Source organism: Lactuca sativa, chromosome 5 (genome assembly GCF_002870075.4).
Source record: "Lactuca sativa cultivar Salinas chromosome 5, Lsat_Salinas_v11, whole genome shotgun sequence".
NCBI classification, from domain to species: Eukaryota; Viridiplantae; Streptophyta; class Magnoliopsida; order Asterales; family Asteraceae; genus Lactuca; species Lactuca sativa.
The window spans coordinates 300,435,879-300,507,967 of record NC_056627.2 but is presented as its reverse complement, the minus strand read 5'-3'; the positions used below and the strand labels follow the sequence as shown (position 1 = coordinate 300,507,967).

Here is a 72,089-nt window from a genome sequence, read left to right as displayed (position 1 = left end):
AGCCTACGCAAGCTCACGACGTGAACATTCTTTTTCACGACGTGAATTGGCCCAGACAGCCTATAAATAAAGGTGTAAATCACCCCCAAAACTCACACCTTTCATAATCTTTCTCTCCCATTACCCCCAAACCCTCTTCCCCCTTCCCTAGCACCTCCTCAGTGTTAAAGGCGAGTCCCGGAGCGTCGGAAGACTCCAAGAAGAAGAGCTTTCGGCTCAGAAGTTCCGCCCCCATAAAGCCCGACTCCTAACCAAACCCCCTAGTAAGTGAGTTATGCTTACCATACTTTAAGTATAACTTATGTTTAAGTTCATTATCGTTATTATGAACCTATAAAGAAGATTTATCAGTGATTTCAAGTTGTTATACTGATTGATCTACTTACGGGGATGATGTCTAGGATGTGATTTAGTGAGGTGTTTAAAGTGGTATTTCCAAACATTATACTTCGTATACCAAATGGACACTACCTCTGATATGATCCTACCTAGTTGTTCCTTACTTGATAGATCATGAAAGTAGACTTTGATTTAATGATGAATCTAGACTAATAATTAGTTGCAATAAAGATTAGACTAAAACTTAGCGTAATAATGCTAGGTTTCGTCGAAGGAAAATAGAATCGTTAGAAGCGAAGCTGCTCGAGCTTGGAATCATCACTTTAACAAGTGAGTGTATAGTTACTTCCATCTTACACATAGATATGAAGTATTTTATATAAATTACGTGCTATGTGTGCATATTATCTGAATACTTGTTGTCTATGCTGGATGGATGATTTATACACATTTTAAATTATTTAAACTATATATATATATATATATATATATTTTATATCTACAAAATATGTTGGGTAAAATATGGGTAGATGAATGATGAAGGATGAAAGGTGATATAGAGGAACATTGGCAGTATGGACATAGTGCATTATAGGTGAACATTGGCAGCATTGGACCTAGTACCCTATAGATGAGCATTGGCAGTTGCGCCACAACATGTAGATGTTTTTGATCTACGATGTACTCTAAACATTCTAGAAGTTGCGCTCTAAGGATAGTATCGGAAGTAGAGCGTTGGCCCCGTCATCTGGCAGAGTATGGATGACAACCACAGACTACTCTAGACCGTCCAGTGGAATACTAGCAGACTCGCAACCTGTTGGTGTTGTGAACGATGTGTTCACCGGTGTACTCTAACAACCCATTGACATGTATTGTGAGTGGACTCTTGAAAATGATACTATCAATAAACGAGATAAACCCTGGCGACTATGCAGACTTAGTGCCTAAATCTTTATAGATGCGCCTAGAGGACAATATCGGCAGCTGCGCCTAAATAGATAATGTCATAATTCTAGCAGCTGCCCCTAAATGATAATATTAGCAGCTGTGCTTGACAACTGTATCATTGACAACGACAAACTTCGTACCTATTCTTTAAGATAATCCTTAGGAATAAATGACCGAGAAATAGCTAATTCTTAGGGTAGATCCTTAAGAGTAAAGAAGATAATGGGTATGAGTAACTAGGTTGATTGTTTGATGTTTAAACATAATAATTATATTATTGTGGGTTGAAACCCTATGTACTCACCAGGTTTCCCAACCTGATCCACTCAAGCTTATTTGTATCACAAGTGTCGATATGAAGCTACTTTACACTGAGAGATTTAAAAGAAATGTAGATTACTATTGTAAATGAATGTAAGTTCTGTTTATGCTTATGTTTCTGTATTGACGATGACATCTTAAATGTTTTAAAATGAATAAAAATACATCTCTATGGAAATGCTTTGATAATATGATTATCATGTTTTTCTGGGAACAAATTCCGCAACATTTTTATTAAAAGAAAAACTATGATTTTTATAAAGCATAAACAAAATCGGCTTTTTTTAGCCGTGAAAATGGGGATATCACAGAGATTGCCTGGAATCAAGATTCAGAGGTGAACGTGATTTACTTTGAGTTATGAAGTTTGAAGAAGAATTCTATTTCTTTAGACACGGGTTTGTCGTGTGATATGGTTGTATGTAGGTGGTTTTAAGCAAATTGTTGATCATTTCGACCACCACATCCTCTTTTGCTACCACCGTCTCTTCCAACTGCACTTCTTCAGCCGATGAATCCTCCTTCTCCTCTCCCTCTACCGCCGACATCTCCACAACCACCCCTAAAACCACCGCTTCCACCCCGTCCAACATTCAAAGGTTAAAAAATTTGTTTAATACAATCATCACACCAATAAAGAAGAAAAATGAATTTTGTCATTATACGGAGAAGCATACCTCCTCGGATTAGAGATCTCATTTTTGTAATCAAGAGGATTACAAGTATTGCTGCTTGCTAGAGTTTTTGTGAGAAGTGGTTAGGGCAAAATATAGAAATAGTGACAGGAACACCTACAAAGATGTGAGAACCGGAGGTGTATTGGGATGAGAGTGACGGAGGCGGAGGAGATGCTTTCGTTGGAGATGTATATGAAAAACATAAGGAATTTAAAAACGAAATTAAAAAAATCCCTTATTATTTGGGATATCAGTTACTCCCTATTTGAAATGGAATAATAAAAAATCGACCATTATTTGGAAGAGATGTAAATCCATAAAAGTGTAACGGTGCAGAAGGTTAAAATCGTAATCTCACTTTGCAAATTTGGGTAGGAAAAAAAACATAGGGAGACGCCTAGCACATTACATGTGGCATAGATGTACTATTTTATTAACATAGGGGATTGGTATACAGAGAATGTTTTCATAGACTCATTATCATGAATAAGTAAAGAATTTTTGATCTGAGACCATTCTATGATCTTCTTAAAAATACTTATGACAGTGATAACGTGACAATTGTTGTAGTCTGACAAAGTCAAAACCTAGAAGGGCACGAAACAGTTAAGTTCATGAACCTTGTCATTTTTGGATAAGGAAAAATAGTCGTGTGTAGAAGTCTATATAACAAGGTTGCTTAAATGAAACCTTAAATAAATAAAGTTAATGTTATGGAATTAGGTCGGTAGGTTGTTAAACTGTCGTAAAGGAACCTAAAACGTTATTTTGTATATAACACGATGGGATAGGTTGAGATAAGACTGTGTGAAAACAAGTACTAAGGAAACTCCGGTCTTACTAAGGGATCAGAAAGGCAACTTAGGGATCTTTATTCGGAGCTGTTTTTATGTTGTACGATTTCGGGACGTAATCAACCTAAGTGGGAGGTAATTGTAACGCTCGTCATTTAGGGTCTGATGTTTAAGGTATAATAATAATAATTATACATTTTATCGAATAGTTAAGATCGTTGATTATAATAATTGTTCTTCATATATGTTACAAGATAATAAATATTTATCGTATACACAATATGTGGACAAATATTATGATTATATAATCTTTGTAAAAAACCTTAATATAAAATTTATCGTTGAAGCGATAAAATAAAGAATAAAAATAAAAGATTATATAGGACAAATAGTCTTAATGAAAATTATAGTAGTCGTGAACAGAAGTGCATGGATATAAAAAACGCTTAAATATGACTTCGTAATATGACAGAGTACAACAGTGTACGAGACAAAAATCGAAATTAAAATCGATTGATTGTTAGCCAAACAATGTAAACGGGAGTTGAAGATCTCATATATACGAATCTGTCAATATAAAGAGAATCGAGAACATAGCTCGTATGCGAAAGATATGAGTGAAACTTGGTCCCTAAGTTTTGAACACGAAGAAATCTGTACAAATTTTTAAAATTGAAATAGAATGAGAACTAGCCGAGGGAGTCTAAATGAAAGTTGTAGTACTCGTCAATACAAAGTAAGATATATAAAAAATGTCAAAAACGGAGTTTGTATGTAAAAGTTGTGAATTTCACTGGGTTATTTATAGTGCCTCTCGAACTGTAAAACGAAAAATAAAGTGAAAACTAGCCGACAATGTATAAATGAAAGTTGTAGTAGTCGTCGATAGCTACACATAGATAAAAAAACATCCGAAACGTAATCAGTATGCAAAAATTATGAATTTTAGAAAATTAATAAATTTGGACAACTTAGATCTTGACACATGGCGTGATCAGTAAGGTTTTTAATTATGCCAAAGTTATGATTTTAGAAGAAAAAAATGAGCTTAATAGGATGCTTCTTGTTCATTGGTTTCATTTATTGTTAGTTCCTTTGGTTTTATGTTCAATATCAATATATTTCTCTACGACTACTATCGTTATTATAGGTGTTGTTTGTTTTTTTAAAAAAACATCTTCAAACCACTTACTGCTGCTGCGGCGCAACACACGCGCAAAATTTTCCCTCTCGCAGCAGTTTGTTTTTTGGAAGACTTCAGACTACAAAACATCTGCGCGTGTGCTACGTGGCGCAACACTTGACTTGCCTCTTCTAACTTCTTCAGGTTTCATTTTTTCCAAGTGTTTTTTTTTAGAATTTTGGTATAGCTTATTTTTTTTTTTAAACTTTGATTTTCTTAAATTTTATTTATGGATTTGATACAATTTCTTTTTATAGTTTCCACAAATATTTTTAACTTGATTTTTTTTAAAAACTTTGATTTTTTTATTTTTTACCGTTTCTATTAATAATATTTTCAGTTTCAATTGCATCTTTTTTAACGTATGTAATTTTTTACGAACTTTGTAGACATCGTTTGCAATATTTCTTAATTTTTTTTTATTATTCTCTTTTTTTATGTTTTTTAAAATTAGTTTTTCTTTCTAGAATAAAACTAATAACTTTTTTTTTATATTTTTTAAGTTTTTTTTATGTTTTATATTTTTGTTTTTTTTACATGTTCTTTTTAGTATTCTTTCAATGTTTTAAGATATTAAATTTTGGTGTTGAGAATTATTTTCAGTTTATAAAGTTAGTTTATTTAAATTTCAATTTACTGCAACAGTCTGCAGATGTTAAAAACAAACATACTTCTTATTATAGGTTACAACCGTTTGTTCCACCTCTTCTGCTACAGAAGATTGCAGAGGTGGTCCGCAGACTTCATGAATTTTCGCTTCGAAAAAACAAACAACACCTAAATGATAACCCGACATAATTAGACCTTCTATTCAGACACTAACATAGTTGGATGATTTCCTTATAGTATTTGATTTCTAGATTAATTTGAAGTCTTACTTCAACATATATGGATTTTAAAGATGAACATAAATGAAGTAATAAAATAAAAAATATATATAAATACATAAAAAATACATATAATATGTAAAAAAAAATACGTTTACACATTTAAAATACATAAAAATACATAAACAGAAACACACACACACACACACACATATATATATATATATATATATATATATATATATATATAATTTGAGGAAATAACAAAAAATATCATTATTTAGAAAAATTAATGATTTGGTCTCATGATCTGTCAAAAATGGCTAAAATGAAAAATTAGCCGGTTTCTTGAGCTTTTTTATTTAATTTTTTTTGGGACTTAATTGTTAAATTTTCCAAAATAATAAAACATTTTCTGAAGATTTCCCTTTAATAAACGATAAAACCTAAAAGTTAAATCGGTAAAACCTAAAAGTCAATTAGTTTAATTTATTACAAAAAAAATCACAATTATAACTCTTTTTATTTGCAGTTTTCGTTAACATCTTCTTAATCTTCTTAATTTAATAAAAGTTGACCCCTAACCAAAGCTTTATTGGCTTAGCGGTACTAAGGAGTGGAAGTGTGTCCTTCCCCTAAGAGGTTGATCACATTGTATACAATAGAATAATTTATGAGTAAGATTTAGTAAGTATATGTTAGCCGTATAAAAAAACCCTAGAAAAATGAAATAATTAATAAACATGTATTATTATTTGTATATTTTGATGACAAGGCTATCCAATAAAAAAAATCTCATATTATTTTTACAACATTTCTAGACATCCAAGTGTCAATAAGATATAACTTTTTAACAACAAACAATTAAAGAATTTTATTATAAACAAAATGATATAAAAGTCATTCAATTTGAGGCTAGGGTTGAGGTAATGAGGTTTGAGGTTTGAGTTTGAGATTGAAAGTGAACATACCTACCTAACAACCAGAATCAATCAGCATCTTCATTAATTGTAAATACTAAAACGAGCAAACCAATGAACCATTGACTGAAACGAAATTGAATAACTAAATCCAGTAAGCGGAATGAGGACACGTCTGAATGAATGATTGAATGTGTTCCTAATATTAATATTTTAATGAACTAAAACCGAATGAAGACGTGTCTGACAAATATTAGGAGCTCTGATGAACGACAACCATAATAATTAATAAAGGTTGGTAAGGCACCTTTCATGATCATTGATGGCGTTGGCGATAATGTATTGTAACTAGTCTAGTTGTTGTATTTAAAATGAATGTAACATCACACAAAAATTGGTTGGATGTAAAAAAACATTACAATAGTGAATTTATGAAAACAGAAATTACACAATTATAAAAGATACAAAAACATCATAAAAATATCACACAACAATCTAAAACATAGTCATATGTTTGTAAACCAAATATCACACTGGAAATTTAGGTGCTTAAGACGACTAAGCTGCTATATACTTAAAAAAAAGGTAGAGAGACACAAGGATAATCAAAGAATTCCAAGTAATCAAAATATAATGTTTTTTTTTCCTATTGTCACATACCACTAGTTATTTAGGTTGGAGGAAATCTTCATTTCGGTTGATATTTTGATATCTAACCTCCTCTTAACTCTATTACCCCATTCTTGACCGGAGCATTAAATTTTAATTGTTGTTAAATGATTTTCTACCCAATGAAATATTTCTTTTCTTATTAGCTATGTTTTTATTCCCATTTTTTAAAAATGAACCATAGCAAAAATATAATCGTTTATAAATAGATGGGTTGCATTATTGACCACCAATTGTTTTTTTTCTAAAAGTTAGAGATGGACTTAAAAGTTAGAGATGGACTTAGTGGTGTGTATACCTTATAAAATTTTTTGCAGAGTTTTATATCTTCAATTATGTATGCCCATATCAACGCGTGGTAGTCTCATCTATGGTGTCTAGTATTCACTTCGATCTGACAAATGATCATTAAAAATAATATAAAATTATTTATTTAGTGTGTTCATGTCGGTGCAATAAAATCGATTATAAAAATTATAGTATAGTATTTATTTAATCGATCGATTCTAGTGAAAGACTTCTACTTTTATTTATAAAAAGGTCTATTTTTTATCTTGTGAATAGTTGTTATGAGATTATTGGTGGAGAGAGTGAAAGTGTTAAAATACTGTTCAAAATTAGTATTTACATATAGTGGGGCATTTATAGACATAATATTATGTGATACACCGGAATATTTACGTATATAGTATATGACAGCCGATATATAATTTATAGTATCAACAAATTTAATTCTATATGAAAATGTATATCTTATTTGCAAAAAAAATAATATGTGAAAAATTATTCTTTTTATATGTTTTTACCACCCGTAAGCATTAAACGAATATATAAAACAATTGTAAACCCAATTAGTAAAACTTTATAAATAAATAAACGTAATTATAAAAGGGTTGGAAAAAGATAATTTTAAAAGAAACTAATTTTAAAACATCTCCAATAGTTAATTATTTACAAACTTATTATTTTGGTCACATTAATCTTTCTTTATATCTTTTGTTTAATAAAAATATTCTATTATTATAGATTTTTTTTTTCCAATTATTACTTTTTTTTTTGTTTATGTTATCTAATTTATCGTCATCAATCTTAGATGATATATAAATGTCCATCTTACAATTTATGTTTTTTTAAGTAAACATTATGCTTTTTGAAAAATAATATTAGTTGATATTAATATTTAAATAGAAGATGATAAAATATTTATAGTCGCATTTTTTTTTAATATTTGATATATTTTATTTGAAATTTTTTATATATAAATTTCTATAAAATATATTCATTTTATTTTATACATTCAGTTTAACTATATCAACTAATAAAAAATAAAAAAAAATTAATATTTAAATATATTTAGTATGTAAAATAAAATGTAAGCACCAAAAGAAAAATAATTAGTTGGAGTCACTAATTCGTTGAAATAGACTTACAAAAAAAAATACTACTCTCTAATAGTTACAAAAGCAATTTAGAATAATAAAAAACTTTGAACATAGCTATAATTAGAGATGTTTTGTCGAATTTCTAAAAAGAAAAGTTTAGAAAAAATATATAATTAGTTTTTTAAAGCATATAAAAAATTATAAATGATATTTGATCAAATTAATAACCAAAATAAAAAACGTAGAATCAAAATTACAAAAAGAAAAATTAATAAATATACTACAGCACAAAGTTAGTTTACTTCACACCAAAATTTTCTAAACCATATAAAAATAAAAGGAAGAAGAGAAGTGTAACACCGAGTTTCGGTTGAGTTTTTCATTCTTTAAATATTGTTTAGTCCAAGAAAAAATAGATGCATTGAACAAAACATAATGGATTTATGAAATAGCTTGGGGTCACAGCGCAATCTCGGGCTTAGGCCATCAGCCTCAGGATTTATATCTATTTAAGAGCATTAAGACTACGAACATTTATCTCCCCAAGAACACCTTTTATTGAACCCTAGCCCCCCTTCAAGTGTGTGTAGCTCATCCTTTCTCCCAAATCCATTTTTAGTGTTGTTTTGTGCTCTTGAGAAAAGGAAGCAAGAAAAAATGGTCTTTGGAGCTTAGCACTTCGTGTATTCAGCCTCATCTACTCTTTATGGACCTCTGTAAGTATAAAGATTCAAGTTTTATCCCTTTTCTTCCATAGATCTATGAGTTGTTTGGTTTTTGGTCCATTTATTATGAGTATTGGTCCCTTTGTGATTTGTTCTATAAAGTTTAAAGAACTCTTTAGCTTTTGATTCATGTTTGGTTCCAAATCTAATCATTATGATGGAATAAAGAGTGCATGATGAAAGAGCCCTCTTTGCTCCATACATGAATATAAGTGTGTTTTCAGCATTTTTAGACATAGGTTTTAGATTATTGAGTGATTAAACCTTACTTATGAATAAAATTGGGAACTTTGTCCATTATGACATTTGTAAGAATTAGATATGAAGTTTTGAGCTTTTGGACTTAAGGGATTAAGTCCTTTAATGGCGGGCTGTTAAGCCGAATTCGCGGCATGTCACACCCCGAACCAAACGGCAGAAACGTTCGGGGGCTTGTGCGTGACTTCATCTTGAAATATCATTACAGTGAATATAAATGAAACATAACATCATCATCATCATCATCATCATCATCATCATCATCATCATCATCATCATCATACATGTAACAAAACAACATTCATGGTTTACATCGAGTATTGTATTTGAACATTACATGCCAAAATAGTAAGAGTATGATGAAACAAAATATAACTGTAACAGCCATAAATTTACGCCAAATTTAAACTTTTAATACTAACAAAAAAGTCAAATAGTATTTGTTTTTACAAAACATTTTCAATTCAATTATCATCAGAGTGTCCCAAAATAGATCATGAGGATGTGGAGTGGTACGGTCACGCCTTCGCCTTCCCTCGCTCTCCTGAAGTACCTGAAACAATAAACTGAAAACTGTAAGCCCGATGGCTTAGTGAGCTACCCCCAAAATACCAATACCACATTGGCAGAAACCATAGTCATACGAACAATCAAACAACATACATATTGGGCCATCGGCCGGACTGGTCCGCCCTACTGGGCCTACAGTCTATCTGAATCTATCCTGAGCCTTCAGCATGACTAGTCCGCCGCGTGGGCCTATAGTCTCCCCGGACCGCTCAGAGGGTGTGTTGGCCTTCAGCACAAAGCATGACCGCCTCAACCCAGCCAACAAGTAATTAACCATGTACGCATACTATCATATACTGGCATGTACACATAGCAAACATATCTATCTCATCAACCGTCAATCATAGAGTTTCACTCATAACTAGAGTATCGACCTAACAGGTCACTAACATACCAATCCTCACAGGCTATATAAACATAACATATTATCTATCCTGATTCCAATCCAACATATCAAAATCTTATGCAGCATACCGTAACTACCGATCTCTAGTGTAACAACCATCCTAAGCAGGATAAATTCTAGCAAAGCAATAACATAACACCCATCCTAAACCAGGATGAAATCTAACATGGCACTATCAAGGCAACCATCCTAACCCAGGATGAAAACCATAAAGGGCCGGCCTTGGTGCCGTAGACCCTATTGATATAGTGAAGATAACTCACCTCGCAAATGTCGATAGAAATGCGAACTCCAACTATCGGATCACTTGACACCGGCTCCACCACCTATAACCATAGCACAATATACTCATAAGTTCTTACTCTTATGAGACACCCCATAACCTACTAGTCAATCCCTGATCAAGGTCAAATTCCTTGGTCAAGGTCAACAGTTCATGTTGACCTCAACTCACCAAGTACACTCGGCGGCTCGCCGAGTCTTTGAAGCACACACCAACTCGCCGAGTCATCGGGGTGACTCGTCGAGTTCCTTCGAATCATGATCAGGTCTCAAGGCCACCCGTCGAGTTTCTTCCTTGCAACTCGACGGTTATACATGCAAACACGTCCTTGGCTAAAACTCATACAACTCGCCGAGTTGTTCTTCAACTCGTCGAGTTTCATGACCAACTTCATCTAACTCGCCGAGTTGTTCAACCAACTCGTCGAGTTCACGGCTTCCTTCAACTGACTCGCCGAGTTGTTCATCCAACTCGTCGGGTCCAATGCATATCTTCATATGACTCGCCGAGTCGGCTTTGCGAATCGTCGAGTTCCTTCAGTCAACTTAACATGCAGACGTCTATAAGCCATGACAATGTCCCCAAACTGTAGATCTAGCTTCCTTAAGCCTACTTATCACGTAAAGGTTCAAACTTTAAGTGCATGCATTGCCTTACAAGCTCCAAATGCCAAAACCAAGCCCTTAATGGGTGCTCATGGACCAAGGGGACCTTACACTCAACTAAAGCTGGAACTTTATGCTCAAATAATCCAAAGGGGGTCCAGATCTGAAGTTACAACTTCAAATCTAGCCCATAGATTGCCATACCAACTTGATCCCCTTTCAAAAACCCTAAAACTCATTCAAAGATGAGGTCTAACTGAAATAATTGAGGGAAATAGACAATTACCTTCCCAAGAGAGGTCCACAGAAGAAGAAATCGGATCTCTTCCCATCTCCTTGCCAAAATCACTTGATTCACCAAACTTTTCCACCAAAAATCCTCTCTCAAACTTCAACACACAAATGGGGCACACACACACACAAGATAGAGATGCAAAGGGGGCTGCAAAAGAACTGAGAGAGGCTTGAGCTTCTTTAAATAGGGGTGCAAACCCCGAAACATAGGATTTCACTCTCCAGCTCCTACTTTTCGAGTCCAACAAAGGACTCGCCGAGTAGGCCACTTAATTCGCGATCCGACCTGCTGCTACTCGACGAGTAGGGAAACCAACTCGTCGAGTAGGGCCAAAACCGAAAATGTTTTTATTTAAATTATTACCTGAAAATCGGAGCGTTTCAACTCTCCCCCACTTGAACTAGACTTCGTCCTCGAAGTCCGCTGGGATAAACAGCGTCGAATACTGCTCGCGCATCTCTGCCTCCGGCTCCCACATCCACTCGGATCCCTTCCGATGTTCCCATTGTACCTTTACCAACGGTATTTCCTTGTTCCGCAGAATCTTCTTCTTTCTTTCCAAAATCGCCACAGGCCTTTCCACATAGTTCAAACGTTCGTCGACCTGGATATCGTCCAATGACACCACTGCCTCCTGGTCCATGACACACTTTCGCAATTGCGAAACATGAAACGTGTTGTGGATCCAGCTAAGTTCCTCCGGAAGCTCTAGCCTATAAGCAACAGTGCCAACCCTGACAACAATCCTGAACGGCCCAATGAATCGAGGACCCAATTTTCCCCTCTTCCAGAAACGGATCACACCCTTCCAGGGTGAGACCTTCAGGAGAACCATGTCACCCACCTGAAATTCCAGCTCAGATCGGCACCGGTCAGCATAACTTTTCTGCCGGCTCTGAGCGGTCTGCAGCCGCTGTCGTCTAATCTACTGTATCATCTCGGTAGTTTGTAGAACTACCTATGTCCGACCCATCACCCTGTGCCCAACCTCGCCCCAACAGACTGGGGTCCTACACTTCCGCCCATACAACAGCTCGAAAGGCAGGGCGCCAATGCTGGAATGATAGCTGTTGTTGTAGGCAAACTCCACAAGCGGTAGGTGGGAATCCCAACTCCCACCAAAATCGATGACGCACGCCCTCAACATATCTTCGAGGGTCTGAATAGTCCGCTCACTTTGCACATCAGTCTGCGGATGGAACTCCGTACTAAAATGCAGTCTCGTACCTAGTTCCTCGTGGAACTTCTGCCAAAAACGGGAAGTAAATCGGACATCCCGATCGGAAACTATGGAAACTGGAACCCCATGACGAGAGACGATCTCGTGGACGTATAGGTCGGCCAACTTCTCCGCCGACGAACTCTCCCGAATAGCTAGGAAATGGGCACTCTTGGTCAATCGATCCACGATGACCCATACAGCGTCGAATCCTTTTGTCGTCTTCGGCAACTTCGTGATGAAATCCATCGTAATCCGTTCCCATTTCCACATGGGTATCTCCAGGGGCTACAACTTACCATGCGACCTCTTGTGCTCGGCCTTGACCATTCTGCAGGTCAAGCACCTCTCAACGTACCAAGCGATATCTCGCTTCATACCAGGCCACCAATAACCCAAACTCAAATCTCGGTACATCTTGGTAGCCTCTGGGTGAATAGAAAAACGAGACTTATGAGCCTCCTCCATCACTGTCTGTCTAACTCCTCCGGTCATCGGGACCCAAACCCGACCATATCGGGTCAGTAGCCCGCGGCCATCCTGAACAAACCGGGCGCTTTCTCCCTTAATCCTTTCCAATTTCTTGTTCTCCGGTTTCATACCCTCGATCTGAGCGTCTCTAACCAAACCCACCAGCGGGGAATCCACCGCTATCCTCATACACCTGGCTGGGGTAGAAGGCCCAGCTGATTTGCGGCTCAGAGCGTCCGCGACCACATTCGCTTTACCAGGATGGTAAAGGATCTCACAATCATAGTCCTTGACTACATCCAGCCACCTGCGCTGCCTCATATTCAGGTTCGGCTGATCCATAATATGCCTCAAACTCTTGTGATCCGTGTATATGGTACAACGAACCCCATATAGATAGTGCCTCCAAATCTTAAGAGCGAAAACCACTGCTCCCACCTCAAGATCGTGCGTGGGGTACCTCGTCTCATGCGGCTTCAATTACCGTGATGCATAAGTTATCACTCGTCCCCTCTGCATGAGGACTGCCCCTAAACCTGCGATGGATGCATCGCAATATACCATTAAATCCTCCACTCCCTCGGGGAGTGTCAACACCGGCGCCTCGCATAACCGCTGTCGGAGGGTCTCAAATGCCCTCTGCTGCTCCTGGCCCCACCGGAAGTCCACCCCCTTTCTCGTTAGACGAGTGAGGGGTACGACAATTTTGGAGAAATCACGAATGAATCTCCGATAGTACCCTGCTAAGCCCAGAAAACTCCTGATGTCTGAGGGAGATCTCGGAGCCTCCCACTGCATGACCGCCTCCACCTTGGCCGGATCGACCAAAATCCCATCCTGGTTAATGAGATGTCTAAGGAACTGAACCTCCCGCAACTAGAACTCGCACTTCGAGAAATTGGCATAAAGTCGTTCTCGTCGTATCACCTCCAACAGCTCCCTGAGGTGCTCCTCATGCTGCTCTCGGGTCTTGGAATACACCAAGATATCATCTATAAACACAATGACCGAGTGATCGAGCATCGGTCTGCAGACTCGGTTCATCAGATCCATGAACACTGTTGGCGCGTTGGTGAGTCCAAACGGCATCACCACGAACTCGTAATGACCATAACGAGTTCGGAACGCGGTCTTCTCCACATCTTCCTCCCATACCCTGACCTGGTGGTAACCTGTTCTCAAATTAATCTTGGAAACCCAAGATGCACCCTGCAGCTGGTCGGAGAGATCATCTATCCTCGGGAGCGGATAACGGTTCTTTACCGTTAACTTATTCAACTCCCTATAGTCAATGCACATCCTGTGCGAACCATCCTTCTTTCTGACGAAAAGGATCGGTGCTCCCCAGGGTGAGCTACTCGGACGAATAAACTGCTTACCCAGCAGTTCCTGCAAGTGAGATGACAGCTCCTGCATTTCTGGCGATGCCAAACGGTACGACGCCTTGGCGATAGGGGCCGCACCTGGCACTAGATCAATCCTAAACTCAACCTGCCTCACCGGAGGCACTCCGGGTAACTCCTCCGGAAATACATCCGCAAACTCTCTAACCACCGCGACCTCTGATACAGAGAGCTGCTCTCTAACTCGCGTATCTACCACATACGCCAAATACCCGGCACACACGTGCTGAATATACTGCCGAGCCCTGGCCACCGAACAGAACCCTGATCCCGTCCTGGTGCCCTCACCATATACCACCAGTTATCCCCCACTTGGGGTTCGAACCACTACCCGCTGACCCTCACAGTCGATCATGGCGCCAAATCTGCTAAGTCAATCCATCCCCACAATCACGCATACATCCCCCCATGGGAACAGGAATCAAATCTACCGGGAAAGACACTCCGAAAATCTCCAACTTGCATCCTCGGTAGACCGAAGAAGCAGAAATTTCGTGCTCGTTGGCGATCGAAACTCGCAACGGGCACTCAAGATCATCTATCAGCATACTGAACCCTCTAAATAAGGTCTGAGATACGAATGAACGACTCGCCCCCGAGTCAAATAAAACCAAAGCAGGCAAGGAATTTACTAAAAACGTACCTGATCATAGGTACATCCAATAAGCATAGCACAAATACAATAACTGAGATAGAGAATAGAATCATACCAGCAACCACATCCGGTTCTTCCTTGGCCTCCTCGGCCATGAGCTGGAAGGCACGACCCTGAGCCTTCGGAGGCTCCATCTTGACTGGCCTCCCATCACCAATCCTCACAGTAGCTGGCGCGGAACCCTGCGCCGGCTTAGCAGCAAGCTGCGGACAGTTGGTCATCACATGACAAACCTGATGACAATGGAAACAAATCCTCATATCTGCTGGAGGGGCGGACTGACGACAGTCCCTGGCAGAGTGCCCCTCCTTTCCACACCGGTGGCACCCACCTCCTGCTCGACAAACCCCCGAATGAGCCTTGCCAAACTTTCCACAAGTGCGGCTCTGATGACCCCCGACCGTGTATCAGCGGTTTTAGGCCGCTTAGGCGCCGACTGAGACTGTGTCGGTGCCTGGCGCTGCTCCTTCCGCTGCAGCTCTATCTCCAACTCACGCCGTCGCGCTGCTTCCTGTAGGTCGAGGAGGGTATCACATCGCTGAGTAGACACAAATTGTCGAATATCCGTCTTGAGCATACTCAGATAACGAGTCATCTGAGACTGCTCTGAAGCAAACTCCGGGCAAAACATAGCCCTCTCCATGAACATACGGGTAATCTCCATCACAGACTCTCCATCCTGTCTCAAGGTCAAAACTCCTGAGCAAGCCGCTTCCGTTCCACGCGCGGAACGTAGCGGGTGTGAAACATATCTCGGAACTGCTCCCATGTAATAGCAGCCCTCTGATCATCAGTATACAACCCAGTAGTCAGCCTCCACCAGTCCTTCGCCCCAAGCCTCATCAGGATCAGGGCACACCTGACCTTCTGGTCAGCAGGACACGAACACGTGAAGAAACACCCCTCCACGTCAGATAACCACCTCATAGCCTGAATAGCATCCTGTGTACCATCAAATGTTGGGGGCTTCGTATTGTCGAAGTCCCGGTACTGGAAAGTCCTGTCGGGCTCCTCCTCCTCCAACCCCCACAACTGTTACAGCCGAAGTGGCTGTAGCGGCAGCAGTCTCTGCTAGGGCGGCATACCGCTCATCAAAATACTCAACCATCGCGGTCTTAATCGACCCAAACATCTCTGGCAGATGCGCTCGGAACGCATCAGCAATCTCATCGTGCACGATCTCCTGAATCCGGGCATCGAACTCCTCAGTCCCTATCTGGACCACGGGCTTAGGTGCCACCGGCAACTCCAATCCTCCATCTCCCGACCCTGATCTTGATCCCGATCCTGATTCGGATCCCGAAGCAACACGTCTCGTCACCACCATACTGCAAACATACTCAATATCTTTGACAGATCATATAATGACGAAAGACCAATTACCCTCAAACCCTAGGGGTTGTGACTTCCTTGATACGTGTATGGGTCCTATGCTTTCAGTAGTATCGGCCCCTACTACCTTCCACACCTACCCATATTTGTGCCAAGTATCACCACAACGCCCTAAACTGTATTTAACATAATCTGCACTCATCCCTCGCTAATAGGGGACATCGCCTAACTAGTAACTGATCCTGCAGTTCCGCACCACTCGCATATCCATGAAAGTTCCATCATCCCCTGCAGCGCTAGTGTACACTGGCTGCACATAGTTCTGGACCCGATAGACTTTCGAATATCCGATCCTACACTAAGGTCGAATCGGACATTCTCAGGCTATAAGATCTTGACTATCCACAGCCGTGGTGCATACACTAAACATCTACAGTTATGATGTCAATCCCACATACAAGGAACCCTAGGCTAATAGGTATCATACAATCAGGCCAATCTATCATGCGATTCCTGAAATACCTATCCTACCACTAGCATGTTGTTCTAATCATATCAGAATGTCAAATAATTGTATGGCATTTTGGGGCTTACTTACAGGCTCCGGTTGATCGTACCTTCTGCACCCTCCATCCTTTATTTTGAAAACCATTTAAAAAAAACTTATTTCCCAAAAATATCCTCAGTTTGAGACTGGATTCACACGAGTGTTCCTCCAGTTCACTCAAACCAAGGCTTTGATACCAACTTGTAACAGCCATAAATTTACGCCAAATTTAAACTTTTAATACTAAAAAAAGAGTCAAATAGTATTTGTTTTTACAAAACATTTCCAATCCAATTATCACCAGAGTGTCCCAAAATAGATCATGAGGATGTGGAGCGGTACGGTCACGCCTTCGCCTTCCCTCGCTCTCCTAAAGTACCTGAAATAATAAACTGAAAACTGTAAGCCCAAGGGCTTAGTGAGCTACCCCCAAAATACCAATACCACACTAGCAGAAATCATAGCCATACGAACAATCAAACAACATACATACTGGGCCATCGGCCGGACTGGTCCGCCCTACTGGGCCTACAGTCTATCTGAATCTATCCCGAGCCTTCGGCATGACTAGTCCGCCGCGTGGGCCTACAGTCTCCCCGGACCGCTCAGAGGGTGTGTTGGCCTTTAGCACAAAGCAGGACCGTCTCAACCCAGCCAACAAGTAACTAACCATGTACACATACTATCATATACTGGCATGTACACATAGCAAACATATCTATCTCATCGACCGTCAATCATAGAGTTCCACTCATAGCTAGAGTATCGACCTAACATGTAACAGCCCAAAATCTCAAGTATTGTTAAATTGCATTTTGGGGTGTTTTAAAGGGGAGACTCGGCGAGTTGGAGCCAGACTCGCCGAGTAGGGTCGCAGAGTTGGTCGCGGGTTCGCGACTGGACTCGACGAGTCCAGGTATGGACTCGGCGAGTCGACGCTGTTCAGTGGAAAACCCTAGCCGTTCGGTTTGGGAAGTATTTAAGGGATCTTATGCCTCCATTGTTCGCCTTTTGGCCGACTGAGAAGGATCCTAAATCGGTTGTGGGCATCCAGAACAAGGTTTGAAGATCATTGGTGATTTGAGGAAGTTATGGTCCAAGAAGGAGAAGGTTATGGCTAATGGGACAGCAAGGGAATCACGTTTTGAGGCTTGGGGACACTGAGAGTGCATGATTCAGGTAATCTTTCGGATTATTTCCTGTTATGTGAATGTGTGCATGGATTTAGGGTTTGTGAAACCCATTTGGAGTCTAGATGGATTGTTATGTTGTTATACAAAAGTTTATACCCTGGTAATAGGATGATTAGAGGTCCAGAAGTCCCATTAGTGTGTTTTTCGGGAATATACGTATCTCAGGAAGCAGTTCGATTGACTGCATGGCGTGGACTCGCCGAGTCGGATGATCAGACTCGGCGAGTAGCTTGAAGATTCACTGAAACTCGCCGAGTTGTTCTTCAGACTCGGCGAGTAGCATGAAGATCTACTGGAACTCGTCGAGTCGTTCTTCAGACTCGGCGAGTGGTGTCAGGATGCTTATACTCGTCGAGTTACCCTTTGCACTCGACGAGTCCAGTCAAGATTGACCGTTGACCTGTATATGTCTTAGAGGGGTCAGTTGCCTTGTTTGATAAGATCATTAACTAAGGCTGTGGTATTAAATAAGGGATATATGATGTTACAGGGAGCTTGTAGCTCGGAGGATCAAGTGCAAGGGATTTTAGGAGTTGCTATCTTCTAGTGTCCGCGAGGTGAGTCTTCTCACTATACCTCACCCGGAAGGGTTTGATTGTGTGACCGGAAGGTCAAGTATGTTGTGTGTTATGTTTATATGCTATGAATGGAAAGTTAGCTGCTACGCGTGATATACATGCTTATATATGGGCCGGAAGGCAAGGTATTATGTGACAGAAAGGTCAGGTATGATATGTGATATATGTGCTTTATGTGTTAGAGTATTTGTATTATGTGTTATATATGTGTATGGGCCGGAAGGCGATTATCTTGTGGACCGAAAGGTCCGGGCCGGAAGGCAATGTTATGTGGATCGAAAGATCCGGGCCGGAAGGCGATATTATGTGGATCGAAAGATCCGGGCCGGAAGGCAAAGTTATGTGGATCGAAAGATCCGGGCCGGAAGGCGATATTATGTGGATCGAAAGATCCGGGCCGGAAGGCGTATGTGCGTAAGGTATATTGGGGAACTCACTAAGCTTCGTGCTTACGTTGTTTATGTTATGTTGTTTCAGGTTCTTATAGTAACGCGGGATGGCAACGGTTCGATTGTACACACCGAAGAAAGAGTTGTGTTTTGGAGGATCCTGGTCTTCTATTATAATGAAAATGAAACCATGTTTTGTAATTCGAATGTGAATACGATTTTAAACAAGTGTTTTTAATATTAAATTGATTATTTAAATAAAAATTTTGTTTTTTGGAAATTTTGGTGTTACAAATTGGTATCAGAGCCAGGTTTGAGGGATTCGGACGCGCCTACGGGTAAATCTGGACTCAAACTGAGGAAGTAAGAAAAAGTTTTCCAAACAAATGGTTTTCTAAAAGTGAAAAAGAGTTCAAAGAGAAAGCAAGAAAGAGCAGTGTGTACAATCAGCCAGAGCCAAACGGTGATTTCCCAAAATACCCTTACTTTTGTATTATGGAATATCTATTATGCACTTTATGAGATATTATTGCATGCTAGAGACAGGATAGGTATTTCACATCTTAGGACTAGAGTGGCCTGATTTGTGATGCCTTAGTCTAGGGTTGCTGTTATATGTGCGTTATGCTTTTGGTGTGTATGTGATGAGTGAGAGTATCTAGTTAGAACGCTCAAGGGGTAAAGCTACGGAGTACAGAGGTACTTCCGAGGATGAGTCGAGAAGGTGGAGCTACCACAGATGGGGAGTCCTATGTATGCTTCAATGCTCGAATGCTGCTTGCTTTGTGCTTTGTGGAGTTATCGATGATGGGAGTCAGCTACCAAGTGAGTATGACGATACTCAGGAGGTAGAGGGCTGGCATCATTGGGAACTCTTCAGCAGCTGATAGCAAAGAAGTGGGAGGACAGCGGAAGGGACTAGGGAGTAAACCTAGCCAGATGAGTGCGCTGGTAGAGTAGAGGAATTCGCTGGAAAGCGAGCACGCGCGATGAGATTGGTGAAAGAGCAGGTTTATCAGCTACTTAGGAACTCTGGAATGGTCCGTGTGGAAAGTATGGGTAGATGTGGCAGGTAGTATGGGCCCGTACTACTGAAAGCAGAGGACCCATACTTGATGCAGGGGGCATTCTGAAGGTCCTAAGGAACAGATTGAGGGGTGATGTTATGGTTCGGATACCATACATCGGAGCGGATACAGAGTGATGTTATGGTCAGGGCACCATACATCGGAACAGATTGAGATAGATGTTGTGGTTCGAGTGCTATACATTGGAGCAGGTTGAGGAATGGTGCTATGGTTCAGGTACCATACACCGAAGCATGTTGAGGAAGGATGTCATGGGATGAGTACCATGGTTCGTAGTGGATGATGCTTGTGGCTATCTTGTTATCCGGTTATCGATCGGACGAGCATGAGCGAGCGGGATGCGAGGATTCGCGAGATCCGGCGTGATGAGGTTGCTGCATTGTTGCGGGTTGAGTCGCCAGAATTGTTTGGGTCGATCAGGACCACTATGATTGAAGTAGTTTGATGAGCGATATGCGGCTTTCGCAGAGATGGCTGCCGCGGCGGTTACAGCGGCTGTAGCAACGGCAAAGAAAGGGACTAGTCGGGGTTTTCAGTATCGGGACTTCTATTATGCGAAGCCTCCCACATTTGATGGAGTTCAGGACTCGATTGTTGCTATGAGATGGCTATCAGACATGGAGGGGTGTTTCTCCACGAGTTTATGCTCTGCTGATCAGAGGGTGGGGTGTGCTCTGAACCTATTGAGGCTCGGGGCGAAGGATTGGTGGAGGTTGACCACGAGGTCATTTTCCGATGCGCAGAGGGCTGCGGTTTCATGGGATCAATTCAGAGGGATGTTCAGTACTCGCTATGTTCCGCGAGATGAAAAGGAGAGATTGGCTCGGGAATTCCTTGAGCTGAAGCAGGATTTGGAGTCGGTGACTGGGATCACCAGGATGTTTATTGGGAGGGCGATGTTTCGCCCTGAGTTCGCTTCGGAGCAGGCTCAGATGCCCCGATATTCGAGTAAACCCAAGGGGGTATCAGACAGTTCGTGTCTGCGCGGAGGTGCGAGACTCTGTTGGAGTTGCAGAAGGCCGCCATGTGGCGTGAGTTAGAAGTTAAGTTGCAGTTGCGTGAGCTGAGACAGGCCCCGATGCAGTCGCAGTCGGCGCCGAAACGGTTCAGGACCGTAGACGTTGAAATGGGGGATCGGAGCGGTCACACTTGTGGGAAGTGTGAGAGAGATGGCACCGGAGCTTGTTGGCCCAATGGTGCATACCGCGAGTGCGGAAAGGAGGGGCATGGTGCACGGGGTTGTCGGCAGTTAGTGCCAATTCGGGATTCCAGGATTTGTTATCAGTGTCGGCAGGTTGGACATTTGAGGGTCAACTGTCCACAGCTTTTGCAGGATCGGTGCAGGCTCTAGCACCGGCCACCTTGAGGAGTTCAGGAGGAGGACAGGATGGAGTAGAGCCCAAGGGCTCAGGGTTGTGCTTATCGGCTTGCGGCAGAGAGAGACGGAGCAGTGCCGGAGGCAGCTGCGGGTATGATGCTGTCTTGATGTCTTGATTAGCTTGCGTTGTTTGTGGCGTATTGTTTGTGCTGGTAGTGTGGATTTCGATGCGGTAGTCGTTGTTGCGCGGGATTGGCATGGTTATGGATTGGTGCTTCAGGTTTCATTTTGGCATTCGTTGTTCCCTGATGGTTTGGTATGGTTATAGTCTGGTGTTTTAGTGCCGATAGCTTTGTGCGGTTTTCGATGTGGTATCCATCCTTTGGCAGATTGCGGGTTTTGGTTACGGATTATTGTTGAGAATTTCGTTGGTTATCGTTGGTGGGGGTTGTTAGTGGAGATGCGGCACTGGGTTGAATGATGGGTAGCATCTGCAGTTGTGGAGTGGATAATTGAAAGATCGGATTCTTTTGAGCGGATTGATCAGGGAGGAGAGGTGTTTTGCTGAGGGTTGCTTATGCTTGTGGGAAGCAGTCAGAGGGTAAATGTTCTCCTTGTGCAGGATAGTTCTGAACGGTCGTTAATGACGATCGGTGGCAGTTAGTCAGTGCTTTAGTGGGGGAGAATTGTAAAATTCTCCGGGAGATCGATGAGTATGTAAGGGTGCTTAGCTGTTGGGATTCAGCAGTGTTTGTCAGCGCAAAGTATAGGCCGACGAGAGCGAGTGTTGGGTATGCGGGGCGAGATACAGACCTAGGGCATTTGATTGTGGAGGCTTGAAAGGAGGTCGGGATCAAGCTTGAATAAGTAATCGGAATGTCGCGATCAGAGTATTGGTACGTTTGAGGTACGTGATGGGTGGTACTGCATTAATCCCACGGGATTATGTTGTGCATGTTTCTAGAGCTGGAACCGGACGGTTCCCAGAGTTAGAACCTGAGGGTTCGCAGAGTTTGGGTGTACGGACCCACAGAGATATAGCCTCGAGTGGCTAGTATGTGTTATGAGAGTCGGTCCAGTCATACTGGAGACTCTGTTGGTATTGCTGGATTAGTTTGAGATTCGCGGATCGCGTATGTTACAGTGTGATTGCATTGGAAGGTCTGGCCCCGGGTTATTGATCTTGTTTAGCGGAGGCAGTGATTTTGATGAGTGGAGAGAGTACATGGGATTGAGAGTCCCTGCAATGAGAACCAGAGTATGTGAATAGCAGTTACGCAAAAAGGGTGGTGTCGCTAGGGACAAGCACCGTGGCACCGGTTGGAGTGACATTATGTTCAAGAGAGTTCCGTGGAAAAGGAAAAGAGGAGGGTATGTAACTCCGAAGGGGGTGCAAGTTCACGAAAGTGAAAGCTGCAGAGCAGAGTTTTGGTTAGAGTATTTCGAGTATGGTTTTGAGCATCGTGTTCGCGGCAGTGGAGTAGGAACCCATCCGGTTGGGATGTCTGTTGAGGCTCAGAAGGGATGCATGGAGAGAGAAAATTTTAAATTCTCAGTGTGAATCTGATCAGAGTGTAGGGTGGATGTAGTGGTTCATCTTGGAAGATGTTCGAGAATATCATCAGTGTGTCGGGTTTTTCAACCTGCGAGTGTTGGAACCAGTTCAGTATGTGTATGTGATGGCAAGAGGGAACTTGTGAGAGTTGATCTGAGAGGGAGAACAGATCTCTCAGTCGGTCCGGAATGGGCAAAGTGGGCTTTGGATCGGGGATCCGGTGGTTCGGGGTTTCCTAACCCTTATGGGTTGAGTGATCGTTGAGATTTGGAGCAGGGTGCATCTTGGGTAATTTCCGATTACAGAGAGTGATGAGCAGTTCAGAGTTCGTACTTTAGTTGGCAAAGCAGACTCAGCAGGTTAAAGGGAGTTAGTGATCGTCTAGAGTTAACAGGAAAGTTATGCAGGCAGACACCGTTACGAGTATGTGATTCAGGTCAGCGACTTCGTATTTCTGACGGGGTGCTTCGATTCAAGAAGTGGGGCAGGTTGGGGTTCCGGTACATTGGGCCTTTCCATGTGATTGCGGGGGTAGGCCGGGTGGCCTAACGGTTGGAGTTGCCCATGGATTTGAGACAAATCCATGATATATTCTTTTCATGTGTCGCAGTTGAAGAGGTGTATAGCGGATGGGTCAGCAGTGGTTCTGCTAGAGAACGATTAGGTGGATGCGCGCCTGTGTTACGTCGGGAGGCCAGTGGCCGTCGGAGATCGGAAGATCAAGGTTCTGAGGAACGAGGAGGTACCTCTGGTATTGGTTCAGTAGCGACCTTGGAAGATATCGGAAGTGTTTAGGGAAGCCGAAACGTGTGATGCGGGAGCAGCATCCAGAACTACTTTCAGAGTGAGACTTCGAGGGCGAAGTCTAATTCTAGTGGGGGAGAATTGTAACAGCCCAAAATCTCAAGTATTGTTAAATTGCATTTTGGGGTGTTTTAAAGGGGAGACTCGGCGAGTTGGAGCCAGACTCGCCGAGTAGGGTCGCAGAGTTGGTCGCGGGTTCGCGACTGGACTCGACGAGTCCAGGTATGGACTCGGCGAGTCGACGCTGTTCAGTGGAAAACCCTAGCCGTTCGGTTTGGGAAGTATTTAAGGGATCTTATGCCTCCATTGTTCGCCTTTTGGCCGACTGAGAAGGATCCTAAATCGGTTGTGGGCATCCAGAACAAGGTTTGAAGATCATTGGTGATTTGAGGAAGTTATGGTCCAAGAAGGAGAAGGTTATGGCTAATGGGACAGCAAGGGAATCACGTTTTGAGGCTTGGGGACACTGAGAGTGCATGATTCAGGTAATCTTTCGGATTATTTCCTGTTATGTGAATGTGTGCATGGATTTAGGGTTTGTGAAACCCATTTGGAGTCTAGATGGATTGTTATGTTGTTATACAAAAGTTTATACCCTGGTAATAGGATGATTAGAGGTCCAGAAGTCCCATTAGTGTGTTTTTCGGGAATATACGTATCTCAGGAAGCAGTTCGATTGACTGCATGGCGTGGACTCGCCGAGTCGGATGATCAGACTCGGCGAGTAGCTTGAAGATTCACTGAAACTCGCCGAGTTGTTCTTCAGACTCGGCGAGTAGCATGAAGATCTACTGGAACTCGTCGAGTCGTTCTTCAGACTCGGCGAGTGGTGTCAGGATGCTTATACTCGTCGAGTTACCCTTTGCACTCGACGAGTCCAGTCAAGATTGACCGTTGACCTGTATATGTCTTAGAGGGGTCAGTTGCCTTGTTTGATAAGATCATTAACTAAGGCTGTGGTATTAAATAAGGGATATATGATGTTACAGGGAGCTTGTAGCTCGGAGGATCAAGTGCAAGGGATTTTAGGAGTTGCTATCTTCTAGTGTCCGCGAGGTGAGTCTTCTCACTATACCTCACCCGGAAGGGTTTGATTGTGTGACCGGAAGGTCAAGTATGTTGTGTGTTATGTTTATATGCTATGAATGGAAAGTTAGCTGCTACGCGTGATATACATGCTTATATATGGGCCGGAAGGCAAGGTATTATGTGACAGAAAGGTCAGGTATGATATGTGATATATGTGCTTTATGTGTTAGAGTATTTGTATTATGTGTTATATATGTGTATGGGCCGGAAGGCGATTATCTTGTGGACCGAAAGGTCCGGGCCGGAAGGCAATGTTATGTGGATCGAAAGATCCGGGCCGGAAGGCGATATTATGTGGATCGAAAGATCCGGGCCGGAAGGCAAAGTTATGTGGATCGAAAGATCCGGGCCGGAAGGCGATATTATGTGGATCGAAAGATCCGGGCCGGAAGGCGTATGTGCGTAAGGTATATTGGGGAACTCACTAAGCTTCGTGCTTACGTTGTTTATGTTATGTTGTTTCAGGTTCTTATAGTAACGCGGGATGGCAACGGTTCGATTGTACACACCGAAGAAAGAGTTGTGTTTTGGAGGATCCTGGTCTTCTATTATAATGAAAATGAAACCATGTTTTGTAATTCGAATGTGAATACGATTTTAAACAAGTGTTTTTAATATTAAATTGATTATTTAAATAAAAATTTTGTTTTTTGGAAATTTTGGTGTTACATAACAGGTCACTAAAATACCAATCCTCATAGGCCATATAAACATAACATATTATCTATCCTGATTCCAATCCAACATATCAGAATCTTATGCAGCATACCGTAACTACCGATCTCTAGTGTAACAACCATCCTAAGCAGGATAAATTCTAGCAAAGCAATAACATAACACCCATCCTAAACCAGGATGAAATCTAACATGGCAATATCAAGGCAACCATCCTAACCCAGAATGTAAACCATAAAGGGCTGGCCTTGGTGCCGTAGACCCTATTGATATAGTGAAGATAACTCACCTCGCAGATGTCGATAGAAATGCGAACTCCAACTATCGGATCACTTGACACCGGCTCCACCACCTATAACCATAGCAAAATATACTCATAAGTTCTTACTCTTATGAGACACCCCATAACATACTAGTCAATCCCTGATCAAGGTCAAATTCCTTGGTCAAGGTCAACAGTTCATGTTGACCTCAACTTGCCAAGTACACTCGGCGGCTCGTCGAGTCTTTGAAGCACACACCAACTCGCCGAGTCATCGGGGTGACTCGTCGAGTTCCTTCGAATCATGATCAGGTCTCAAGGCCACCCGTCGAGTTTCCTCCTTGCAACTCGACGGTTATACATGCAAACACGTCCTTGGCTAAAACTCATACAACTCGCCGAGTTTCATGACCAACTTCATCTAACTCGCCGAGTTGTTCAACCAACTCGTCGAGTTCACGGCTTCCTTCAACTGACTCGCCGAGTTGTTCATCCAACTCGTCGGGTCCAATGCATATCTTCATATGACTCGCCGAGTCGGCTTTGCGAATCGTCGAGTTCCTTCAGTCAACTTAACATGCAGACGTCTATAAGCCATGACAATGTCCCCAAACTGTAGATCTATCTTCCTTAAGCCTACTTATCACGTAAAGGTTCAAACTTTAAGTGCATGCATTGCCTTACAAGCTCCAAATGCCAAAACCAAGCCCTTAATGGGTGCTCATGGACCAAGGGGACCTTACACTCAACTAAAGCTGGAACTTTATGCTCAAATAATCCAAAGGGGGTCCAGATCTGAAGTTACAACTTCAAATCTAGCCCATAGATTGCCATACCAACTTGATCCTCTTTCAAAAACCCTAAAACTCATTCAAAGATGAGGTCTAACTGAAATAATTGAGGGAAATAGACAATTACCTTCCCAAGAGAGGTCCACAGAAGAAGAAATCGGATCTCTTCCCAGCTCCTTGCCAAAATCACTTGATTCACCAAACTTTTCCACCAAAAATCCTCTCTCAAACTTCAACACACAAATAGGGCACACACACACAAGATAGAGATGCAAAGGGGGCTGCAAAAGAACTGAGAGAGGCTTGAGCTTCTTTAAATAGGGGTGCAAACCCCGGAACTTAGGGTTTCACTCTCCAGATCCTACTCGCCGAGTCCAACAAAGGACTCGTCGAGTAGGCCACTTAATTCGCGATCCGACCCGCTGCTACTCGAAGAGTAGGGAGACCAACTCGTCGAGTAGGGCCAAAACCCAAAATGTTTTTATTCAAATTATTACCTGAAAATCGGGGCGTTACAATAACATAATATCCATTAGTTTGTTTCGTTCATCCTGCATCAACGGTTGCCTGAGAATACAAGTAATTTTGAAAACGGTCAACATAAAAATGTTCGTGAGTTCATAAGCATGTTTGTGAAAATGATTTGTATAACTTTGAAAACCACCAGAAAATCCTATATTTTCTACAAACTGTTTAGTATGTTTGTGTCAGATCTTGTATCAACACATGTATGTTATTGTTTATTTGACTAAAAGGGTAAAGAGAATGTAGAGAGAATGTAAAGAGCATGTTCCTAGACAACCCGATGTTGTGTGTAAAAGAGAAAGTTGTCATACCAACCCCCGAGGTTGAGTACCAGTACGAGTATGTTTCCAAGTAATCCAAGAGAAAAGAGAATGATCTTTCGTAAACTTCATAACATTAATTCCTCTAAGTGAGTCATCATAACCATACTAAATAATGACAACTTCGCCTGTCTTGGCGTTGTTGGACGCCGTTTTTGATTTTTGATTTTAAGGTTTTCGTCACCCTAGACTAAGTTAGTCTAACTGTAACGAACAGCTCAGGTGTAGGGTGTCATCCCCGTATAGATCTATACATAAATCCCCACTCTCCCTCTAAGAGACTCTGGTTATAACTACAGAATACGATCGTACACTTAATAGGTGTCAACCGACAAAACTCCCTAGATCCTTAATCGAATTTACGCAAAGAAAAGTATAAACTCATTCCAGGCCCAATGAACCATGTAAGTGAACCACTAAGGCATCGCTAAACATGTAAATCATTTCAAGGCCCAATTGGAACGAGATTACATAACATGGGCCCGAAATACATATGAAAGGACAACTAAGGCCCATTTCATATATAAGGTATTTACAGGCCCAAATAGCACACAAATAGTATCCAAGGTCCGTCACACATGTTAATGGGTCAATGGGGCCCAATAAACATATAAATAGTATACATGACCTATCAAACATATAAATGAGCCACTAAGACCCAATAACCTAGAAAATGATCAAATTAATCCGTTTGTTAGTTTATCGTCGGTTTTGGTTCGAGTATTCACTAAAATAGTATAAAAGTCCAATTTTTTTGTAAAAATGACGTTCTTGGCCCAATAAGCCAAAATATACAATTTAGGGCCCAATTTTTATAAGAATAACACTTTAGTCTCCATTTTGTTCAAAACTTGTGTTGATGACTAGTTTGTGGTAAAAATAACATATTAAACCCATTTTCGTCAAAAATATCATTTTTGGCTTGATTTTTGTGAAAACACACATTTTTCTGGTTTTTGGCTTTTCTGACCTAGTTGTTGGAAAATTCGTAGAAAATTCATCGTAAATCGAAATTTGGATCCGTAAATTCTGAAAGTTTGGAAATTTTTTCTACTTTGTTCACAATTTTTCTCATAATTTTTGATAGCCTCAAACTAGTGTGAAATTACTCACCTTCACAGGTTGGTCCGAAATTATTTCAAATAGGATAGGTAGTTTTGTAAAATTCGCCAAAAATTGTAGAAAAATCGTATGAAAACATGAGAGTAGTCATTTTAAAGTTATAAACCTGAACTTTGAGTATGTAAAACAGTTTTGAAAAATATTACCATTAAGGGGGTCAAAACAGTTCGAGATTGGGCTAAAACTTTTATGTCAAAAGCTGATTTTTGAGTATAAGTTATTCATGTTTGTTCACAACATTTGTTTTTGCTATTTTAAGTGTATAAATCCCAGATCTACAAGTTTACATGTATTATATGTGATAACACATATTTTTCTCATGGTTCTTATGAAGATCCAAGTGGTAAACTCCATATTCTTAGACTTATGATGTAAGCAACACATATTCACTAAATAATTCAAGAAAACACACATAATCATGCATATACACATAGATCTTCACAAATTAACTTGTATTCTCCCCTAAAAACAAGTAAAAACCGAAAACAAGGGGGTATGAACTCACCTTGATTTGATGTTTTTGGTTCTTGGTGATAAATTGAGTAGATCTCGGCCCAAGGAAGCTTCTTGAGGAGGATTTCAAACTTAGATGGTTCTAGGGAGTTAGAACATGAGATGATGCTATGTAAGGAAGAATTTTTAGCAGTAAAATGGAAGGTAACAACTAGTAGGAAATGGTAACTTACCAAGAGTGTGAAGGATTTGATGAAAGCTCTTTGAAATATACCAACAACTCACGAAATTTTTGAGGAGAAATGGAGAGTTCTTGAGATGATTTTGAGAGTGTTTGAAGGAAAGATTAAAGATGTATGTGACATCCCCAAAATCACGGTCAGAAAAGACCGGTTTGTTTATGCTTTGTTTAAAAATCAGAGTAACATTTTAAATAAAAGTGTTGCGGATTTGTCCCAAAACAAAATATGATAAAGATTTATCAAAAGCATTTCCATAGAAATGTATTTCATTAAAAGACTTAGGATGTCATGTTCGTACATATCAAAAGCATAAATAGTACAGTATAAGCCTTACTACATTATTTCATATCTACAGGCCTATATCCGATTAATCTCTCATCCCAAGACATCACATCTATGCTCATGCGCCACTACCTGTAATACAAGAAACTGAGTGGGTCAGGCTTAGGAGTCTGGTGAGAACATAGGGTTTTCAACCCACAATAAATAAGTTTATTAACTTCATTAAATTAAACAAACCCGATTACCCATTCCTGTTATCCTCACATTACGTCCCTAAGCATCTATCATAAGGGACCTACCCTAAGGATTATCATCGGGACGGACACTACTGCTAAGGGGATTCCTCAGCAATAAATGTCCTTGAGGCAACCATGTGGGGGATGGAGTACATCTGGTGAGCACACAGTTCAAATAAACACACAGTTCGAATAAACACCTACAGGTTGCACGCCTGCTAGTGTTCCACTGGACTGTCTAGAATAGTCCGTGGTCGTCATCTATACTCTACTAGATGATTGATGCATCAATAACATCTATAACGAGGCCTCTCATTATTTTATTTTGTCACACAGCAACTATTACATCTACCCATGTTTTACCCAACACATTTTGTAGATATAAAATACATATACAGTTTAAATCATTGAAAACATGTATAACAATGTTCATCCAGCATAGATAGCAAGTATTCAGATAATATGCACACATAGCACGTAATTTATAAAATACTTCATATCTATGCGTAAGATGAAAGTAACTATGCACTCACCTGAGTAGGTGGTGACTCGGCGCTTGGACAGCACTTCGTTACTCTTAACACACTTTTCCTTTGGCAAAACCTAGTATCATTGCCACTAGGGTTTAGTCTAACGATAATCGCGATTAATTAATAGTCTAGCTATTATTATTATTATATAAGCGTTAAACGATACTTATATAACCCATAATAATAGCCAAGTACTTATTATAAGGTCCTAATAACATTACTATACTAAAACGTAAGCTAAACTAAAGATAGGTTAGGCGTAGCTCACTTACAGCGGGTTTTCTCGAAAACCGGGCTTCGCTGGAGCAGCGTTCCCGAGTCGAAAGACCCCTTTTCTCGGGACTCCGGGAGCCTCGGGGCTTCCTTCGGGTGCTAGGGGGTTTTCCTAGACTTTAGGGGGCTTAAGGAGGCTTAGAGAGAGATTTTAGAGAGAGAAAGAAAAGTTGGAAGGTGTGAGAAATGAGGACGCCCCGGCACCCTTTTTATAGGCTGGAAATCACCAAAACTCGTCGATCTTACCTCAAACTCGTCGAGTTTTATGGCCAGGTGTCACCATCTAGTGGCTAGCCTTGGGGAGGAAGCAACGGCCAGGATTGCGCCACGTCACCCGATTTCGCACAGCAGCCTCCCGACTTAGAAAAATCATAACTCTCGCATACGAGCTCCGTTTTTGACGTTCTTTTTTTCCACGCGTAGGTAAAAACAAGATCTACAACTTTCATTCAGACTCCGTCGGCTAATTCTTGACCAATCTTAAATTTAACAGTAGGAGGAAATTAGACTGCTAAATCGCCGCGAAGAATTCGTAACTCCTTCATACGGACTCCATTTTCATCTATCTTTTTACCGTTGAGTTCTATTAATGAGATCTTCAACTCTCATTTAGGTCGCGTAAGCCAAAAACCGCCCGAACTAAAATTTGAATTTCGGGTTGTATACCGCTAATCCGAAACTTCGAAAAATCATAACTTCTTCATACGAAGTCAGATTTGGGAGTTCTTTTTATCGATGTTCTTAGTTTAACATACTCTACGATTTTCGTTTATATCGTTAAGGCTAAAACTCGCTCTATCGTAAATTCACTATTTACGCTTCCCGGTGTCGTGCCGGTTTTGCCGTAAAACTTCGACGGGCCATAACTTCTTTGTTATAACTCGGATTTTGGCGTTCTTTATATGTACAGAAACCTTGAGACATATTCTACAACTTTATGTAGAGATATCGGGCTTATCTGACACTTCAATTTTGACGTTTATTTTTATTCTTTATTAATTATACATTTATAATTAAATTATAAGCACCTAAATACACATAATTCACATAATACTCAAATATTTCATCTTTATTACTTCAAAAAGAGTTACAATAGTTGACCTAGACTATTACATTGACAAATATGCTTAGCCCTGAAACCCGGGCGTTACAATGTATGTGTCTGTGCTTGCTCTTGGCCGAAAATAAGAGAAGAGAAGGAGGGTTTTTGAAATGATGGTTGCATGGAGAACCACCGTGCGAAAATGATGTGTCAAGTGCATGTTATTTCCTCTTTTTCTCTTTTTTTATCTAGTAAGCATAATGGGCCGAGAATTTGGGCTTAAGAGAAAGTAAGATCAATTAGTTTGGCCCAATTCTTTCTTTGGTTCTAAATTATGAAGTTCATAGAGAAAATTTTCGGCCCCTTGGGCCCTTGGAAGGTTCACGGCCCAAAATGGTAAAAGGAGTGGGTTTATGGCCCATTAAGGTTAAACAAATTTATTCTAGGCCCATTATGGCCCAAAATGTTAAGTTTCATGAAGGTGGGTCCAATTAGAGTCCATTTAAGGGTCCTAAGCCCAAAATAGTCAAATTGGAAGCTTATTGGTCCATTAGGCCCAATAAGGATATCCTAGTCCATAATGAACTTGAGTCAAGATTTCTAGGGTTTCCAACCCTTATTTGAACATATGAGATGTATTTGAACGAGCATAGAGTATAGTATTCACTTAGAGTATAAGCTTTTACAATGGATGATGTTTACATGAGCATAGAATTTACTAGCAAAATGCCAGTTGTGACACGACATGATAGAGTTTGAGGCTCACAACACGAGTTTGAGGTGGATCGATACTATTTTGTTGCCCAATGGACATGGTGCGATTAGGGGTTGGTTACAGCATGATGGTTGTTTACCTTGACGTTAACTTTGATCGTCAAATTTTGATCATATGACATTTGGTCAAATTTATCGGGTTTTGAGTTGTAGATTGAGTTTAGGCCTCTATTTGACGCTAAGCGGTTCGTGAGACTGTTTCTTGCGGAATTTGGATTTGTAGTTGTGTTTCTTTAGTGTTTGATTCAGGTGAGTTTTCTCATTATATTACTTATGACATTGTTGTTATGCCATGACTATATTCATGGCTAGACTAGTAGGGTCTTGCTTGTTACTTGTATGTTTACATGCTTCGTTGGGTAAAAACGGACTCCTTATTGTTATGTATAGTTATTTTGTGTTATTTTATATTTTTGGGAACTCACTAAGCTTTATGCTTATAATTGTGGATTACTTGTTTTCATGTATTTCTTCAAATATTGTGGGAAGATGAAGGCACCACTGTATATACACATCAACAGTTTTATGATTTGAGATTTACGGGATGCCTTTCTTTATAACTTTGATTTTAGATTTTGGTTTTGAGCAAATGATTTTATCTTGATTATAACTTTATGAAAATGGGTATTTATCTTAATTTAAATTGAAAAAATTATTGTGAAATTTAGGACATTACAAGTTGGTATCAAGCCTTGGTTTGAAGAATTTGGATGAACAATCGTGTGACTCCAAACTCAAACTAAGGATCTATGAATTTTTACGAACCTTTTTGAATTCAATTTTTATAAAAACAAAAAAAAATAGAAGATGTGATGTGTGCTGACAATATCTTTTCATGAATTGCATGTTAGAACTGTTTGATCTTTATGATGCCTTAATTGCCTTAGAATTTTCTTGCTATGTACTACTTGGAGCTAATGTTATGTTAGTAATTGCTAAGTGAATGCTATATAGTTGTACTTAATCACCTTAGAATTGATTTAGCCTTATTTCCTTTTCTTTGTATGGTTCTGTTCTTAGGGTAGAATCATTCATTCAACCGTCTATCTAATCCTTGATTATGTACGACTTGCATTCATAAGGCAATTATCAACACTAGTAGGGGTTTTAGTGGTACAAGAGCGACGGTGGGAGGAATCCTAGAAGAGAGAGTCTAGGAAGTTTAGTTGGTTGTACTTGGGTACATACGCGTATGGTAAAGCGTCTAGTAGTGGTTGTGTGTGGTGACTTGGGAACTTTGGGGCAATTCTTGGGATGAGTATGGATATGTATAAAAGGTAATATGGGCTCATACTACTAGAAGCACAAGATACATACGAGGACCAAGATGATTCATAATGTTACCAAGGAACTGGTAGATGGTAGATAGTGTGGTATGGCACTACAGTTTGTTTATAGCATGTTTTCATCTATGTCAGTCTTATAGTTATGGTTGTGCAAGATGAGGATGATTCTAGTATTTTTTCGGGCCTAAGTGGCCATAGTTGATTGGGTTTGGATGTTATAGACCTACGTTATTTGGTTGATACTAAGGTCTCCAGGGCTTTGTTCAAATTAGTATCAGTTTGGGTCACGAAACTCGAGGAGGAAGCGATTGTAATGATCGACATATGGATTACAACTTTTGTCAAGGATGATTAATCGATGGCTTTACTTACCGATTGCTATGACGGGATCATATTTCAGCCTTCCATGAGAGGAAAAGAGGTTGGACTATCATCAGAAGAAAGGTAAGGTAATTATGCACCAGTTTCTTCCCCAAGAGAGAAAGGTTCGGTTGTTGTGAATCGTTTTTTCCTACTGCAAAGGAATGTGGAGTTTCAATTGTTCTGTTAGGTCAATGGTCAAGGTAGAGACCATGTCATGAGTCGAGTCTTCGACCTAGTTTATAAAAAAGAGATTGTCTCCGATGTAGATCGAGAATATGATTCCAAAGTCTGGATTGGAGGTATCGGCGGAGGACGGGGAAAATGGATCATGATCAGGCACCATGGTCTGCTAAGGGGTTCAATATTATTGATGCTCTTTAAGAGTTCAAAGATATAGAATTTGTTATGGCATGTTAGGGAAGGACCTGTGGTGGTGTTGTAATGCTTGCGTGTTAAGGTAATTCTGATGTTGTTAAGGAGATAGTTACAGTCGGGACTATATATAAGGAAAATCCTATCTTAATTTCTTTAATCATGAGCAAGTTGTATGACCAGGTTGTTTGTTGATTTATAAGGGTTTCATGTTGCTTTAGGAGGATTGGATTCATTAATGTGACATTCAAGAGTCTCTTTCAGTGGGGGGACTATGCATAATTAAATTACACAGGCTTAGAATTTGAGCTTAATTGTTCTACATGTTCTTGTTTGATAAAGGTTCAAGGGAAGAGTTAATTATTCGAAGGACTATTTGATTCAATATTAGGTATAGTATTTGAGATTCAAGGATGATATTTGGTGGTTGGGCCGGTTCGAGGATCTAGTGATTACGAATGACAGAGGTAGTTCGAACCCTAAATGGGGGAGAACTGAGTATTCAGATTGAGGGGTTTGAAGGATGTCTCGACTTTTGGTTCTGGTGTCTTGTATCAGAGAAGTTGTGGTTCTAGTATGCCTGATTATTAGTTTATAATTATTGTTGTGGGAAGGGGGAGAAGACAATCTGTTTCCGAAGTACTTAGGTTACAAAGTTTTCTTGTCATGTGCCTTTAGGGATGTATGAGTTGACGTCGCAGCATGAGAGTTGTTGGACATGGAACTCACTCTGGCAAAGTGGTTCCCTATGGAGCACCGAGTGTTTTCAACGAAGGCAGTCAATTACTCAAGTTGTGTATCGGATTTATAGGACTTGCTCAAAATCCTAAGAACTCTTAGTCCGAATTTATTGCATGGTTCTTGTTGATTATTTTCAAGTAGGAGAAAGCGTTCGACTGTCTATCTTATTTTTTTTACTATGTACAACTATGTTTTCGTTTGGTGTTGCGCCAGTAAAAACCTAGACTGCATGATGGTTTGAGTGTTTTAAACTTGTATACCTTGTTTTATGTTTGGAAAAATATTAGGAGGGATATTGACTGGGTTATGCGGAATGGTGAAATGATGGTTGCGTGCCTATAGGCACACCGAGGTGTTGGTCATGAGTCTTCAGACCAATGGAGGAATGATTGCAAGAGCAGTGTTGTACCGTGAGCTTATCATTCCAATAGTTAGATGGTGTTACAACATACTGTGAACCAACCTGTGTACGACTTGTGTGGGTGGAACACGACAATTATGTAGATAAGGATCTTAGGTCTTAGCTTGCTAGTCTTTTAGCATATTTGGGTATTTTGGAGCATTGTGGAAAGACTATTTAGTGGATTTGTGGCGGGTAGGTTTTAGGTCTTGTGTTTGGTAAAATGTTGTTATTGGAAAGTCATGGTTGTGCATAAATAATTCCTTATTGAGTTTCCAACATTAATGGATCCCTATTTATTTATGAGAATTGTTGTAACATTTGGTTTTAAGGCACTTCCATTTTTGACCCTTATATTGAGATTTATTGCATTTTGGTCCCTTGGTGAGAAAATAGTGCAAAAGAGGCCTTAGTGGCATTTTCGGAAATTTGGGCCTTGAGGAGTACGTCGTGCGTACGTTGGGCGTACTAGGGCACACCCTAGTACGTAGGTCGTACGTAGCCAGATTCCAAACCCTAAGTTTTAGGGTTTTGCCCATATTTAAACATCATTAAGCCCCATTTCCAGCCGACATAATCATAAATGTCTTGTCTTGCAAACCCTAGCCCCATTAAGCATTTATAAGTTTGAGTGTGAGCTTTTTGTGAGTTTTAAAGGAAGAAGAAGGTGGTGGTGAAGCTTGGAAGCTTAAAGCAAGCTTGGATTTGGAACATTTGCATCATTCCCCGTCATTAGAAGGTATAAAGTTCATACCTTGATGGCTAGTTTGTTGGATCTTTTTTATGTGTTGATTTTATGTCCTTTTGTCCCAAAGTTGATGAGTCTTGAGCATTGCATGTTCTTGATCTATTAAGTCGTCCTTTCATATTTTAGGAGGGGTTTTAAACCATAAAAATGTCGTATTAAGGGTTGGTTTTTCTCCATGCATGGTATGGAATGTCGTGAGGCATTAAGATGTTGAGTTTTTATGGATTAAGCACTTAATGGACATGCAAAGTCATAAAGTTTTCAACTTTATGACCCTTAGTGGTATTTTGACCGTGGATCTAACGATTGGACGTAAGAGCTTAGTGCAGTAAGCTCTTAAAGAGATTTTGGGAAAACTGGGCGTACGCCCTGCGTAATTTGAGTACGCAACGCATACGTGGTCAAGCCCCTCGATGGCGATCAACGTTGGAGTATTCCCTGCATACGTGCACTGTGTCGACTCGACTGAGTTGACTCGAGTGGGTTAACTCAATTGACTTATGGATTTTGACCATTTTGACTTTGGCTTTGACCAAGTTTGACTATGGGGTATTTTGGTTGGTGCTTAAGAATCGGTTTTTGGATGGTGTTTGAGAATTTGGTATTTTGGATGGATAGGTGTCGGTTAGAGCTGAGATTCGGAGTCAGGACCTTATTAGCTATTGATCAGATCTAGAGGTAAGTGTTCCTCACTATACTTATGGGTCGAATGCACCAAGGGCGGCCCATTGGATTGATATCCTGGTTTACTGTATGTTGTCATGTTGTAGTGACCCGTTAGATCTGGATCCTAGTATATAGGATGTTGTTATGTTGTAGTGATCTGTTAGATCGGTATCTTGGTATATAGGATGTTGTTATGTTGTAGTGATATGTTGAATCTGCTTGTTATATACTGACTGGTTATATGTTTTGTATATGTCGACATGTTATGTGTGGTTGGGTTAAGGCGGACCAGCGGAGACTGAAGGCTAAGAGACCCAAGATGGCCCGGATAGACTGAAGGCCTGTGAGGACGACCAGTCAGGCCAAAGATTCGGAGAACGGTCCAGATAGGCTGAAGGCCCGGTGAGGCGGTCCAGTCATGTTGAAGGTTCTGTGAGCGGTCTAGATAGTCTGTAGGTCGGCGCGGTGTTCCAGTCAAGCTGAAGACTCTGTATGCATGTTGTTGTTTGTTATGTGTATGTGATGGTACTTTGGGGGAACTCACTAAGCTTTGTGCTTAAAGTTTCAATTTATTATTTCAGGTGCTTCAGATGATTGTGGCAAGGTGAATGCGTGACTGTGCACATCCTTGGTTTTACTACTGACTGGATCTTGGAAGACTCTAATTTTAAATCATGTTTTGGAAACAATGGTTTTGTAAACACTTTTATTAGTATATGGGATGTTTTTGAAAAGTTTAAATTTGTTGAATTTATTAGGATGTTACAATTGTTTCATATGAGTTTGGTTGCTAGATGGTGTACTAATTTTGGAAAATTTTGGACAATTTATCAAGTGGTTGCGCGCTTGAGCCAGAATAGTAAATTAGTTATGTCGCTATATTAAGAATTGGTTGTTCACATGCTGGTTAGAGCAGTGGGATAACGATGAATTTTCAGGATGTCAAGTAAACATCAGAAGCCCTTTGGGCATGGTCATCCAGATTAGGGATTTGCGGAGTGATTATGGTCAGTATGTTTCTGGCACTCACTTCTTCGAGGGTGGCAGTGTTCCTAGTCAAAGGGACTAGGAAATATTTATATCATAAGGTAATCATCTATCTCAAAGTATGATTTTCTTCTAGGGTTTCATATCAAATGGGTTTTCGGTCTTAAGAAGTTCATTGTTGGTTTTATTTGTGGTTGTGATATTTGGATTCTCGGTTTTGAGTGGTTTTGTTGGAAGATTGATCGAACCATCGGTGGTGAGAGAGGTAGTTGTTCCAGGATGAGTAATTTCAAGTGATTGGGTTTGTTTTGGTGGCATTGTCTAGGTTCTGAGGGGTCTTGTAATGTCCCAAAAATACAAAGTAAAAAATTCATTTTCCAACAACCAAAACCATTCATTAAATCATTCAGAAGATAATCATAGTATAATGTATTCAAAAAAATCATAGTAAAGTCATAACATTGGTAGTGCGGAAAAATTCCAAGGGATGCAATGTGATCAAGCCAGACCCTTCCCTTTAGAACTATAAGTACCTGAAACGATAAACTTAAACGATAAGCACATAGCCTAAAGAGTTTCCCTAAAATACCACATACCATACATAAAATCACAGGTCTAGTACAACCCCAAGTGAATGTTATGGGCCAAATCATAGTCTTACAATCACTTCCTGCCATGGCCCAAATCATGGTCTTTCCCTACAATGCCAATAACCAAATCCTAGTCTTTCATACAAGTTCTAGGGGACAGATCATGTTCTTTAATACAACTGCCAGATGCTAGATCCTGGTCTTTCATACAGTTGATAGGGGCTAGATCCTGGTCTTTAATGCAAGAGTCACAAAGACAATCTAGCATACTACATAGTATAGTGAGAAAACCACCTCATAATCGAAGCCAAAATACCAAATCTCTCACAGATGAAAAGTTGGTACTGCACACCACCTAATGAAACATTCAAGGTCAAATCTTAGTCTACCCTCTAAAACTAGCAGTTTGACCAAATGTCAACCAGATCAAGAAGTCAAACGGTTAATGCTCACCACGTTGTGGCCAATTAAAGGCCACGCCATGGCAGCTAAACGACAACGTAGTCGAGAAATCCTCCTTCACCACATCGTGGCGAATATCTTGTCACATCGTGGTTTCTATACTTGGACAACTTAATGGATTAAGCACTTTTCTTAAACTTTCTAGAAGGCTTATTAGGACCCTAAAGGTTCATAAAAATCCAAACTTGATGGACATGCATGACCCACGCATGTCCTTCACTCAAACTAAGTCAAAAAATAAGAAAATGACCTCAATCCCATACATAGCTTTCAAAACACTCTCAACTTCAAGATCTAGAATATAAAATACTCTAAGGAACCTTGGTGAGTCATAAAGTTTCTAACTTTATTACACCCATTCATTAAAACTTTAGCAATGGGCCATAATATGCTAACTTTCTTAGATCCACAATAAATGAACCATAAAGATCAAGCCTTCAATACTTACAATGGTCCAAAAGATGATCACAAAGGTAGAGATGAGTTTTTTGATGTATCCTTGTACACAAACACTTCTTCTTCCTTCAAAGGTCACAAAGTCACCAAATGAGCTCCAAAGCATGAAAGGAGGCTAGAGTGTGATCTTATACACTTAGAGGAGTGATGGAGGCTGAGGATGGACAAACCCTAGCCATCATATCCCTTAAATAGGGTCTTATGCCCAAGAATTAGGGTTTTGAGCCCCGGTCGTCGCCACATTGTGGCCAATACATGACCACGTCGTGGTCGTTTGAAAAGATCGCGACTTAAAAACATTGTCACGTTGTTGTGATCCTCCTCACCATGTCGTAGCCACCAAAAATCCACAAGATTGAAGCATAAAATTCATACATGAAAACCAAATGTTACAGGTCTTGAGAAAATGTTGTTTCGAGTATTGCAACTAAGACTGAGAGACAAGGGAGATCTCATTGAACTTTCCTTGATTGGATAAAGGCTAGTTGACTTTGATATTGAATGTACTCGCATGTTGGAAACGAGTTAATGAGTGGTTTTAAGAAATCATAATCAGATTTGCATAAAGGATGTATTATGTGTTTTATCCAGGGCGGATTTCAAGGACGGAATCCAATTCAAGTGAGGGAGAATTTTAACACCCGAGTTTCAATTGGGTTTTTCATTCTTTAATTATTATTTTTAAGTTTACGGAAAAGTAAAGCGTTGAGCAAAGTACAATCGATTTAATTGCAAGGATTTATGAAATAGCTTGGGTCACAGTGCAACCTATAAGTCATGTGGTGCAATCCCATTGTTTGGGCTTGAGGATTAGGCCTCAAGATTTGGACCTATACAAGAGCATTAAGACCTGGTTTTTCGTCATTTGTAGCATCCATCTCCCCAAGAACACCCCTTATTGAACCATAACCTCCGTTGAAGTATGTGTAGCTCATCCTATCTCCTATACCCATTTTTAGTGTTGTTTTATGTTCTTGAGCAAACGAAACAAGAAAGATTGATCTTTGTGTAACATCCAACATTCAAGGCCAAAAATTTCATTTTTAAATACATTATTATATAAAACCATTAGTATAAAAAAACATTCATATTAATATCTCATGTCAAAACCAAAGTGTCAATAATCAAAACATGTTATCATAAAACCATACCATAGTGCAATCCCAAAGATCTCATGTGCGGAAAACATAGTGTGATGCGCTGCGATCAAGCCAGCTCCTTTCCTTTGAAAACGAGTACCTGAAACCAAAACTGTAAACTGTAAGCACAAAGCTTAGTGAGTTCCTCCATCATACCACATAACATACATATACTGTCAGGCATATCTGGGTGCCCGACCTACCCCTTCGGTCCTCTCGACCGGATACTGCCTACATTTCTGGGTGCTAGCTTCCCCTTCGGTCCTCTCGACCGGATACTGCCTAGCATACCTGGGTGTTGGGCTCCCCTTCGGTCCTCTCGATCGGATACTGCCTAACATATCTGGGTGCTGGCCTCCCCTTCGGTATCTTTCAACCGGTAACCGGGGACTATTTCACCCCCTAACACTACCACATAAAAGCATAGCATAAACACATAAGTCATATATTGCCTAGCATATATGGGTGCTGGCCTACCCCTTTGGTCCTGTCGACCGGTAAGTGGGGACTATTTCACCCCCTACTACTACCACATAATATCATATCACGTATATCATAGTCTGTCTAGCATAGTTGGGTACTAATCTACCCCTTCGGCCCTATCGACCGGTAATCGGGGACTATTTCACCCCCTACTACCACTATCACATAACATCATATCATGCTAGCACATAAACATAACAGGTAGTAACAAACATAAACAATTATCACAAAGACAATCATCTAACAACAACTCCTACTGGTGGGCCGACATTGTGGCCGTAGACCCACCGCTACTAGAAGGTAACTCACCTCGCACTGCTGAAGTCCCGAAGACTCAACCCCACACTGCTGACGTCCCGCAGACTCAACCCCAGCTGCTGGATGACAGATTCCCGGTCTGTCAATATCAAAACATTACCCAATTAATAATTGGGTTCCACTACATAACCATAAGTACATGCTTTGGGTAATTACTACATTGCCCCTATCTTGGCTTATTTAAGCCCAAGGCCCAATTCATAGGTCCAAAGTCGACTAGGACTCAAAGCCCAACATATGGCCCAATTTTCCAAATTGGGCCCAAACCCCTACAAGGTCTTGCCATAAGGTCCAACCATTTAGTCCAGTCTAACATTCAACATTCTAATGGCCCAATATCACATAATCATAAAGGCACAAACTATGGCCCATCTATGGCCCAATTTTCCAAATTGGGCTTAAACCCCTTACATGGGCCTTACCCTAGGCCTATTAAATTATTCTAGTTCAATTGATTGCTCTTGGATGGTCCATTATTATCTCAATCATTTAGGCCCAATATAAAGGTCCAATAATATACCCAAGTGAAATTAGGGTTTCACGTAAAATGATGATTAAGGTTAAGTTTCCTACTTAACCCATTAAGGACATAATCCTTTAAGGACTTAATCCATTAAGTCCAATATTGCTTAGATTAATCTTGCCAATGATTATTATTTAATATTTCAAGTTATTAAATAATTTACCGTGTGTCCCGATTATCCCAAATTAGGGTTTCATTGCATTAGGGTTTTCCAAACCCTAATTAGGGTTTCCAACCCATCTTAGCCCAATAGGCCCAAAATCAAGTCCTTAAGCCCATTAGGGTTTCCTTAGATCAATTTAGGGTTTTGCTAGGCCCATTAGCTAAGTCCTTAGATCCATTAGGGTCCATTAAGCCCATTAGACACATGCTTGGGCTTTAATGTCAATTAGGGCTTCATTGGGCCCATTAGGGTTTATTAGGCCCATTAGGGTTTATGTCCCTTGTCCAAACACCACAAACGAGTCACTATACAACGAGGCACACCGCCACCCGACATGGCGGCTGGTGGCGGTAGGAAGCGGCAGCCACCACCTAACAGTGGTGGTTTGACTTTCCTTTCATTATTTCAATTTTTACAATTTCAATGAGCTCATGAAATAAGCACACACACACTACACTAAATAAACACACACCCGCAACCACCCTTGTGGTGGTCGGTGGTGGTGGTGGCTTTCTAGCGATATCCGACCAAACACACCAACTACAATTATACGCACACGATTTCCAATTTGCTCAAAAGGTCCAGCCACCCACATGGTGGCTCACGGTGGCGACAACAAGGGCTTTCGGATGCAGCAACGTCGGAAGTGGGAGGAATGGCGGCAGGCAGCGAGAATTGCGATGACAGCCACCACCGCACGGTGGTGGCAGGCTTCATTCGTCTTCTGCCCGACAAGAAACCAATACCCTTACGTACGACATATGGTGGACGGCAGGGCACGAGCGGGGACAACAGTTGCGCCTCCAGCCGGCGTTGCGGGCGACAACAATGTAACAGTAGGAAGGAAACGGCGGAGGGTAACTGTAGCGTTGAATGATGGCGTCGCTTGGAGCTACATGTCGACGATCATGGCTAGTGTAACGAGTGAGGGCCGGAGGATGGGAGCTAAACCCACGACGGAAGCAACGGTGGCAGGAGAAGGAGGCGTCGCTTCAGGTCCTTGTCGGCGACTGGAGTAGCAAAAACTCCGAACAGCAACATGGACGTCGGCTGTCACCCGAAACTCCACCATATCGGAGAGCAAGAGGGGGGTCAGGTGGTAATGGCACCGGAGACTAAGAAGGAGGGTGGTGGCGGCTGCTTCTTAATCCGCTAGGGTTAGGGTTTAGATTGAGTTATATATCCCGTAACTTTGAAACTTCACCCCATAATGGAAAGTATGGTCCCTCTCTATACAATTCTTTTCAACTATGATCCAAAATATACCATTTGAAACCTGCCTCCTAAATCCTTTACAGTTGAAGTCCAAATTTTACCTTTTCAACCCAGTCCATGGAAATCCCTTACAAATTAAGTCCCATAAACTATCAAACAACCCCCAATATCTTAATGGTGACACTTTTAACCCTCGCCTTCTAAAATGGTGACAATTAGCTCTTCGAGACCATCCTTTTATACATAATTATTTATTTTAGGGCTACGAGCCCTTCATTTATTTATTTATTTATTTATTTAATAAATGGGTGTTACACTTTGGATCTTAGTACTTGGTGTATTCAGCCTCATCTACTCTTTATGGACCTTTGTAAGTTCAAAGATTCAAGCTTTATCACTTTTCTTCCATAGATCTATGAGTTGTTTTGTTTTTTGGTCCATATATTATGAGTATTGGTCCCTTTGTGGTTTGTTATATAAAGTTTGGAGAAATCTTGAGATTTTCATTCATGTTTGGTTCCAGATTTGATCACGTGATGGAATAAAGAGTGCATGCAAGATCCATTTTTGCTCCATGCATGAAGATAAGTGTATTTTTGGCATTTGTGGATTCAGGGTTTTGATTATTGAGTGATTAAACCTTACTTATGAATAAGTTGGAAACTTTATCCATTAAGACCTTTGTGAGAATCAGATCTGAAGTTTTGAGCTTCTGGACTTATGGGATTAAGTCCTTTAATGGAAGGTTGTTAAGCCGGATCCGCGGAGCGACGAAGTTTGAGGCTCACGGCGCGAGTTTGAGGTGGATCGCAACTATTTTGTTGCCTAGTGGTCACGACGCGACTAGGGGTTGGTTACGGTACGACGGTTGTTGACCGTTGACGTTAACTTTGATCATCGACTTTTGATCAATTTGACTTTTGGTTAAATTTTCGGGTTTTGAGTTGTAGACTGAGTTTAGGCCTATATTATACGTTAGGCGGTTCATGAGACTGTTTCTTGCGGAATTCATATTTGTAGTTTTGTTTCTTCAGTGTTTGATTCAGGTGAGTTTAATCACTATATTACTTATGACATGGTTGATATGTCATAACTATATTCGTGGCTAGACTAGTAGGGTCTTGCTTGTTGCTTGTTGCTTGTATGTTTACATGCTTCTTTAGGTTGAAATAGACTGCTGGGTTGAAACATATCCGTTACCGTTATGTATAGTTATTTTGTGATGTATGTGATATTTTGAAGAACTCACTAATTTTTGTACTTACAGTTGTGGTTTAAATATTTTTCAGGTACTTTTTCAGATTATGGGAAAGCAAAGATGTGATTGTATATGCATCAGTTGTTTTATTATTTGAGATTTCCGCGATATTTTTTTTTCTTATTACTCTGATTTTGGATTTTAGTTTATGAACAAATTAGTTTTATCTTGATTATAACTTTATAAAGATGGGTATTTATCTTAATTTAAATGAAAATTTTATTATGAAATTTGAGATGTTACGAAAAGGGTTTCAAACCCAACCTCCTACCAGAAAACGAAAGCTACTAATCGTTATGCTAGATTTTTTTGTAATGAAAATTGTTATTATAAAAATCATCCAAGTTTAATAATAAAAAAAACTATTGAATTTACAATTCAAAATATGTAAATTGTTATTTATAAAAATATCCAAATATCCAATTAGTTTAAAGGGGTGTTTGACAAATGAGCTTATTAGTTTATTATCGGTTCACGTTGTTATAAGTTATAAAAATATTTAGATAAAAACAACTTATAGCAATGACAAACCGTTAATAAATTATTTTTTATAAGTTAACTCTATCTAATTTATTTCTATGTTTTTTTTTTCTCCACCCCTAAAATGTTTGATGGCGATAGAATCACAAAATTAATGAAAAGCCAACATTAACCCAAAAGGAGCCAGCTTGCCCACCTCCTCAACATGCAAATAAGCAATGAACCAATTGATTTCTTTTGTTATTAAATCAATTTACCCAATCATTTATTGATCAATAAATCATGCCTAAATTCCGGTGTTTGTTTTGTTTTGTTTGTACTCTGTGCCATTGTTTCACCCGCTAAGATCAGCCACCATAAACTCGTATCATCATTGTACACATTAAATAATCAAAACATTTTTCGCTTTGCCAATTATCTATCATAATTATACATTTTGATTTAAAATAATAATAATAATAATAAATAAATAAAAACACACACATCCGCAAAATAAGTATCATCAAATTATCTATAAAACCAAAATAAAGGAGACTATGGATTAAAATAGACATGTCGAAAAAATCCGAAACTCGTTCTATCCACCTGACCCGTTCCGAGTTCGGGTAGAATAAGTCGGGTAGAACGGGTAACAGGTATGAACATTCGGGTAATAGGTTAACCCTATAATAATATAGGTCGGGTTTTAGGTATGAATATTTATTTTCGGGTATACCCGAATTCGTTTTTTAAATAATACCAAATATACAATGCAATCACGTACGCACACTTCAAATAAAACAAAACCCTTCGTCTCCTTCTTATAAACGACGGCTCGATAGTCGACGCAAACTTGCAAAGGGAATACGACGCTGAAGCTGAAGTCTTGAACTGTCATCACAATTCTCAGTTTCTCACTATCCAACGGAATGGAATTAAAAAAGTACATAAAATATTATAATGATATGTATTGTTATTATATATGTACTTGTTAATTGTATGGAGTATTTTCCTACCCGATTCTTTATTAAACCAACCAACATATAAAAATTAAAAAATAAAAAATTATCAATAAATGTCATTTAAGAAAATTTCGGGTATACCCGATAATTACCCGACCCGACCTCAAACCTGAATACCCGAATTACAATATAGGTCGGGTATCGGGTATTATTTTCTTAAGGAAATACCCGTTCTACCCGAAACCCGAAAATTTTACCCGTTCGACACCCATAGATTAAAATGGTCGCAATGTTAAATTTGTGTCTAAACTCTTGAAACAAAGATAATAGAAGCCCTTGTATGAGATATTGTCTTATTGAGAACACGAGTGAACATAAACAATTTAAATCTTACGCAAAGCAACCTCATCGCAAATGAAACAGATGTGTGTTTGGTTCGCTAATGTTTCTCACTTTCACCGGATTGTTAGACGTAAACGACATTGACATTGTTGCAATACACAATTGTTACTTTGGTAGACGAGACATGTAACTCACGAAAAATATTGTGAAGCCATTTGGTTTTCATGACAACATTGACTATACATCTATACTCGACCTCGGCCTACTAGACAGGGAAATAATTTTGTGACGTTTAGAGGACTATGACAGAATTATATCATATCCTTTTTGAGAACCAGAGAATCAATGTTGATAAGTCGTCAACCACGGTATTCCTCAACTTAATATCAAGTTGTATAACCTTAGCGTCTTTATTGTCTCGAAAAATGTTTTTCAAGATTTATCCATATCTAAAAGGTCATGGCATTACTTTTTGCCGCCAACCATTGTATTCCTCAACTCAATATCAAGTTGTATAACCTTGGCGGCTTTATTGTCTTGAAAAAAGTTTTTCAAAATTTATCAATATGTAAAAGGTTATGGTATTACTTTTTACGACAACCACTGCATTCCTCAACTCAATATCAAGTTGTTAACCTTAGCATTTATTGTCTCGAAAAAAAATTCTTCAATATTTATCCATATCTAAAAGGTCATTGGCATTACTTTTTTACGCATTGTTCCCGAGTTCTACTTAAGTTGAGATGTAGATGGATATGGAGGGAAGGTGAAGGATGTTGAAAGAAAATCGTGTTTCCAAATTTAATTGATAGAAGAAAAGTGAGGGGAAGAAAAGAATTTTGAAGCCATATTTTCCTTTCAGATTAGGCGAATTCACAGAAACTTAAAAAAAAAATCATTTTTTTCGAACTCAGGAACACAGAATAAGAAAATCTTTTATTCCCCTCTATTTCTTTTTGTCAATATTTTCCTTTCATTTCCTTAAGTAAAAACTCACGAACAAGGACGTTAAGGATCATCTAGAGCAACATGTGTGAGATTTTGCAGTATGTACACTATGATGTTGGTCATAGAAAGAGTCAATGAGGCTAGGAAATGTGTGGAGATATTAGAATTCAGGGTTTTAGGAGATATGACATATACTATATGAGATAGATTATTTTTTCATGAATCGTTATCTCTAATTAATTATATATAAATCCAAGACTATAAATAAATAAATAAAATAAAAAATAAAAAAAAACAAATTGACTATACAAAATGGATTTTGTATCGGGCCTAATAAACATCATCAATATAAGGTTGACAAATTTTATGATAAATCTAAACTCCAAAATCCAAATACTAAACCAAGAACATTATAAAACCAATAGAAAAGACAAAAAAGACAAATCCTAGCATAAAATATTATAAATAATAATTAAAATTGTACTTTAAACCATACAGTTAAAATAACTCAAACGATCATCATAAACTAGGCCGATTCAACTACTGAAAGGTCAAAAATGGTGCACAAAACTAGATCTCTTCCAAAATCTTCTGACTGAAAACTGAAGAACAAAAAGCAAATAACATGAAAGAAGAAAACCTAACCTCATTACCTCAGAGCAGATCCGCGACATTTGATGGAAGCTCCTCCACAACGACATTGTAAAACTTCTGGATATCAAAAAGCATTCTCTCATCTTCTCTGGTCACAAAATTGATCGCAACACCCTTTCGCCCAAACCGGCCACTACGTCCGATACGGTGGAGATAATTCTCCGGCTGCGTCGGAAGATCGTAGTTAATCACAAGCGAAACTTGCTGCACATCGATTCCACGAGCCAACAGATCGGTGGTGATGAGGACTCGCGATGATCCAGAACGGAATTCCCGCATAATAATGTCTCTCGTGTTCTGATCCATATCGCCGTGCGTGGCGGAGACGGTGTGGTCACGGCTGCGCATTTTGTCCGTCAGCCAATCCACCTTCCGTCGAGTGTTCACGAAGATAACACTTTGAGTGATCGCTAAAGTTTCGTACAGATCGCAGAGTGTTTCGAGCTTCCATTCCTCCTTTTCGACGTTCACGTAGAATTGCTTGATCCCTTCTAAAGTAAGCTCATCGCGCTTCACCAGAATCCGAACAGGTTGGTTCATGAATTTCCTTGTGATTTCTAAGGCTTCCGGCGGCATTGTGGCGGAGAACACCCCGACTTGAACCTTTGACGGAAGTAGCTGAAATATATCATAGATCTGAATCCAAAAAATGTACAATCCGTTTTAGATCTCATACTCATTCCACAACTAATTTCTGTAAATCATCGAATATTACCTGATCTTTGAAGCCTCGTGAAAGCATTTCATCAGCTTCATCAAGCACAAACATGTTGATGTAATCTGGACGAAGAGATTGTCTTCGTAGCATATCAAAAACACGGCCAGGAGTTCCGACGACGACATGAACTCCGGCGGAAAGTATCCGTTGATCTTCACGAACACTGGTCCCACCAACACAAGCATGGACTTTTACACCAAGATAATCCCCTAATGCACGCATAACTTTTTCAATCTGTTGTGCGAGTTCACGAGTAGGTGCTAAAACCAAAGCTTGGCATTCGATTATGTTGTAATCGAGTTGTTGAAGGATTCCCGAGCAAAAAGTTGCAGTTTTTCCAGTTCCTGATTGAGCTTGTTGGATTACATCCAGACCCTTTGTGAAGGGTACGATTCCTCTTTGTTGGATTGCTGATGGTTTTTCGAATCCTACAAGGGTGTTTTTGTAAAATCACGTTACATTTGGAAATTATGTATATGTAGTTATGTACATACCATATGCATAAATGCCCCTCAAGAGGTTTTCTTGCAAACCCATGGCATCAAAACTGTCGTAAACTTCATCATATGAAGTGAAAAAATCTTGTCCATCAGCTGAAAGCCTGCATGCATGAAAGATAAAAATGTTAGTTTGTATCATTAAATAATGAAAATTAACAAAATGTACAGAATCACATTCTTTCAAGATGAATCCATTCTATTTCTATTCCTTTAAACAAAACAAACAATTTTTTTTCCAATTCCAAAGGGAATGAAGTATTCCATTCCATTCATTTCCTGATCTTTTTATCGTATAGAATGAAGTGTACACAAAGTAGAAAATTAATCTCATTTGGAAAAGATGATGATGATGATGATGATGATGATGATATAAAGCTTACAAATCATTCATCTTTGAATCATATTGACGAGCATCAAACTGAGAGCCATCGGATAAGACACCTGCCATAACTGCAAAACGACTGCTATATAATAAGCTAATGGGGATTATCTTGCTTATTCAAATTAAGTCATAAATCAGGAAGCTTAAATTAATTAAATACAAAATTACAATTCAAAAAATCTTAACAGAAATGAAAATAAATTAGAACCACTGAAAAGACTCGTAAGACTGTACAGAAGTAGATTGTTGCAATTTTCACAGATCATCACTGAAAAGTGAAATCATGACCTTTTCATATAAGAAATCACAACAAAGAACATTCCAATTGAATCATGATCACTAACAATCTACTAAAACTACAAGACCAATATACATTTTCTACACAGTAGGCAATAATAAGGGCAATTATACAAAATCAGCCTAAAATCAAATCTAATAGCAATAACATATGTACATCGAAATCAAAACCGTAATTCACATCATCAGTCATCAAAAGCAATACGAAATCGACCAATACTGAACGTATGAAACAAAATTCGATTGATTTTCAGGGAAATGCGATGCGTAAGGAAATTAGCCATGCATAAAAGAAGAAACAGATGGAAATTATAAACGAAATGAAACCTGGAGAAGACGACGATGAACTGGTTATGCAATGAATAGAGAGGAGAGCGATGGTAGTTTTACCAAACTCCTCGGATCTAAGCCGTGGAGTTTAGAAAAATAAAGGTTACGAAGAAGGATGAAGGTTTTATACTGTTTGATAGGATCCAACTTGCAAGCGAGCGAGACTTCACATGTTGCCGAAATTACATATTTACCCCTGAACATAAGTTCATAGCACTAAAAAATGCTTTGACGTTTTGAAATATTTTAACAAAATATTAAAAAAATATACTTATTTAATTTACCCCTTAATTAAGCATAACATTAGAAAAATGCAGAAATTAATCAATCAACTTTTTCCCATTTTCTCATGAAGGTAGCTAACTTATTTTCTTATTTACACCCATGATCTTTGATGTACATATGAAATTAAAGTCTTTGAAGAATGTTTGTTAAATGGAACGTGTGAATATCGAATTGAAGTTTGAAACTTTGGATTTGTACAAAACAAAGTCATTCAAGTAGAATTGGACAGCAATTAAGTCAAAGTAATTTAATTGGAAAAATGAAAATAACTTGGCCATTAACAGAAAATTGTCACAGAAACAGAACCAATAAAATTTGATAAACTTAAGGGCTTTCATGTCAAAACCCCAATTTGTATATACATTAAAACCATTATATTTTGTGATTTCGGTTATATTATTGTTTGGATAACTTAAGAATAATATCAATTGCTTTTGCATAAAATTGTCATCATTTTGCCTAAAATATAATACTATTCATTTTCAAAATTTGTTAACTTTTATAATTTAAATTAAAAATATTAACTAAACTAACCAAAGTTAATATTAATAACCAACATTTCTAGAATAGGTCATTTTGAATAACCGGAAAATACTTTTTTCTAACTAGAAATTGCATTTCATCCGGAATTCCGGATTTCAAAAAGAAAAATCAAGAATTTTAAAATGAAGTATGAAATTTGATAAACAATTTCAGAATTTTGATAAAAAAAAAATACTTACTTTTCTACAAAAATCAAACTAAAGTTTAAAAACATAGCAAATGAGAAGTACACAAGATACAATGACTTAAAATCAAACATGATTGAAAACGATATTATAAGATACTATAAAATTGACATTTCAAACATGGATGGTGAGACTTTTAATAAAAAAAATGTGCAAATGAGAAAAATTCACTAAATATTTTTTGTCAATGAAACGTCAAAACAAGTTTATTTGTAACCTGCGGAGAAAGTGATACTTTTACAAAACATAAAAACTTGACTATTTGTATTGTAAACCTCAATTTAATGACTAGATTAATCTATATCCCTTTAAATTAGTAACAAGATGAATTCCAACACATAGTTTACACAATTTTAATTCCACATAAACTTAGCAACCGGTTCTTTTCAGATTATTAGGTTGCAAAACACTTAATTAACCAATATCAAAAAATTTAACTTTAATAGAGATAAACATAACACAAAGATGATAAAATACATTAGGCATTGACCTATTCTTTTACCTCTTTGTCAACACCTTTCATGGGTAAAAACAAATCATCAAAATCGAAACTTACCCAATAATAGAATTATAGCAACAAATCACATAAACAAACAAATCCATACACATTCACGGGTAAAAAGGAAACTTTCAAAAGTACAAACACAAGTCGCAAAAATTGGCAACACAACAAGAAGAAACACATTGCCAATTCGCATAATATCTTATAACACAAAAAGTCTTCCACCATCATCATAAACATAACTTAAAACAAACAAAACCGATAACAATAACAATAATAATAATAATAATAGTAAATAGTATTAGTAAATCCCAAAAACAACCTCTAAACCTTTTTCTTTCTTACTTCACAATCTTATATGAGATCCGCAACATTGGAAGGCAACTCCTCCACCACAACATTATAAAACTTCTGAATATCCGCAAGCATCCGTTCATCATCCAAAGTGACAAAATTAATGGCCACACCCTTTCTCCCAAACCTCCCACTTCGCCCAATCCTATGAAGATAATTCTCAGGCTGTGTTGGAAGATCATAATTGATAACAAGTGACACCTGTTGCACATCAATCCCACGTGCCAAAAGATCTGTAGTGATCAACACACGTGAAGATCCCGATCGAAACTCCCGCATGATGATGTCACGCGTGTTTTGGTCCATGTCACCGTGGGTGGCGGACACAGTGTGGTCCCGGGAACGCATTTTGTCGGTCAACCAGTCAACCTTTCGACGCGTATTTACGAAAATGACACTCTGGGTGATTGCTAGGGTTTCGTAAAGGTCACAGAGTGTTTCGAGTTTCCATTCTTCCTTTTCAACGTTCACGTAAAACTGTTTGATACCTTCGAGGGTAAGTTCGTCTCTTTTCACGAGAATTCTCACGGGTTTGTTCATGAATTTCCGGGTGATTTCTAAAGCTTCTGGTGGCATTGTAGCGGAGAACACACCCACTTGGACTTTCGATGGCAACAACTGGAAGATATCATAAATCTGACAAAAGAAAAAAAAAAGATTAAATCGCTCGCTTTAAGAAGATTAAGGGTTCAAGATTGGAAAAAGTACCTGATCTTTGAAACCTCTTGAGAGCATTTCATCAGCTTCATCCAAGACAAACATCTTGATGTAATCGGCACGTAGTGACTGCCTCCTGAGCATGTCAAAGACACGTCCAGGTGTACCAACAACCACGTGGACCCCAGCAGAGAGGATCCTTTGATCCTCACGGACACTGGTCCCACCCACGCACGCGTGGACTTTGACTCCAAGGTAGTCCCCTAGGGCCCGCATGACTTTTTCAATTTGTTGAGCAAGTTCACGAGTGGGTGCAAGAACCAAAGCTTGACACTCGACTACATTGTAGTCAAGCTGTTGAAGGATTCCAGAGCAAAAAGTTGCAGTCTTTCCTGTTCCTGATTGAGCTTGTTGGATCACATCAAGACCCTTGCAGAATGGGACTATTCCCCTTTGTTGAATTGCAGATGGTTTTTCAAAACCTGAATATTAAATCGTCATATATTGGCATGTTATAAGCTTATAATATGTGTTGATATGATATGAAACAAATATGATTAGTTGATTGCTAATTTACCATATGCATAGATGCCTCTCAAGAGGTTTTCTTGCAAACCCATGGCATCAAAACTATCATAAACTTCATCGTATGAGGTGAAAAAGTCTTGTCCATCGGTTGAAAGCCTGTAGTAGTAGTAGTAATAAAAGCAAGTAATTAGCACATGAAAGTAAAGGTTAAATGGATAATCTTTTTAAAATAGCGTGAAGAGGTGAAATAAAAAACTTACAATTCATTCATTTTGGAATCAAATTGCTGAGCATTAAACTGGGAACCTTCTGGTGCTGCTCCTGCCATGACTGAAAGACAAACAAAGGGTTAGTAACTTAGTTTTTCCCTTGATCTTCCATAAATGAAGTATAACCATGTGATATAACATATTCAATATTATGAGTATGATTTGATGTTGCTCTTAATTAAGTATTTGACACGTAAATCATTCTATATGGACAAAGTCACATTGTATAAGCATATGACTATGCTTTTCAAAGATTAGTCAAACAAAAAACATAATATTACTCAAAAGTTAAGCTGGAGGTGTGTCATGAATGCTGACATGCTACAAAAAACCAACAAAGAAGACAAAAATATACATATAATACATATCTATAGGGTTATAAGATAGAAAAATATAATATGCAATTATCCAGAACATAGATGGCGTCAGCTATATTTATTATTTAGTTCGTCATTCTACAAGCTTTAATTGATCTTTGTAGAACCAAAAAAAAAATTATCTCTGGAATTTTTATCTTTACAAACTTTCAACTATCATCGAGTCTATAAGCAAACTGTTAGTAGTAATCAGTGTGTTCAGTAGTCCTAACAGTGAATCGCAAAGAGCTTTCCTTCGTTAACAAAATCAATAAGTTATATCATCGGGTACGCACAAAATCTAATCCTCAGATTACAAATCACATCTTTTAAAGTTCATAAATCTAGACTGATCTGGATGGGCTCTTGAAGTTGAAGCTACGTTGCGATTCAATCCGAAATAAAAATATACGAATCTCCAAAAACTGGAGAGCAGAGAGCTTAACTAACAAACTGAATAAAGAAAACAACCCTTTATCATCTACAAAGATTAGCTATATAAATCGATCTACGAATACATAAAACCTAGATCGTAAAAACATAGACTGATACATATACACACAACAACAGAAGATCGAGTAACCATAAAGCTGGATGAAAAAGATTAAATTAGAGTAAAAGTAGGGATCTACAGCACCTGATTTGCAGATTGGTGGAAAGATTTAGAGAAAAAGTTGAGAGATTTTTGAGGAGGCTTTTTAGGGTTTTCTCAAACTCCTCGGGTGGCCGTGGAGTTGAGGGAATTTGAGTGCGAGTGAAAGAAAAGGCTGTGTGTTTTGAGATGAGTATTGAACGGGAAAATCTTACCCTATTTTTCCTCCTTTTATTTCTTGACGATTTTGCCCTTTGTTTTATATTGACGATTCTACCCTGGTTCTTTTTTTCTTGACGATTTTATCCCTGCTTTCTTTTTGGCTGGACGATTTTACCCATGGTTTCATTGATATGAAAATATCAAAGTTTTCTCTATTATTTTATTATTATTATTATTATTATTTTACTTTTCATAAATTAAAATTTCACGGACGTGGCAACTACGCAGAGGCCACTAATTCTTTTGTTTTCTTATGTGCATTATTTTCTGGCAAGAAAAGATATCCTTACTTAGACGTGGCAAATCTGGTTTGTTAAACATGTATTAAAAGAAGCTTTTTTGGTATTGGGTTTACCTTTTTTTTCATAGAATGGACGGTCTATACTCTATATATTCTAAAACACTTTTAACTTTTAAATTAATTTTTGTTTATGTTGATAACAAGATTTAAACCAATTATCTAAGTTAAGGATTTACATGAAAGTATGTTTTTAATCTATATTTTCATGGTAAATTTATTAAAATACTTGTATCATTATAAATATAAAATTAATTATTTTTATGTTATTCATTTCAAATTACTATAAAAAAGTTCAACATCACTCTTTTTTTATAGTTAAAAAGAATAACAATCATATCCGCAAATTAAAGGTCGGGAAGTTGTGATAACACTTTATTAAAGGGTTGTTGGAGCCATTAAGGCAAGCAAAATTAGACAGCTCTTGCCAGATAGATCCTCGTTCGAAGTCACGTGGTGCGATTGTGTGAACCTATCAATGTGACATCTTCAATTTCATGGCCAGAAAAGACCGATTTGTTTATGCTTTGTTTTTAAAATCAGAGTAATCGTTTAAAGAAAATTGTTGCGGAATTTATCCCCAAAATAAAATAAAAAATATGATAAAAATTTATCAAAGCATTTCTTAAAGAAAAATATTTTCATTATATAACAAAATCTCAGGATGTCATGTTCCGATACAGACACATAAGCATAAACAGAACTTACATTTATTTACACTAACAATTTACATCTCCTTTATTCTCTCAGTGAATTATGTCTTCGTATTGATACCTGTGATACAAAGAAAACTGAGTGGGTCAAGCTTGGGAGCCTGGTGAGCATATAGGGTTTTCAACCCACAATAATACATTTATTATATTCAATTATCAACAATCAACCCAAATACCCATCCCCATTATCTTCTTTATTTATTAAGGTTTTACCCTAAGAATCGATTATACTTTCTTCATTCATTCCTAAGGGTTTACCTAAGGAACTGGCACACAGTCCATTTGCTACCACGGTTTATACAACAGGCACTACGTCGCATAGTCACCAGGGTTCATACAATTGGCACTACGTCTCATAGTCACCAGGGTTTACACAATAGACACTACGTCTCATAGTCACCTGGGTTTACACCAAAAGGCACAAAGTCACATCGTCACCAAGGTTTATCAAATAGGCACGAAGTCGCATCGTCACCAAGGCTTACTCAATAGGCACGAAGTCGCATCGTCACCAACTATTCCATCTACCCATGTTCTACCCAACATTTTTGTAGATATAAATACAAACACAATTTAAATCATTTAACACCCGTATAAAAACATCAATTCCAAATCCATCTCAAATAGATAATTAATATATAACACATAGCACGTATTTTATAAAATACTTCATATTTATGTGTAAGATGAAAGTGACTATATACTCACTTGATCAGAAGATGATCGGGCAGCACTACGGCTTGCAGAAGTAGTGTTTCTCCGTAGATCTGGAAGATCTTCACAAAAACCGGCTCCTCGCGGGCAGCGCTTCGGCTCGGGAATAACGCTCTTCGGGATCCTCGGGGCTTCGGATCTTACTTCAGGGCTCGGGAATAATACCGGGGCTTCGGGATATGATTGGCACGCAAATCGAGGCAAAAACTTAGAGAGAAGGTAAGAAAAATCGCAAGGAAATGGTTGATCTCGAGTTCTATTTATAGGCTGCTGGGTCTGGGATTACGCGGGGCGTAATCTCAAATTACGCAGGGCGTACTTTGACGTCATTGCGTGCGTCGACTGGTGGCACTCGAGTATTGGTCAGACAAGTTGCATCCGACTGAGTACGCTGGGCGTACTCAAATTACGCTGAGCGTAATTTGACTCGTCGAACTTCTAAATTGCGTAACTTTCGCATACGAGCTCCGTTTTCGACGTTCTTTATATCCACGTGTAGGTGAGACTACACTCTACAACTTTCTTTTAGACTCCGTTGGCTAATTTTGACTTTATTTTTATTATACTACGCTCTACAACTTTCGTTTAGACTCCGTTGGCTAATTTTGACTTTATTTTCACTACAATTGACGAGATCTTCGATTCTCATTTAGATTGTTTCGGCTAAAAACCGCTCGATCTCAAATCGAGTATTCGGGTTGCATACTGCTAAGCTGAAACTTAGAAAAATCATAACTTCCTCATATGAAGTCAGATTTAGACGTTCTTTTTATGCACGCTCACGGTTTAACGAACTTTACAAATTTCTTTTAGATCACTAAGGCTAAATATCGCTCTAATATAAATTCACTTTTTACGTCGCGCTGTGTCGTGTTGGTTCTGTCGCGAAACTTCGACAGGTCATAACTTCTTCGTTATAACTCGGATTTCGGCGTTATTTATATGCACGAAAACCTTGTAACATATACTATAACTTAGTTAAGATTATTCATTTTAAATAATCTTCTATCAGAAACTCATTTTTGACGCTTATCGTCTTTAAAATGACTAGCCCTGATCTACGGGCGTTACAATTATCTCCCTCTTAGGATGATTACGTCCCGGAATCATCAACGAAATAGGGCTTGTATAATGATTCCATATGTCATCCTTCCATCCTAAGTAATCACCGTGATGCTCAATCTTGCACCTGCTCTTCGTACTATGTTGGGCTTTCAATCGTAACCTTCGAGTTACAAAATAGGTCCTTATTGAGGACTCCTTCTTCTTCTCAGGATAAATACTTTCCTTTATCTATTGTAACAGACCAATGGGTCGTGCTCTACTGACCTCTCATCGCACGATGTGACGCTTAGACTTGGTCTTTTTAAAGTTAAATTCCATAATGGAATATACCTTCCTTCATATTCTAATGTGATATAATAACATTTTAGCATGTAGCATTTCTAGCTACAAACTTTATGAACAACGAGTACGATACCAATGATCGCATTAACTTCAATCTTCTGACTTACGTCCAATGTTACTTCGAACTAGGTTCTCCGAACCACGTAACATACTCACCGTAGTCGGACTCCAATTGGATGTGACCACTAGGGTCGGAACTAAAACCATCTTACTAGTCATTACCGAAACAAGGGTAATGACATATCCGAATAAAACGGAATCAATCACTAGCTTCTTGGTAACCTTGTGACTTTCCATGATCCAAGTGTGAGTCCTGTGCTTCCAGTAGCATATGCATCTACTACCTTTCACACCTACTCATACTCGTCCCAAGTATTGTCTCTCAGTCGAACCAAGTCACTATACAAAAATTCACACAATCATTTAACACATCAGGTATTAAAACCTTAAATATCACATAAATATTAAAACCAGGATTTACATTATAACTTGAAATGATTACACAAAAGTTCAAGTTCGCCCTATACTATGCCTTTAATTGGCTACATCATAAGTTGATCCTTGGATATAAATTCCTCATCCTTGATTCGCTTCGTCGAGGATCATGTGGAATGCCCTTGGCTGTAGCGGTGCATTTTTCTTTGGGCAGTCTCTAGAAATATGCCCTTCCTCGTTACATCCGTAGCACACCTTTTTGTTGGATGCGTACTTGTTGGCGTAATGCCCTGTCTTCCCATATTTGTAGCAAGTCATATCCTCGCTACACTTCCCGAAGTGTTTCTTTTTACACTTCTCGCACCACTTAGCTTCATCTCTTCCTCCAGATTTTGAGAATTTGGTTTCTTTGTTGATTATTGAAGATCCTTCATGTTTCCTCTTCTCTCCAACTTCAGCTCTCTCCAGACCCTTTTCTTTTATTTGGGTTTCAACATTTTTGGCTGCCCAGATGGCGGCTTTCAAAGTGGTTGCTTGCTTGACTATCGGACCAAAGTCCGCTGGTAATCCATTGGCAAACTTGTTGACTTTGGAAAGTTCAGTTGGAAGTAGGTATGGAATAAGCTTCATCTTTTCCGTAAAGCTTGTGGCATATTCAGTGATGCTCAATTTTCCCTTCTTCAGATTCTAGAACTCATTGTTGATTTCCAGGAGATCCTGCTCAGAGCAGTATTGCATTTTCAATTGTACCACGAACTCTTCCCAAGACATCTTGCTAGCTTCCCCCTTGGGCATCGAACCGGCCAGTAACTTCCACCAGCTCAGTACTCCAGATTTTAATAGAGGAATTGCAAGAGCGGTCTTCTGTCTGTTACTACACTCGCAACTTTCAAACATTGTCTCCATCTTGGAGATCCAATCCATGACTTGCATCGGCGTCGGGCTCCCAGATAGACACGGTGGTTTGGATGCCATGAAATCCTTGTATTTACATCCTCTTCCATCATTTCCTCCATCACAATTGTTTTGTCTAACAATTGGTGGGTTGGCTTGACCAACGATACCACTGAAGTTTCCACCTTCCAATGGCCCTCCATTCACTTCGGGCTCTTCAATTTGGATTGAAAGTTTTTCACGATTTTGTTGAAGCAGACGTTTAGTTTCTTCCATCTGACGATCCAACATCGTCTGAATCATTAATTGTACACCAGCCATCGTCACTGGCTCAGGTGCAACAGCTACAACAGGTATTTGCTCGATTACAGGTGGTCGATTCCTGTTTTTGTTCGCGTTTACAACTCCGCTTCTTGTTCTTGCCATTCTTGATCTATACACCGAATAAGGTAAATTTAGATCCTCAATCACGATAGAAATCAAATCGTCCTTATCACTCCGAAACGTTTATATACTAGTTCTAATATCGTAGCCATACGCTTAGAATCCTAAACACATAAGGTTTCCAGATCCGGTCGGCAACAGACCATAGATCCGAACAAATAATAGCATCAATATAGCTATCACACAAAACATTTAGCACATAAAAGCATTTTAGGCATCATTCCTAAAACAAACTAGTGCTTGCGTCAATTTAGGTGTACTACCTAACATATTTTAGACACACTCCTCACAATCATTACTTAGCATTCTAAGTTTAAGTCTAGAAATTTCCTACAAATTCCTAGTTCGCTTAAACTAATGCTCTGATACCAACTGTGAGATCCCCAATTTCATGGCTAAAAAAGACTGATTTGTTTATGCTTTGTTTTTAAAATCAGAGTAATCGTTTAAAGAAAATTGTTGCGGAATTTGTCCCCAAAATAAAAAAAATATGATAAGAATTTATCAAAGCATTTCTTAAAGAAAAGTATTTTCATTATATAACAAAATATCGGGATGTCATGTTCCGATACAGACACATAAGCATAAACAGAACTTACATTTATTTACACTAACGGTTTACATCTCCTTTATTCTCTCAGTGAATTATGTCTTCGTATTGATACATGTGATACAAAGAAAACTGAGTGGGTCAGGCTTGGGAGCCTGGTGAGCATATAAGGTTTTCAACCCACAATAATACATTTATTATATTCAATTATCAACAATCAATCCAAATACCCATCCCCATTATCTTCTTTATTTATTAAGGTTTTACCCTAAGAATCGATTATACTTTCTTCATTCATTCCTAAGGGTTTACCTAAGGAACTGGCACACAGTCCATTTGCTACCACGGTTTATACAACAGGCACTACGTCGCATAGTCACCAGGGTTCATACAATTGGCACTACGTCTCATAGTCACCAGGGTTTACACAATAGACACTACGTCTCATAGTCACCTGGGTTTACACCAAAAGGCACGAAGTCACATCGTCACCAAGGTTTATCAAATAGGCATGAAGTCGCATCGTCACCAAGGCTTACTCAATAGGCACGAAGTCGCATCGTCACCAACTATTCCATCTACCCATGTTCTACCCAACATTTTTGTAGATATAAATACAAACACAATTTAAATCATTTAACACCCGTATAAAAACATCAATTCCAAATCCATCTCAAATAGATAATTAATATATAACACATAGCACGTATTTTATAAAATACTTCATATTTATGTGTAAGATGAAAGTGACTATACACTCACTTGATCAGAAGATGATCGGGCAGCACTACGGCTTGCAGAAGTAGTGTTTCTCCGTAGATCTGGAAGATCTTCACAAAAACCGGCTCCTCGAGGGCAGCGCTTCGGCTCGGGAATAACGCTCTTTGGGATCCTCGGGGCTTCGGATCTTGCTTCAGGGCTCGGGAATAATACCGGGGCTTCGGGATATGATTGGCATGCAAATCGAGGCAAAAACTTAGAGAGAAAGTAAGAAAAATCGCAAGGAAATGGCTGATCTCGAGTTCTATTTATAGGCTGCTGGCTCTGGGATTATGCGGGGCGTAATCTCAAATTACGCGGGGCGTACTCAGTACGCGGGGCGTACTTTGACGTCATTGCGTGCGTCTACTGGTGGCACTCGAGTATTGGTCAGACAAGTTGCATCCGACTGAGTACGTTGGGCGTACTCAAATTACGTTGGGCGTAATTTTACTCGTCGAACTTCTAAATTGCGTAACTTTCGCATACGAGCTCCGTTTTCGACGTTCTTTATATCCGTGCGTAGGTGAGACTACACTCTACAACTTTCTTTTAGACTTCGTTGGCTAATTTTGACTTTATTTTTATTATATTATTTTTAGTAAGCCGGGACTGGAAAACTCCGTTATAAATTCATAGATTCTTCATCCGACGTCCGTTTTCGCCTATATTTTTATCGTTTCACTATAATTGACGAGATCTTCGATTTTCATTTAGATTGTTTCGGCTAAAAACCACTCGATCTCAAAATCGAGTATTTGGGTTGCATATTGCTAAGCTGAAACTTAGAAAAATCATAACTTCCTCATACGAAGTCAGATTTAGACGTTCTTTTTATGCACGCTCACGGTTTAACGAACTCTACAACTTTCGTTTAGATCACTAAGGCTAAATATCGCTCTAACATAAATTCACTTTTTACGTCGCGTTGTGTCGTGCTGGTTCTGTCGCGAAACTTCGACAGGTCATAACTTCTTCGTTATAACTCGGATTTCAGCGTTCTTTATATGCACGAAAACCTTGTAACATATACTATAACTTAGTTAAGATTATTCATTCTAAATAATCTTCTATCAGAAACTCATTTTTGACGCTTATCGTCTTTAAATTGACTAGCCCTGATCTACGGGCGTTACAATCAACCTCATCACCCGGTTGGAATCTGGTATATTAGTTAATTGATATGTAAGTACAAGACCAAGGGGGTCTCGATTGCATCAGAAATGTAATTATGGGGTGATAAGATGAACCGGATGTGGTACTAATGTTTGGGACTCGTGTTACGGGTTGCTTGTTACCAAGTGAATATATTAAGTCACTTGCTGATTGGGTTAAATAATCTCATAGTAGTTGGTTTGACTTTATTGCGTAACTCTCGTCTGAGTCTAATCGTTATAAGGATGAGCCTTTTACTCGAAGGATTATCTAAGCCTTCTATCAAGTGAAAAGTTTCGGCAACAATGAATGATCAATGATTCTGTTTTTAGTGAAAACAACAAGATAATCAAGTGGATGGAAGTGTTATGATCAGTTGGAATACAGAGTGGAGTTGAATTGGCAGTGATTTAGAGTGGGCTTATCATCGGGGAGTCAGACATGGTTTTAGGATTTCGGATTTCAGGTAGAGTAGTAATGGTTTTCCTTAGGGGTAAACGCTAGTGGGGTAATATCCGTTCATCGAGAGCCCTTCTAAGGTTGGGTTCAATTACAATTTTGGAATGTTGTTGTATGCTTAAGTTGTTTCCTTCGTCCGTATCTGGGTTGTGGAAGAACTATCCAAGTTGTCTGGAGTAGCTGGAAGATACTAAAGAATGATCTGAGGACTAAATCTAATTTAAATGGGGGGGAGTTGTAACACCCATTTTTCCAGGACAAGTCGAATTAGGGTTTCAAGAAGTCGAAAGTTGGATTTTAGAAGAAAAAGGATTCTCACGACGCGAGGCATTGAGGCTCACGATGTGAGATGGGATGCATGGAGATTTTCTCTGGGACTAAGCTCACAACATAAGCAATAAGAGCTCACGACGTGAGGAGCGATGCAGCCCAAACCCATGATCTTTTAGGGTTTCCTTCGTATTTAAGGATCTCTAACCTCATTTCAGGGTTTCTTATCAACCCCAAGCCCTCTTTCACATCAGAAAAACCTTAGTGCCCATCCTTGCTTGATCTTTGGTGATTTTGGAGCTTTTCTTGGTTTGAAAGAAGGAGGAAAGAAGAAGGAGGTCTTGTGTTGTGGCTTGCAAAGAATCATCATCAACATCACCTTACATTGTTTCTGGACCATTGTAAGTGATTAAGCTCCTACCTTTATGGTTATATGAGGCTAGATCTAAGTTTTGTCCCACTTTTCTTCTTGATCGAGCATGTTGAGTGAATAGAAACCATAAAGTTAGCAACTTTATAAGTTATTAGGGACTTAGGAATGTCTTGGAGTTCAGATCTAGAAAATGGTTGAGCTTTTGGAGCAAGTCCATATGGCTATTGAATGTGCACATCCGCAATGCATATAATTGTTGATTGTGCTCTTCAGCAGTCTGTACAACTACTGATTGTTCATACATGTAAATTTCGAGAATAAATAAAAAAATTGCCAAATCTTTTTTTGAGCTTAGATATGGCTTAGACGCACCATTTGGAGAATATTGGTGTTTTGGTGTTGAAAAATTATTAGTTGATTATGAGTTCGCAAGTTCACACGGTTTTTTGTTCTCACAATAATAACTTCGCCCTATATATATATATATATATATATATATATATATATATATATATATATATATATATATAGGTTATAATGTGGACGGACAACTATTATACGGACGTGTGGACAGTGCTTTTCTATGAGAATCACTAAGAAAATAAGTTGTTTATTAATATGAATACGTTCAACCTCACATAAATATCTTCATTTTAATCAATTTTTAATAATTCTTATTCACTTTTATTTTCAAACATTGTTTTTCACTCATTTTCATTCTTACAGAATACAACTCAACAAACATCCTGACAACATTCTGACAAAATGAGAATAATAATAAAAAGTCTATAATAATCTTATAGACGATTTAATTAGTGAGAATGTATGATAATGACAATAGTTATGTAAGATTACACGTATTCATATTATCAAACAACATATTTTCTTTGTCATTCTCACAAAATAGCATTGTCTACACGTACGCACAATAGATGTTAATCCACATCTGAGTCTAGCTCTCTCTCTCTCTCTCTCTATATATATATATATATATATATATATATATATATATATATATATATAAAGAGAGAGATAGAGAGAGAGAGAGGTTCAAATGTTTCTAGCAACTATTTTGTGACTAAATGTACTAATGAGAATTCAAGAAATAACAAATAATTAAATAAATCATTTAAGGGTATTTTGGACCTTTTGTATTTTTAATTAAGTAAATCATTTAATTGAAATCCTGAGATTAATTAGATAAAGTAAATATATTTGATCTAGTCATGTGTGGTAGAACACGTTCATCATCGGCATCAACACCATCACCATCACCATTGCCCACTTCCTCTCTTCGCCGACCTCCATCTGTTAATTTCTTAAATTCTTAACAATTATGATTGTCGAGAAGCCATGAGATAACTGTGGATATAAACCCATAAATTGTTGAGGTATTTGGATAGATTCAGATTCCCCTAATTTGTTCTTGAACTTCAAATATCGGTTTGGTCCCCCATGGTGATTTTTCTTGATTTCAATGATTTATGTAATCTTTTTTATCTCCTACAGTGTCGATTTGGGACAATTGATCATTGAACCTAGTATTGCTTCGAGTGAGATCATGGTCAGAGTTAGTCGGTCCCACTCTGAATCTGATGTGGCAAGCACCTCAAACTACACATAGTCTAGTCAATTCTTCCTTGTCCCACCAACCGATTCTACTACAGTCCTTGTCCCCCGATCATCAACCAATGCTTCATATGTAATATTTATCGCATCTAGTGCTATTTCTGGGCCATATCCTGGAAGAACAAGGATTATCAATTTCCAGCCTAGATATGTTATTAGCATGGTTGTAAAAATCGATCTAGGCGGCCGATTAATCGGCGCCTAGATGCTTGGCGGCCTCCATCCGCCTACGAATAAGAGCTAGAGGGTAAAATAATCGGCATTGGTCAATATCGGTCCAACTCGGTCAAAATCGGACTCAAAATTGGGCCAAACCGGACCAGCTAACCAGGCTCAAAAAACCAGCTAGCACACCGAGAACTTGGGTTTGATTTTCTAAGGGAACCTAAGTCTCCTTTTATAAGATATGGGTGCCTTTGTTTATTTTCCCACCAACGATGTGGGATGTGAACCTTGTAACAGTTCTATACATCTTTGTTCATGGTTGTCTATTGATTCACAACTCCATCGATTCAATTCAAACTTATTGGATCCGTGATTCCATTTTCTGCTAGATCGAACGCGACAATTGGTAAAGTCGATGCTCTCACGACTCAACGACAAAAGAATTCAAAAATTGAAAAGTTGAAATCTTCTTCCTCCGTTCACGCTATCGCCTTTTGCTCTGGTTTGTCATCCCCCTCCAACCTCCATGTTGTATTGTCGACTCAGAGTGTTGTTGCCCTTCTCCTCCGATGTCATCCATGACTTCTGAAGCCCTCTTACCCAGTCCTTATCACCTACGAAGGTTTGTTCTTCAATCTATACTCAAATTAGTTGCTAGGGTGTTTTTTGTTGGTAAAATTGATTCTCTCTCGACTCATATTGGTAAAATCAGCTTAGTGTTCTTCAATCTATATGAAGGTTTTGTTGGATTAGTGTCTAAGCCCGTAACTATATTTGGTATGTACTTGACCCGATTGTGCATGGTTCTTTTGGGTTGCCTACACCAAAGCAACTTGATAGGATGATTTATGGAGAAAGAGGATTAATTATGATTTATTAATATATTATATGAATAATATATTAAAGGAGAAATCATATTGTTTAATTAATATTAGTCTATAATTAATTGATAATTAGTTTTGTGACTAAAAGACATTAATTAAACTTAGGGGACTGGAATTGTAATTATAAGATAGTTACAATTGGGCTATGGATCACCTTGGAACATAGGTTGGACGAATTCTATGGGAAGCCCATAAGGAATTCGTCCAAGGGCTATTATAAAGGGAGTCCATGGGCTGCTTAGGGCCTAAGCACTCAAATTAGGGTTTCCTAGCTGATAACCCTAATTGCCTCACTATATAAAGACCGCTATAGCCCCAAAAACGTCTGGAACTCTTTTGGAAGAACCCTGGGACGGTTTTGGTGCTTCTCCTCCTTCTCTTTAGTCATCCTCTTGCTTTGTGGTGTTTGTAAGCCGTTAGAGGAGCGACACTTGTTACTCTAAGCTCAAAAGACAAGAAGATTCAAGCCATTGAAGAAGAGGTAATCATCTAGATCTGTATTCTTATGTCTATTTCGAAATACATATGCTAGATTTGGGTTCTTGAGTCTTGGATGAATTGCATGTACAATAGAGAAACCTAGATCCAAGCTTTAGGGTTTGCATGGGCACATAGGATGTTCTTTTGTATAAAACCTATCAGTGGTATCAGAGCCATGATTGGTTTCTATTGTATTGATGCTTAGTTTTTCATTCTTGATTGCAAAGTCGAGTTTTTGGCCATCTGTCTGACAAACTCGTCGAGTCCCAATGTGGACTCGTCGAGAAGGGTGAACTTGGCGAGTCAATATGGTGACTCGGCGAGTCTGGCTGTCAGATATACGGATTTTCAAGATTTCTGCCTTTTTGACTTAGGATAATTTTCATAATTGTTTCAAATTAATAAAATACGAATTTTATTGATTCCTTATGGTCATCCTTGTCAAAATAAAAGATTTTTATCATCTAATTAGATAAGTGTTATCTTATTTGATAAATGTTAAATTATTTGAATTATTTGGTCAATTATCTTGCATGAAATTGGATTAGGTCAAAACTAGATAATCATCAATTAATTGTTTAATTGCCTTATTTGTTTTTTTATCTAGATAGTTTTGAAAAGTCTCAAAACTTGCCCTTAAGTTTTGGAATTTAAATTTTTGATTAAAAAGTTTAATTTTGAAATAGTTAAATTCTAAACCCTAATGATTTGAAATGTTTCAAAACTTGCCCTCGAGTTTTGGAATTTATATTTTAATTAAAAGTTTAATTTTAAAATGTTAAATTCTAAAACCCTAATTTTGAAAAAGTTTAAATTGAACCCTTATGGTTTTATTAAATTAATTAAGTGTATAATTAAAAGAGAGTTAATAAATCCATAGTGATATGGTTTACATTTAATTAAATTAAAAGTGTAATTTATTAAATTAGACCACATAGTATTTTAAAAGTGTAAAGTACACCCTTATACTATATATAACATTAAAAGTCTAATATTATATATGTATAACTTAAACTACTAGTCTTACCGTTAGTAAGCCTCATTCACGAAGCCGATCTATAGGGGGGTATAAGGTTACGACCTATAAATGGCCATTTAATGGGTGTCCACTCTCACCCACCACTTCCTTGATTAGTGGAGAGTCGTTAGCCGAACAGGTAGGATAGGGCAAACCCTCTTCTTATTAAAAAGCATAATGAATGTTAAAGTAACTAAATGTTTTACAAAAATTCCCAATCTTAGTTACTTTAGGCAAAAGTGAATTGATGCAATTCCATGAAATTACACTTTGTACCCTTGCTAAGACGTTAGTGGAGCGTGTGTGGTTAACCGACACACTAAATGGGTTCTAAGAAAAGGTAGCAAAGGGCGACTCGATGTTTTGTCATAGTTCGGTGGAGCGTGTATGGTTAACCGGAACATCGAATAGATGATTGTAACATTGGGGGCACCATGTAAGTTTGTGTCACACCCCAAAACCGAGAACGGCGAAATACGTTCTGGGGTAGAGGACGCCATGTACAGTATCATAACAATTGCATAATAGTAAAAACAAGCGACAACAACCATTGCATTAACATAGTAAGTTTAATTACAAGTGTGTTTTGTATAGTTAATTGACACCAAAAGTATAACAAAAATAAAAGATGGGTCTTGTATATGCTCCATCTTCTCAAAAGCTGCACCAGTACCTGTCTATCTTTGACATGAGGATACAAGTTATTTTGAAAACGAGTATCAGCATTAAGCTGGTGAGTTCATAAGAATTTGGTGTCATTGTTTGTGTAAAAGTGTTTACAAACATGTAATATAAAAACTGAAATTTATGTTTGTGAGTAGTAGAAATCCTTAGAAAATCCTATATTTTCCAAAAATGTACATTTGTAAGAATAATCATTTGAGTGTGTAAAAGTATTATCATTGAAACCTTCAGTTATAAAAATAAAGTAATAAATCTCATTTAAGTAACATAAATGAGGAAAAGTTATGCCAGCTGACTGTAGTAGTGTTACAAACTTTAATTAGTAATAGATATTTATTTACTTCGGGATATTAGCTTAGACTTTAAGCCTTAGTGTATTAATTTGGATATGGATGTAACCCCTCATGTAACCAACTAAATGATAATAGAGAGCCCGATGACCTTCCCAGTCATACGTAGTGTAGTGATGTAGTGCCACCCCTGGGCCTAGTCGGCTCGAACTGTAGTTAACAGTCGGGATGTAATAGCGTCCGTCCTGTATAGATCTATACATGTAGTGTTGCTTTCCTTCCGGAAAGCCCTGGTCACATGGTGTAAGCGCGGTAGAGTGCCTTATAGATGGATAGTGTGTTATACTCTGGATTTGTGTATTCTCTTTGTTATAGTTGTTGGAATAGTGTCTAAGGCTGCAACTATATTAGGCAAGTATTTGACCCGGTTGTGCATGGTCCTTTTGGGTTGCCTTCACCATAGCAACTTGATAGGATGATTTATTAAGAGAGAGTAAATATTATTAGTATATTATGAGAATAATATAAAGAATAATATATTGTTATTTGATTAATATAAGTCATAGAATTAATTGGAATTAATTTGGTGACTTAAAGAGATTAATTAAATAAGAGGGTATAAACTGTCAATTGTTTGATAGTTAAACTTTAGACTGTAAATCCATATAGATATGTATTGGACGGATTCTAGAAGCTTGGGATAGCTTCAAATCGTCCAAGGGGTTATCTAAGGAATGGATTTGGATAGCTTTAAGAGAAGATTATCCAATTAGGGTTTAGGTTGTAACCCTTAAGGAGTCTGCAAGTATAAATAGACCCTATGGCATAAGGAAATCGACACTTCATCTAAAGTAGAGTGGCCGAATTCCTCCCCTCTCCTCTCTCTCAAATCATCCTCCTTGCTATTTGGTGTTTGTAAGCCATTAGAGGAGTGACAATTGTGACTCTAGAAGCTCCAAGACAACAAGATCAAACAAGAGATTCAAAGATATGATTCTAGATCTGATTTAGTATTGTTCTTATTCCTAATTAGTCATTAGAAGTCTTGGATTCAAAGCATGTTTAATTAGAAAGCCTAGATCCAAGCATTAGGGTTTTGCATGCGCACATAGGAAAGTTCTTATGGCTAAAACCCATCAATAGTATAGTAGACTTTTAGTATAGTACATAGAGTGTTCTCTTATACGTGCATTAACTTGTAATAGTAGCATTTATAGTGAGTATAGTAGTAACAGAGGTAACGAGCAATAGTCTTAACTATACCTATTATAGTTAACTAGAGTGTATGATTTCATGCCTTTGATTAACAAAGGTATTGAATAGAATGAAGACTTTCATATCTAACACAAATATATATGATATATAACTAAGAAATCAACGACAATCGGACAGATAACAGATACCCTAAGACCACAACTGTGACATCCCCAAAATCACGGCCAGAAAAGACCGATTTTCATTTATGCTTTTAAATAATTTCAGAGTAAATCCTTTTAATTTGAAAGAGATGCGGAATTTGTTCCCAAAACAAAACATGATAAAATAATATTTATCAAAGCATTTCATCAAGAGATGCATTTTCATTATATAATCAAAACTCGGGATGTCATGTTCCGATACAGACCATAAAGCATAAACGATAACATTACAAGTTATTCAACAAATATATACATATACAGACTTGTAAAGAAAACAACTTGATGATTCAACCATCTTATGCCCTCGCGCCACTACCTGTAATACAAATAAAACTGAGTGGGTCAGGCTTGGGAGCCTGGTGAGCATATAGGGTTTTCAACCCACAATAAATAAGTTATATTTAATTTCACCAACCAATCACTATCCCGATTACCCATTCCCGTTATCCTCACTTTACGTCCCTAAAATAACATCTATCTCAAGGGACCTAATCTAGGATTTTCATCGGGACGGACATCACTGCGAAGGGGTTTCCTCAACAATAGATATCCTAAATGCAACCATGAGGGGGATAGAGTACACCGGTGAACACATCGTTCACAACACCTACAGGTTATGAACCTGCTAGCGTTCCACTGGACTGTCTAGAAAGAGTCTGTGGTCGTTATCCATACTCCGCTGAATAACTAGATCAACAACAACAACATCGAGGCCTCTCATCTGTTTATTACACACCAACTATCTACCCATGTTCTACCCAACATATTAGTAGATAAAACATATATACTTTCATACATCGTTTGAAACCTGTATATCATTTTCATTCAATATATATTCCACATAACAGATGAGGCATACCCATGTAACACGTATTTCATAGAAAGCAATTCAGATCTATGAGATGGAAGAGGGTGAACATACATTCACACACATAACAACAAATTCTACACATAACACGTATTTCGTATAAAATACTTTATAATCATGCGTTAGAAAAAAGTAACTACACACTCACACATATGAACAACAATATACTTAATACACTCGAACCATACTTGTATTATTATCGTGTTTATGAAAGGTAGTATACACTCACTTGATCAGAAGACGATCGGACAGCACTACGACTTGCAGAAGTAGAAATCCTCAGCAGATCTGGAAGATCTTCACAAAAATCGAACTTCTCGCGGGCAGAGCTTCGACTCGGGAACTGCACTTCTCGGGATCTTCGGGATCTCGGGACTTGCCTCGGGGCTCGAGAATAATACCGGGGCTTCGGGGTATTTCTGGCACGCAAAACGATGCAAAACGGGAGAGAGAAAAGAAGAAATTAGCAAAATAGCCGGCTGCCCTCGCATCCTATTTATAGGAGGCTGGAGCCTCGGAGTACGCGGGGCGTACTGGCCTCCGAAGTCGTCACTACATGCGTCATCCGAAGTGTCGACACTCTTCGGAGTACGCGGGGCGTACGTCGGATCGGACCGCTGACTCCTCTTCGGATAATATCGGAATTAAAGATTAAAAATAATTACAAATTATTTAATAAACTTCGGAAATTCATATCTTCTTCATACGAACTCCGTTTTCGACGTTCTTTATATCAACGCGAAGGTGAGACTACGCTCTACAACTTTCGTTTAGACTCTATCGGCTAATTTTGACTTTATTTTTATTATTTATTTTTAATAGGCCGCGACAGAAAAACTTCGTTATAAATTCATAACTTCTTCGTTTGACGTCCGTTCTCGCCTAACTTTTTATCGCTTCGATACCAACAACAAGACCTTCGATCCTCGTTTAGAATGCTTCGGCTAAAAACCGCTCGATCTCAAATCGAGTATTTCAGGCTGCATACTGCTAAGTCGAAACTTCGATAAATCATAACTTCCTCATACGAAGTCAGATTTGGGCGTTCTATATATATTCGGAAACCTCGTTTCAACTACTACAATATTATCCAAAGATATTAAGTTTATTTTACACTTAAATTTTGACGCTTATTTTTATTCTTAATTAATCAGACCACATAATTAAGCAATTAAGCACAAAACACATAATACTCAATTAATACATTCTTATTATTTCAAAACGGGTTACAAAAGTTAACCTAGACTATTACATTGCTAAAAATGGCAAGCCCGGAAACACAGGCGTTACAATTCTCTCCACCTTAAAATGATTCTGTCCCCAGAATCACACATCAACAAACAAATGCGGATAGCGACCCATCATGTCACTCTCCGTCTCCCAGGTGAGATTCGGCCCATTCGTGTGTTTCCATCAGACAAGCACTAACCCAACCATCTTGCGTCGCAATTTCTTAGTCTTTCGGTCAACGATTGCCTCTGGTTCCTCAATCAACCTTTTGTTCTCATCAATTCTCAATTCAGAAATTGGAATTATGTTGGGAACTTCTCCCCT

General features: G+C 38.7%; 2 protein-coding genes across 3 annotated transcripts; both read right to left on the bottom strand.

Moving 5' to 3' along the window:
* Positions 1-47,687: 47,687 nt before the first annotated feature.
* LOC111892652 (eukaryotic initiation factor 4A-8) lies at positions 47,688-50,218 on the bottom strand. Of its 2 annotated transcripts, none has more exons than XM_023888705.3 (5): positions 50,133-50,218; positions 49,507-49,576; positions 49,121-49,227; positions 48,624-49,054; positions 47,688-48,544 (listed from the first exon to the last, which is right to left on the bottom strand). In XM_023888705.3, exons 2-5 carry the CDS (start codon positions 49,572-49,574, stop codon positions 47,909-47,911), a joined length of 1,242 nt encoding a protein of 413 aa, XP_023744473.1. In that variant the 5' UTR covers positions 49,575-49,576; positions 50,133-50,218; the 3' UTR covers positions 47,688-47,908. The 2 variants fall into 2 exon arrangements, with proteins under 2 accessions (XP_023744473.1, XP_023744475.1); XM_023888707.3 differs by having other exon boundaries at positions 49,507-49,587; positions 50,133-50,214.
* Positions 50,219-51,734: 1,516 nt separating this feature from the next.
* Positions 51,735-54,613, bottom strand: LOC111892512 (eukaryotic initiation factor 4A-15). The gene is made up of 5 exons (XM_023888556.3): positions 54,452-54,613; positions 53,450-53,519; positions 53,239-53,345; positions 52,713-53,143; positions 51,735-52,640 (listed from the first exon to the last, which is right to left on the bottom strand). The coding sequence occupies exons 2-5, from the start codon at positions 53,515-53,517 to the stop codon at positions 52,005-52,007; spliced, it is 1,242 nt and encodes a 413-aa protein (XP_023744324.1). The 5' UTR covers positions 53,518-53,519; positions 54,452-54,613; the 3' UTR covers positions 51,735-52,004.
* Between the last annotated feature and the right edge of the window lie 17,476 nt (positions 54,614-72,089).

Bases quoted from the DNA above. Each gene is read 5' to 3' on its own strand.
- LOC111892512 (XM_023888556.3), bottom strand. From the start codon at position 53,517: ATGGCAGGAGCAGCACCAGAAGGTTCCCAGTTTAATGCTCAGCAATTT. The intron at 53,346-53,449 runs GTAAGTTTTTTA...CTACTACTACAG, and splicing joins GATTCCAAAATGAATGAATT to GCTTTCAACCGATGGACAAG. The intron at 52,641-52,712 runs GTACTTTTTCCA...TTCTTTTGTCAG, and splicing joins CAAGAGGTTTCAAAGATCAG to ATTTATGATATCTTCCAGTT.
- LOC111892652 (XM_023888705.3), bottom strand. From the start codon at position 49,574: ATGGCAGGTGTCTTATCCGATGGCTCTCAGTTTGATGCTCGTCAATAT. The intron at 49,228-49,506 runs GTAAGCTTTATA...TCATGCATGCAG, and splicing joins GATTCAAAGATGAATGATTT to GCTTTCAGCTGATGGACAAG. The intron at 49,055-49,120 runs GTATGTACATAA...ACACCCTTGTAG, and splicing joins GAGGGGCATTTATGCATATG to GATTCGAAAAACCATCAGCA.